General features: G+C 39.2%; 3 protein-coding genes across 3 annotated transcripts in view; all 3 read right to left on the reverse strand.

The window, feature by feature from the left end:
* Positions 1-231, reverse strand: part of GPNMB (glycoprotein nmb) — a 20,370-nt gene extending 20,139 nt beyond the window's left edge. Inside the window, exon 1 of the mRNA XM_083376237.1 lies at positions 169-231. The gene's annotated coding sequence lies outside the window, so the exon portion shown is untranslated. The remainder of the gene's footprint in view (positions 1-168) is intronic.
* A 5,862-nt stretch (positions 232-6,093) lies between these two features.
* NUP42 (nucleoporin 42) lies at positions 6,094-9,642 on the reverse strand. Its single transcript, XM_083378679.1, has 2 exons — positions 9,113-9,642; positions 6,094-8,978 (listed from the first exon to the last, which is right to left on the reverse strand). The coding sequence occupies exons 1-2, from the start codon at positions 9,210-9,212 to the stop codon at positions 8,476-8,478; spliced, it is 603 nt and encodes a 200-aa protein (XP_083234805.1). The 5' UTR covers positions 9,213-9,642; the 3' UTR covers positions 6,094-8,475.
* Positions 9,643-19,263: 9,621 nt separating this feature from the next.
* KLHL7 (kelch like family member 7) lies at positions 19,264-30,652 on the reverse strand. The gene is made up of 11 exons (XM_083378678.1): positions 30,395-30,652; positions 29,506-29,608; positions 28,525-28,618; positions 28,062-28,186; positions 27,493-27,668; positions 26,721-26,895; positions 25,464-25,606; positions 24,520-24,760; positions 22,936-23,137; positions 22,517-22,614; positions 19,264-21,411 (listed from the first exon to the last, which is right to left on the reverse strand). The coding sequence occupies exons 1-11, from the start codon at positions 30,512-30,514 to the stop codon at positions 21,128-21,130; spliced, it is 1,761 nt and encodes a 586-aa protein (XP_083234804.1). The 5' UTR covers positions 30,515-30,652; the 3' UTR covers positions 19,264-21,127.
* Between the last annotated feature and the right edge of the window lie 32,917 nt (positions 30,653-63,569).

The following is a 63,569-nucleotide window of genomic DNA, read 5'->3' on the forward strand; positions in this document are numbered from 1 at the left end:
ACATGAATCAAGCATTTGTAGTGGGCAAAGGATTTGACAAGGGAAAATGTGTGCCTTAAAGTTTAACTTTCCACTCAAAATTTTGAAAATTGATTCTGAACTTTTTGAAATGTAGCTAACCAACATGCCATGCAAACGCTAATGTGGGCCTAAAACAAAGTTACACACCCTTTCCCTTGAGCATCAAAGTGGGGTCTCAGAATCCTTCTGGGTCCCTGCTCTTCCAGGGATCTGTAAAGTCAAATAAATGAATATTTTAAAATTTCTCAGTATTATTTTCTAATATAGTAAATACTGGTAGATGTAACTCACATAAACCAAAGTTCTTTGGGGTCTTCACCCATTTTTAAGAATGTAAAAGGATCCTGCAAACAAAATGTTTTGAGAATTACTATCCTAGAGAAAAATACCATTACAGTATGAATTGGGTTTTTTTGTTCCTCTCCTTCCTGCAGAAACAGTTGTTATTTTCTTTTAATGAGAATCTGTCAGTAGATTTTACACAAAAATGTTACAAGATCTAAAAAAGTCTAAAAGCTTTAGTTGATCACCAGTTTCCTACAGTACCTAGCCAAATGCCATACTAGATTCAGGGTCACTAAACATGACACAAAATCGTGAGACTCCATTTTAACTAACTCTAACTAACTTTAATCTGCTAATTCCAATCTAAAACAAGAACTCTTCACTGAACATTGTCAGGAAGCTTTTTTTTTAAAAAAAACCATCTCAGACAAGAAATGCTCTTAAATGCTCAGCAGGGCTTCCTTAAATGTTGTGGTGGAAACACCATTAGCTAGTTGCATAAATTGGGGGCGGGCATATGCTCACAAAGAATAGTAGAAAAAATGTGGTGGCATGTCACAAATTTGAAACTGTACGTGGTCAGCTGTTTCCTATGCTCTCCCCTGTATAAAGCACACTTTCATTAGGAGTTTAGCTGGCATTCACATGATTGCCAAATGACTGACTCTTTTACCCTAGGAATCATCCAATTTGTTGTCCTATAGGTGTGCTGAATACAACTCCCATCAGCTGACAGCTGGCACAGGCAAAGCCTAATTCTGAGAGTCCAATTTATCAGGGGACTGTTAGATTGGAGAAGGCTAAAAGTTATGGCTCTTTCTTCACTGCCTTTGAATGCCATCTGTCACATGGAACACACCACCGTAGTAGCTTAACCATTAAAGACAATAGGATTTCTTTTCCCAAAGAAGAGAAAGGAAATCAGACTCCTTTTATAAATTTAACAGCAACAAAAATCTAAACACTTGGGAAGCAAAACATAAGTCAATGTGACAGCTCAACAGAGTTAAATTTGATTAGCAATGTTTTTTTGTACCCTATCTCTGAAAATAACCGTAAAATAAGGAATTTATCTTTCTGAGTAAAATCAAGTCAATCTTGTGTCACCTACTTTGTTACGAAATGATTTGTTGTGTCATGTTCAGATGTAACTCGTGTCTTCTCCAGATACTCCCAATATGCATCAGGCTTCATGCTGTACAACACATATAGTATGTCACCACACAAATTATATAGATTAGGTTGCATAAGACTGATTAAGATGTTTTGAAAGATGCTGATAGCTGAAAAACAGCTGATGCAGGGCTTTTACAAGATTCTTAGAGGTTCAGAGATGGTATATGATTCTCTAGTGTTGGAGCTAAAAAAGTATTCATATATTTTAATATTTCAATATTTCTGTCCCAAGCATTGGAACATTTAGCTGCAAAGTCATAGCAACTCTTCATTATAATTAGAAGCCAAACTTCAGTTACAAGTTGCAGGATCCAATCTGGGTTGGTCACTGGGACCAGAAATTTTGTCTTCTGACCTTTTGGACTCATGTTGGACCCTGTCCTCAGGGAACTTCTCTGTGTGCTTTGGACTGCTTTGTGTGTAGTATTTATATGGTGCCTGTTGTGTGTAATTTCTTAATGTAGATTGGGGTATTGATGACTAGCTACTCGGTATTAGGTTGTTGGTTGTTGTTTCTTGTGCTGCCAAGCCCTCATCTTCTAAATACTTGATAAACTGGGGGTAAATCAGCATTCCTGTTGATTGACAAGTGGCCCCAGGCTTCAATCACTTCCCTGGCTGTTTTTGTGCTTGCTTATCCAACAATCTTAGTCATTGCAAAATTGAAGGTAGGTCCTTGTTTATTGTAACATAAGGCTGCCAAGAAAGGGTATGATCAGAGGATGTGATGGGCAGGAATTACATGACCAACGAGCAATCAGAGAAGAATGTCAGGAATGTGCAGAACAACTTTACACAAACGAAAAGAGGAGAAGTTGATGGAATTCCCACAGAATTGTGGTGACCACTGCCAATGAAAGCATTGTCAGTGCTTTGCCAAAAGGTATGGAAGTCTAGTCAATGGCCAAAAGAATGGAAAAGGTCAACATTTACCCCAATACCAAGGAAAGGTGATACAAAAGATTTTTCCAACCACTGAAACCTAGCCTTGATACTATAAAAATAAAATTCTCTTGAAGATAATCCAGCAATGTTTGAATTCAACTGCCATCAGAGAACTACCTGATGTACAAGCAGGATTTTGGAAAGGAAGAGGAATCTATGTTGGATGATGGAAAAAGCAAAGGAATACCAAAAAGACCTCTATGTGTGCTTCATTGATTACACAAAAATATTTGTGTTGACCATGACAAACTTTGGAACTGCCTCAAAGAACTGGGAATAACACACTACATCCAGCTCATTCAGTACCCTGATTAGGCAGCCACTGTAAGAACAGAATTGTAGACACAAATTGATTCAGAATTGGAAAAGGCACTTGGCAAAGTTGCATCCTGTCATCAATACTATTCAATATGTATACAAACATAGTTATGAGAAACTATATTTGGAGGAATATACCATTGGGGTTAAAATCGAGAATAGGAATATCAATAACCTCTGCTGATACAACTTTGCTTGCAGAAAGCAAGGAGGATATGGAATGGCTAATCCTGAGAGTCAAAGATGAAAGTTAAACATTTGAAAAGATTTGATAATGACAACTCAAAGAACACACAGATCAGAGTACAGAATGACAATGAAACCATTGAAATAGTAAAGGAATTCACGTTCCTGGACTGTAAAATCAGCTAAAGTGGTGACTGCAGCCCTGAGATCAGAAGACGTATAGCATTTAGAAGAACTGCAATGTCTTAGCATGAATAAAATCTGGAAGAATAAAGACATCATCCTCACAATCAAAAACAGATTAGTTAATGTACTAATTTTTCCAATTGCTACTTATGGCTGTGAAACTTGGACCCTGAAAAAGGCAGATGGGAAAAGTGTGGATGTCTTTGAACTGTAGTTCTATCTTGTCTTTTAAAATTTTCAAAAGAAAGATCTACCTTTATATATTACAGTGTCTGTTTTAGCTTTAGAGAAAAACAAGTTATGCTGTACTCAATTGGATGCCACCCCATTTATTGATTACATCGTGGTAGTTGTAATGATTTCATCATTATCATAATTTTCATCTTATAGACCCCATTAAAAGTTTCAGAACTGGCTTGTTGAGACCAATAGGAAATATTATTTATAGTATAACCTATCTTCTAGTTAGAGAAAGGGAAAATTCAATATCATGGGCCTCTAAGCATAAAAATGCTCTCTGAGTTGTTTTTAAGTGCTATACAGGTAGTCCTTGATATACAACCCTGTTTGAAATTACAACAGCACTAAAAAGTGACTTTAATTAAAGCAGTATCTTGCAACTCAGATCTTTGAAACAAAAAATAAATAGTTTTATAGATCTTATTTTTGGAAGACTAAAAGATTTCCCTGTCAGTGGTGTCTGACTCTAGGGCATGGTGCCCATCTTCATTTTTTTGGCTGAGGGAGCCAGTATTGTCTGAAGACAATTTCTATGGTCATATGGCTAACACAGCTATACACAAAGGTGCACAGAACACTTATCTTTCCACTAACTTGTACCTATTAATCTACTTGCATTTGCATGCTTTCAAACTGTCAGGTGGGAAAGAGTTGGGGCAGTAATGGGAGCTCACCCCATTGCATGGATCTCATATCTCAAACCTGGGCCTTCCAGCTGACAAGCTCAACATCTCAGATCTCCTCATAACTAGCAGCTTTATTCAATAAATATAACTGTAAAATATTGAAAGTTGACAATTTATTATAATGGAGAATTTAATTAATTTTTTTGTTCCATTACATTCACCCTCTATATTCTGTGCCTATGTAGTCTCTACAAAATTGGTCACAACACTGTCCATGGTAGTGTTTTGGGTATTTGTGCCTTCTTGTTGTAGAACAAGGGCTGTTGGGGACTATACATTCAAAATTGTTTTCCTTACATAGTATAGCGTATGCATTCAAAAATGTAGTTTATATTATGTGTGTTTTTCATTATTCTGAGGGAAATCTAATTTTTAAAGAGATAACTTTATTAAATTCCAACCATATACGTACAGTATCTAAATTAAGGTAATTAAGATGGGTTTTCAGCCTGCCAAATTGCTCTTAACAATATAAGGTCTTTTTTCATCTGACTTTAAAAACAACAAAAAAACAAGAGTTTCCTTAGGGTATTGGCAGAGATACAAAAGAGATGTCTAGGCCATTGGGATACTGCTATGTAATCAGAAGTAATTTAATTACCTTGAACATATGACAGAGCATATGCTGGGACTATGTTTCATGTGATCTAGAAGAATAATTCATAAATTATTTATAGAAATGTGACTAGCTTGCTGACAGGAAAAAGTGCATTAAACAATAAAAATGCATATGCATGCTGTTGCAATATTTTAATTGCAATTTTAAAGATGTGTTTAAAGTGATTAACTTTGTAGAGCAGTTTCCCCAACTTCTTGCCTTCTAGTTGAGCATTAGCTAAACCAAGTAGATCAGACAAGAAACATGATCAGAGAAGCTAGTTCATTATTGCAAAGCTATTAACAGAATCTTGCAATTCTGAACTTATCTTGCTGCAATCACTCTGTATTTACACGTGGAGAACTTTAGGAGCTGTAGTGGCACAGTGGTTAGGGTTGACTCAGCCTTCCAACCTTTCAAGGTTGGTAAAATGAGGACCCAGATTGTTGGGGGCAATATGCTGATATTGTAAATTTCTCAGAGTGCTGTAAAGCGTTATGGAGCAATATATAAATCTAAGTGCTATTGCTATTTTCTGAGCCTCTTGCTCCAACCACTACACAATCGCAGGCTGTGCTGTCTCTGATCTGACCCTTTCCTAAGCAGCATCTCTTTGCCCATCTCCCAGATTCTTTCCCACAAGCCATTACTCTGACTTAGGGGTCCCCAATCCCCGGACCATGGCCCACTACCAGGGAATGGGCTGTTCGGAACCAGGCCACGCACATGCATGAAGCTCCACTTGCATGAGCAGTGATCACATGCACTTGTGTGTGAAGCTCCACTTGCATGTGGTGGGTGCTTGCGCACAAAGCTCCACTCATGCAAGTGGTGGGCACAGGCATGCAGTGCTCACAGATGGAACTGTGTGTGCTCATGCAAGCAGACCTTACCATTCACATGGAACCATTCCCTTTCTCTCCCCCAACCACACCAGGTTGCCAAGCCAGAAAGACTGAGGACCACCGAGTTAGACAACAAGCCTTCTGAGCCCTCTCTACCAGTCAACATATTGGAATTTGTAACTTAACAAGTCTCTTGGAGAAAGTTGCTGGCCATGGCCTGTATGGAACTGGGCTGCACAAGAGGCAGGTGAGCATCTGTGTGAAGCTCCACTCGCATGGGACCATCCCCTCCCCCCACATACATTGGGTCACCAAGCTGGAAAAATTGAGGACAACTGATCTATAGGGTGATATAACAATAGAGTTGGACGGGACCGTGGAGGTCTTTTAGTTCAACCCCCTGCTGCTCAGGCAGGAAACCCTATACCATTTCAGACAAATGGTTGTTCAGTTTCTTCTTAAAAAGTACCAGTGTTGGAGCATTCACTGTATTTATTAATTTGCATTTTGTTTTGTTTTACAATACAGTCTTCAAACACCTTTGCAAAGGATTTATAGTCATGGTTCATAAATTGACTAATGAAATCCTTAGAATGGTGCTTTCCGGAGGAGGGACTATTAACATTTTACCATTTAATTACCTGACAAGTAGAATTCTGGTAGCACAATAAAAAAAGTTGGCTAATACTTACTTAAAGCTAAAAGAGTTATAGAGCCTTAGAGGGATGCATTGCATTCATTGGGAATACCAAGAAAACGCATTCTGTAAGGCACATCTAGTTGCTTTTATTGACAATTACTTTTTGGGTGAAGGCATGGAGCAATTAGACTCCCATTCATAGTAAAGTATTCAATGAAACATTTTGGATCTCAATATTACTATTATTGCTCTTCAGATTAATTACCCTGTGCTTTCAACTGAAGAGGGAGCAGTAAAGTAAAACTAATGAATGAAGAGGAACTTAATATTGGCTCCCAACAATTTCCATGGTTTTTTGGTAAACACTTTCAAGGAAGACGTTCCTTAAAGGTTAAATGGCAAGGAAAAACACATTATTTTAAAATAGCCTTCCTCAGTCTGGTGCACTTCAGGCTAGGTGGGAAATTTTGGATTGCTATCCATACAATGCCATCTCTGTGTGTTGTACTCTAAAGCAGAGATAGTCAGTTGTAATGTGTGGAGTGGCAGATGAATAGCTGTATCACTGAGTATTTCCTAATTGTGACCCCTCCATTGCTTTTCCCCACTTTTGAACCAGGTTTAGCAAGCAGCCTGAGGAAAAGGGTAGATAGCCAGAATTTCCTTTTCTTTTTCCCCTTCCTCGATTTACTGCTCTCTTGACCAGAACTAGCAACTGAACAGTATGAGCAAGATATAGTTAACACGGGGCCACGTTTTTAGGATGTCAAAAATTACACTCCTTTGCTATTTCCTCCATTACAGCATGGGATACATCTCCATTTGGTTTTGTAATTAGTTATCTATTGAAAGTGAAATATGAATCTCCCTTTTGCTATTCACATCCTTCCATTTAAAATAAATTTCCTCCAGTAGAGAAGTATTTTTTCTTCTCCTTTCCATTATAATCAATGCCAAATTTACTGTCAATGCTGGACCTTTAACACAACTAGTTGCAAGCAAAAATATAGTCTATATAGCTACAGACCAAATTTCTTTTAAGAGCCAATTACCTAGTGGTTAGGACATCAGATAAGAAACTGGGAGACCATGACTTTTTTTCCTCTTAGGTACAAAGCCAGCTGAGTGACCTTGGGCCAGTCCCTTTCTCTCAGCCCTAGGAAGGAGGCAATGGCAACCCACTTCTGAAAATCCTTGCAAGAAAACCGCAGAGACTTGTCCAGGCAGTCTCTGAGAACTGGACACAATTGGACAGAAGAAAAAAAGTTTCTTTTAAACACTGTTCAGAACGATGACATACAAACCACAGTATTCTTAGTTTATGTGTACTGCAGGTTTTACTCACATTGCACCATTTTGCTGAGAGTTTAAGATGGTATCCCTTAATTTTAATACTATAACAGAGTAAGCTGGGTTGAGTGAGATTGGCCATAAGGTAGCCAGTGAGCTCCGTTAGAAATTTGCCTGTATTTTCCTGAGGGAAGCCAACCCCATAGGCACTATTCCATAGTGACAATAGCAAACATTAAGTATTCTGTAATTTCAAAGGAATCACAAAAAAATAGAAAAAATATGATAGCAGCATATAGTAATTTTCCAGCTTTTGCCCTATTTCTAGCAAGTCAAGGCATTCTATTTATACTCAAGGGAGTGGCTATTTGGATATTCTCCAAATTTTTGGGATGCAAAGCAATAAGTCTGAGCCTTCCCTTCAATAGGAAACTCTAGTATGCAACCAGATGCATGCAAACAATGTGAAGGACACCAGGGCAGACTTGCACAGGAGTGATTTCATTTTTATTGTTCTTTTGCATTGAATATGGCTGCCTTACTAATCCTCTGCAAATTTATCATTTATACTCATATGGCTATATCATGAAGAACACTAATAAGCCTATATTATAAAATCTAGGCAGCACAAAAAAGGTTTTCCAAATCCAGAAAACCCAGGTGTTTCATTTCCATCCGACGTTGAAGCCACATCAGATGTACCATTAAATGAAAAGAAACCTGCTAATGAATCTGGCAGACTATTAAAGCCAACTGCATAGGCAGCAGCCAAAGAAAATACAGTATCTAAGGCTTATTACTAAGTTTATATTCAGACTTTTAGTGTTCCAAGAATGATTGAATACCTATTATTCTCAACATTATGTTTGTTTTCAAACTAAAAATTTCCATTTTGGTATTAATAAATCAAGAATATTCTTTAGTAGAAATGAATCCAATAATTCTGAAGCATTGTTGGCGACACATAAAGAAAATTAAACTTAGTCCCAGGATTTGGTCGTAGTACATATGTTAACAAATGTAGAAAAACAAGTAGAAAGAGCATCTGTAGAATGTGGGCTACATGTTAAGAAATTCCACGGGTGGTGGTCTTAATGGGACTTTTCCCAAAGTGAATTTTTTAGCTCCAAACTGTTTTAGTTCTTCTGTAGACAGTTGAAGCCGGGAAGTAAATAATTCTTCTGTAGAGCCAAAGGATGGAATTGCTGGGGATGTCACTGCAATATTACTTGTAAGAGAAGGTGCCGATTCTCCAAAGAGTGTGTATGTAGAACTGAAAGCAGGAGGCACAATTGCTTTTCCAAATGCTGTAGCAGGTGCGGTGTCTGCTGAAAAATTTGCAGAAAATCCAGATGTTCCAATTCCACCTGATGTTGTAGCCGTATTAAATGAAAAGGATCCTGCTGAAGAATCTGGCACATTATTAAAGCCAACTGTAAGAGGAGTAACCGAAGAAAGTAAAGCACCTTGGACGTTAGGAAGGTTTCCAGATGAGACAGCAGCAGGTTCAGAAGATTTGAAAGAAAAGGCTTGAACAGTATTCCGTGTATCCGTAGGAAAGCCTGCGATTAAGGCATATAGAAAAAGTTGTAAGAGTAGTCGCAATATTAAGAAAAAGAAAACTGCATTAAAGGGGAACTAAGATAATTAAAACGAAACATGCAGTAAAATGGATCAGCCAAAACAAATCCCTTACTTGATGTTCTAGGTGGCGGCGTATGCTCTCTTCTGAACCCAAATGGAGGAGATTGGTGATTAGTGACATTCTTCAATTCAGTGGCCTTAAAAACAAACATTTTGTTTTATGGGTTCAGATTAAGTATTTTGAAATACGCATACATAATTGTAATTATTTATTTATTAATTATTGGGACTTATATGCCGCCCTATCTCCCGAAAGACTCAGGGCGGCTAACAACAACATACAATAAATACAGAAGTTAAGATAAAATTAAAATTAAAGGCCTCTGTACAATAAATTAAAATTAAAATAAATTAAAAATTAGAGTTAAAAAATTAAAAACATAATTAAAATCCCTGTCAGTCCAGGTCAGCCAGGTGGAAAAGGAGTGTTTTGAGGCCGCGGCGAAAGGACTGGAGATTTTGGGCCATCCGAAGCTCAGGGGGGAGCTGGTTCCACAGGGCTGGCGCTCCCACAGAGAAGGCTCTTCCCCTGGGGGTCGCCAGCCGACATTGTTTAGCCGACGGTACCCTGAGGAGGCCTTCTCTGTGTGAGCATACTGGGCGATGGGAATTTGTTCCCGGCAGCAGATGGTCCTGCCAGTATCCCGGGCCTAAGCCATGTAGGGCTTTAAAGGTAAGTACCAGAACCTTAAATCTCACCCGGAGGGCAACCGGTAACCAATGCAGCTCACGCAGGAGGGGTGTAATATGGAAGTATCGGGGTGCTTCCATCACTAACCGTGCAGCCACACTCTGCACCAGATGAAGCCTCTGGGTGGTCTTTAAGGGCAGTCCCATGTAGAGAGCATTGCAGTAATCTATACGGGAGGTAACGAGTGCATGGGTGACTGTACGTAGGGCATCTCGGTCCAGAAAGGGGCACAACTGGCATACCAGGCGAATCTGGGCAAATGCCCCCCTAGCCACGACTCCAATATGATCTTCAAAACTGAGTCGTGAATAAAGGAGGATGCCTAGATTGCGTGCTCTATCAACGGGAGGTAACATCTCTCCTCCTATAACCAAAGATGGAACCTCCTGGACTAAACGAGATGCCGGTACATAAAGCCACTCAGTCTTGGCCGGGTTGAGCCGGAGCCTGTTCTTTCCCATCCAAATCTGTACCGCTTCCAGGCAACGGGACATCACATCGAGGGCATCACTGGGTTGGTTCGGGGTGGAGATGAAAATCTGGGTATCATCAGCATATTGATGATACCTCACCCCGAAGCCACGGATGATCTCTCCCAGCGGCTTCATATAGATGTTGAACAGGAGGGGCGACAGTACCGACCCCTGAGGCACCCCACAACTAAGGGGCCTAGGGGTTGACCTCTGCCCCCCTGCCAACACCATCTGCGAACGGCCGGAGAGGTAGGAGGAGAACCATTGCAGAACGGTGCCTCCCACTCCCAACTCAAGTCGACGCAGCAAGATACCACGGTTGATGGTATCAAAAGCCGCTGAGAGATCTAATAGGAACAGGACAGAGGAATAACCCCTATCTCGGGCCCGCCAGAGATCATTCACCAGCACGACCAATGCCGTCTCCATGCTATACCCGGGCCTGAAACCCGATTGGTATGGATCCAGATACTCAGTTTCCTCCAGAACCAAAGGGAGTTGCCGTGCCACCACGCTCTTAACGACCTTCGCAAGAAAGCGAAGGTTGGAGACAGGACGGAAGTTATTTAAAATAGCTGGATCCAATGCAGGTTTCTTAAGGAGGGGCCTTACCACCGCCTCTTTTAAGGCGGCAGGGAAGTTTAACAGCTGGGTGCTTAATGACTGTTGAAAATTATGATAGAGCCCAAAAAGTTACAACTTACAACTTCCCCCTTAAAGTTATGATTTCTGCATCCCCCTGCAATATTGTGATCACTTTTCGGCTACTTGGCAACCAGTTTCTATTTATAACTAACTGCAGCTTCCAACTGTCATTGACTGCAATTTGTAAGTTTTTTGCTCGTTTCTGGCAAAAAAACATTCATTTAAGAAGATGGATTTGCTTAACAACCATGTGGTGACCCTCTTAATGACCACGATGACTTACGACTAAAATTCTGGGCTTAATTGTGGTTACTAAGTGAGAACAACTTAAATTAGAATGAGATTTTTATTATCTATTTTTTCTACTTACATTGTTGTATCTTATTTCATATGTATTTGCTTTAGCAGCTAGTTGAATTTTTTTCCTGGCCTCTACTCTAGAGAAACTTCAAGTTTCTATTAAACAGGGGCATAGTACTCCTATATTTTCCAACTTGGCAATTACCATATTTAAAATAAAAAAGGAAGCTTATTTTTTTACAAATTTGTTGGCAGGAAGGAAGAAAAAAGGCACTTTTTCTCAAGAGACCTAGGCAAGGAAGCTAAATAAGACCTCAGGCATCTACCTGCTGGCTGAAGGTGAGGCAACACTTCACATTTGGGAAACTAGAGGTCTAATCCAATTTCTAAACCTCTGGAGCAACATTTATATGGAGGGAATGTGATGTTCAAGCCTTCATCTGGTAAATCTTTGCCTAAGAGCACAGAGAGGCCTATCTTATCTGATTTGTCCTTTGTAATAGGCTCAAAATGAAAACTCAGACAAGCATTTATCTACCTTGGACTCAACGTGTACAGATGAGCAGCAGATAAAAATTTGGTAGATTCCACAGGGAATCCTGATTATTTTATTATATTTCTATGCCACTGGTTATTTTTCCAAATAATTCCCCACATGCCCTTGAATAAAACAAATGCTGAAAATGGAACCTATCATTTTGCCTACCATTTTAAATGTGTTTACAAAGGCTGCTTGATTATATTGATTACTGTTTACTTGATTACTTGATTACTGTTATCTGAACAGTAGTAGTTATAGTAAATTTAATCCTTCTTATCACTGAAACAAACTGGTAGCTTTCCTCTATTAATTCAAACACTATTAGCTGACTTAATGCTCAAAATTATTACTGGTTTGAAAATTAGGAACAAAAATATGAAAAAGATTTTTTAAAAATAAATACTACACAACCCCTTTTGACTCTCCAGTTATACTCACCATTGCAGTTTTAGTAGAGGGAGTTGCATTCTTCAATTCACTCAATCTACCTTTCCACTGAGTAGTTAGTTGCTGGACTGAATTGACCTGAAAAGAGGAAGAAAGATCATTCATTAGTGCTTCACATTTCAAATATCTTTCTGGGAAAAAAATGCTTCAGCCTTCCACATTAAACAATATAGAGACTTACATAAGCTTGTGTGTTATTGTTTGCTTTACAGTTATAATACACAAGACGCAACTCTTCTGGCAGAAAGTCAGAAAAACCTGTAAGGATAACAATAAAGATCAGAAAGGGAAATATTTTATCCCCATAATGCAAGACTGGTAACTATACATACAGATAAAATTTGTGGTTAAGAAAGACTCATGGGCAGTGTAATTCGTTAGCCAATAAAGAAAAATACTACATTCATTTTGTCTCTTAAGCTCTGCAAAACCAAGTCAAAACTTTTGCCCATCTTCTACCAAGTGTCCCATATTGCCATTCACAACACTTGCTGACTTCTGATGTTAATTTTTTTCCTCTAAAAAGCGTGGTCAATCAATTGCAAACTCTAGACCTGAGATGCCTACTTGAGATCTGGATATTACACATATGGTTGTCTCCTACATCTGATCCCATATTAGAACAAAGGTGCCTTGTCTAAATTATTTTGGTCTAATTTTTAAATACATCTTATAGTGACAGATCTCTATATTCACCAGGCAATAGTAATTTTAAGGAAAATAAATTGAGCTCATATGCTTTCCATTTTCTCCTGCTAATAGCTCCCAAGGTATCTAGCCTCCAATGGAGGATAATAGTCTGGCTACGTAGTGAGTGTTCGTGTGGGCACTGTCCAGAAATAAGAGATACCTGCAGAGGAGAATCAGGAGATGCAGCTATTTTAGATTTAAAATATGCTCCACTGCAAACAGAACTGTTCTGTCCCAAATCATACATTTAAGGCAGTGAAAAAGTTGGCCAAGTTTGCATGGCAGAGTCCGAGAAGAGCCTTTTCTGCCGTGGCTCTTGCCCTCTGGAACATTGTACAGGTGAGATCCACCTTTGATGTGAGATCCACACCCACACCCACTCACTCAGCCTTCCAAAAAAACCTGAGAACCTGGCTGTGCAGGTTAACCTAGGGCCGGGGTAGGCAACCTCAGCTGTTTTATGACTCATGGACTTCAACTCTCAGAATTCCTGAGTCAGCTATGCTCAGGAATTCTGGGAGTTGAAGTCCATGAGTCATAAAAGAGCTGAGGTTGCCTACCCCTGGCTTAGGGCCTGGATGTAGGTGTTCCTTTCTGAAATAGAATTTAATCCACCTCCAACCCACTGTATATTCCTGCCATCTTAACTAATTCTTAATGTTATATTGTTTTAATATTTTATAATACTGTTTTATTATGTTGTAAGCCACCCAGAGTTGTCTTATTGCAAGATGGGCAGCAAGTAAATTTAATAAGTAAATAAGTTTAAATAGCCCACTTAATCCATTGTGCCTCGTTACACAGATATGTGCAATGTCTCATCCAATGAGACCTGACAATAGAGTAATTTGTACCTGAAATATTAGGTTTTTCTTTCATTGGTGAATAGGAGGAAAACATCCATTGTCCAGAAGATTCCCAAATCTCCATGTCTTTCATTATTATTTCACTGAATAAATGATAATGGAAAGTTGTAACCCATACTAAACTGATGTAAAATCAAGCTAAGCTAATCTTAAGGTTTCACTCTTTTTAAACATGGAGACAAATCAAGACTTACTGAATATAAAAGCATAGTTAATTTTATGAAAGACTTAACTACAATCCTTTTTCTTTCCCAATGCAAATAGGACCTGATCTAAAATTGGTTAGTCTGACAGAGTAAGTTGTGATGAGAGTACTGTTCTACAATCAAGAAACCATACGAGTAGGATAGTGCCTTTGCCCCAGGGGTCTCTAGTATACCTATAAAATTTCTACAAATCAATTTGCATATTCTGTATGCATTTATAATAGTTCAATGAACTGTATAAACAACAATGACTAAGAACTGAAGACATAGAGTTTAAGATTGTTGTTTTTAACTGTACATTTAAATCTCATAGTAATTAAAGAATTGGAAAAATGCCACTTACTGAAGTTCTTCTTCATCAGGTTGAATATCCTTATTCACATGTTCACTTGAATCTAATGCAGCAAATCTATTCTGAGAAAAATTTGAGGATCTGGGATCTTTGTTGCTTTTCCACTTAGAAGATTTTGAATAATTAGATGCCTGAAAACTAACAGAATGGTGTTGTCCACCCTGAGCTCCTCTTCTGTTAGAGCCTGAATGAAAAAGAACACTATGTGTCAAACATTTATCTTCTTTGCAATAAAAAATAATTTAATCTATATCATAGAATTAAGTGACAAAAATGGGCCTCACAAAGACTACTTGACAGGGTACAAATTCAAAACCTACAGAAAGTAACTCAAATGTAGATCCCATGACAACAGAATTCATATTATTACAAGCTTTGTACTCTTGTTCCATACTTAATTACTTTACATTGTAAAGTAAGATTTATATCACACCAAATTACTTCACAACTGTGATAATTTTTATTCCTGTAATGTGCCTCTTCTGGTGACTGTATCCCTTTAAGGAGGTCTATCAGTCTCCTACACTGTTCTCTTCTTGCCTCTTTTTTGCATTCCAGCCTATCTGACCTTCTGCTTTTTCCATGTTAGTTTGGTGTAAAGTCTGGTAAGAGGTCTGGTTTCTGTAGCCAGGATGCAGGTCAATTCCTGCAGTCTGAGGTCTGTGTGAGGAAAACTCCTTTCCTTTTATAGCCCCATTTTAGCCAAATGTTTTTTCATGGAATGTTTATTGAACTCCTTTAGTCTAAGCCACCACGATGTAAAAAAGATGTCGAGACTCTAGAAAGAGTACAGAGAAGAGCAACAAAGATGATTAGAGGTCTGGAGACTAAAACATATAAGGAACGGCTGCTGGAATTGGGTATGTCTAGTTTAATGAAGAGGAGGATGAGGGGGACATGATAGCAGTATTCCAATATCTCAGGGGCTGCCACAAAGAAGAGGGAGTCAAGCTATTCTCCAAAGCACCCAAAGGAAGGACAGGAAGCAATGGATAGAAACTAATCAAAGAGAGAAGCAACCTAGAACTAAGGAGGAATTTCCTGACAGAACAGTTAATCAGTGGAACAACCTGCCTCCAGAAGTGGTGAATGCTCCAACACTGGAAGTTTTTAAGAAGAGACTGGACAGCCATTTGTCTGAAATGGTATAGGGTTTCCTGCCTGAGCAGGGGGTTGGACTAGATGACCTCCAAGGTCCCTTCCAACTACTACTTCTTCTTATTATTATTAACCTCCACTTGTATGGTTGGATATTCCACCTTTTGGGTATCCCAATTATATATCTACCTACCTCTACCACCATTTGTACATTTGTGGTAGGAGTAGGCTTTTTTACATGTATCCAAGTCAGTGGGCTCCAAAATCTAAGAGAGCCAATACACAGCGCTCAAAGCCTAGTATTCATTGCTCACTACTCCATTCTTTCCCATTTCTACACCTCCTCCTCCTGCTGCTCCTCCAATTACTATTTATAAGTCCTACTGGTAAAGAACAGTATCTCTATCTGCTTAGGCTGCTTTAGATATGTATACACACACACACACACCTCCCCCCTCACACCATACCCAGCTGCCTCTGCTCAGTTTTTATAAGTAACAATTGCTATGATGGCTAGGGAGAGGCCTTAAAGAGACAGGACAATAGCAGCACAGGTGCTGGCTATTTTGTAGGATGTTTGTCCTCACATCTTTATCAGTGCTGGACTTAAATTCTGAGAATTTGCAGAGACCACAATCAGCCAGTGTTCCAACAGGTGAGCAAGAGAAGTATGTATAAACTAGAATTTACACAAAATGGAAATAAAGCAAACAGCTTTTAATTGTTTAATCTCTATAGGTGTCCAAGAGCCTAACAAACTTTAATGGCATCTCACCATTATAGAACCATGTGATTTTTCAATAACTGCAATTATACATTGCTGTGGCAGCTGAAGTGGAAGAGACCTAAATGAACTCAGAGTGGGATAATTTAGTTCTACTCAAAGTAGATCCCACTGCAATCCATAGAAGACTAACATGTGTTTCATGAGTAGGATAACAACTTCAAGCACACTGGCTGAACAGTAATTACAGAACGAGACTGCATTGCCCATTAACATTGCTTTTGTAACGAACCTCGTTTTAATCTTATTTAATGGCTTTCAATATTTTTTGAAGTCCGTTTTAACTTTGTTAACTCTTATAGGATTCTCTTGCAAAGACAGCGGTCAAGAAATAAGAGAAAGCATCCTAATAAAAAGTACGGAGAAGTTTGGTTACAATCTATCACAGTAAAAGAGGCTGGACGGGGTCAAGAGCAAAATATAAGCAAACTAGGTAAAAAACAACACTTGTCCGAATGCCTTTGGCAGCCTAGAAGGCGGGGGTGGACCTTTCTCTCACGAGTAAATAACCATTATGCAGCCACGTTCTCAATTAAGCCTAGAAACTGCAAGTGGCGACCCTTAACGGCTAATGGAGCACCCAAATCCCCTCCGCACCTGAGTTTTCGCCAAAGGCCTGGCTGGCTCTGCCACCACGTGGATGCTCATACCAGCATCTATCACCGAAACGGCAGTTGCCCTGTAAGTAATAAGAGCAAACCCGACCAGAATTATGAGCCATGAGAAATTTCCCGCTTTGCTTCCACTACCGTATCCGCTCCGAAAGATTTTCCCCAGGGCTAGGCAGACTTGGGCGTGCCTTGGCACGCAGTAATCAGGGCGTCTAATGATGACGTAAAGACGACAAGTCTACCCTGGCGGAAGTAAATACATTGGCAGATTGCCCTTCAACATTGGAAAAAGTAATTGTTTTTTTTAAAAAAATCTGATTTTAGATATCTCGTTACATTTAATTAAAAAGAACAGGCACCCGAATATATAGTGATAAGAATTTAATGCGCCTCTGAAGGCGACATTCAGCAGGAAGTCTCCGTATTATGCCACTAATACCAATCCCACTTTTATATTTTGAAATTAGAGGGGTTGAGAAAATGGGGAAAAGACTTATCTTTTACACAACGTGCTCCGTCATAAACTGATCAAACTTTTTAATGTAGTGTGTTGTGCATGCCTAGCAAACAAACACATCTTGGTTGGTTACAAGTTTTGTGATGTAGAAATAGTTGTGTATATTTAATTGAATTTAGTAGTTACAAATAATGGAAGAACAATGATTTGTATTTAATGCTGGGTACAACAAAAACTTTTTTGTTATGGTGGAAACATTGTTAGTCTGAAGTAGTACAATCTTGGATTGATTTGTGTTCATCCTTTTGAATAACAAAATTGAAAGACTGATCTGTTTTTACTCCACAAAATCATGTTATAATGGTTTTTTTTAAAAAAATTGAGTTTCTCTTTTTGTTTCGTTAGTTTATTTAATATTTTAAATATTGTATTACTGGTTCTTTTTTCTTACCAAAGCAATGGCATTTATTTAACAAGTAGTTTCAGTGTTTTATCATTATGACTTTTGTCCCCTTTTGCTTTATCTTTCTTGGAGGCTCCAAATGATAAGATGATAGTAGCACAGTAGTAGATATGTAGTAGTGGATTTTGGCAACTATGTTTTCTATGAAGTTGTAATTATAAAATGTCTATTTCATCATAACTATTGAAGAGTAGGTCTTATTTTCTAAATGTAGCCACTGTAAAATTATAATTATGTCCTAACAGACAGTTGAAGATACCTTCCTCCTCTATTTTCTCCACAACAATCCTGTGAGGTTGGGCTGAAAGTAACTGGCCCAAAGTCACCCAGCCAGCTTTAAGCTAAGGCTGGACTTGAAATGACCGTCTCCTGCTTTTTAGCTGGTGCCTTAACCACTTGATCAGTTGGCTTTCCCTTGCCACTTTTATTTTCAGGAATGCTTTTAGATCCAAATAAAAATACTAGGAAATTATAGTTTTGTTAAGTCCCTCATTTTGAAATGTAAAGCAAGATAGTGACAGAGCTTCATGGAAAATAGTAGTTGTGGAAGATGCTTTATGGTGTACAAGGAGGAGTGATGTTCGCCATTTTTCATTTAGTGTTTTGTCAGGAATATTGTCTGGTTGGTGCTTCAACTCTTTGATTATCAATCTGTATTTTGTGAAACTGATTCAGTACTATGCTGTGATTTTTGAAATCAAATATTAAAATAATTTGGCATAAGTGATCTTTGTATTTATGGTTTGTCTTCTATGAAAATTGGAGTAGGAAACTCTTCAAAATAGTAGAGTGCTTCCCCTCCATCTTTGTGTTTTTTTATTTGCCTTCTAGGAAAATGTTTTGGAGTAGCTATATCCTTCAGGCACATACTTTGATGCAGCAATCTAATACTGTCTGAATTCATGCATGCTAAACCACAATGTAATCTGCTTTGTTTTGGCTTAGCACATTTATGAGCCTAATGATTAGTGGAACCCAAGTTTGCAATATATGTGAGATTGTTGTACTTTCCATGTATGGCAGGTGGCTCCCGAAGATTAAGGACCATTGAATGAAAAGAGGTTCCTACATTATAATCTTGCCAAAATAATCTCCATAGTACATCCTGCATGTGATCCAAAAATCACAAATCAGTGGTATAGATGCTAGAATCTGCTCATCTCACAAACTAGTTCTTGGCACCCTTAGAAACAGTGGCTTCAACCATTAACATATTTGTCAAGTCTTGTACTATTTAACAATTTTCTAAGTATATGGGACATAGTTTAAAAAAGGGCTATAATTTTCTATTGCTGCAACAGAATGTGAACCAATAACAGTTTTATCTTTAACTTCACTTTTACTGCCTGACTCCAGGTGACTTCTGGATGGCTCATAGTACAACAAACAACAAAACAAAGGATAAAAACAGAACCAGACCAGAAAAGAAAAAGAAGGGGGGGAAAAAGATGGTGAATCCACCAGACCAGGGGTAGGCAACCTTGGTTTTTTATGACTTGTGGATTTCAACTCCCAGAATTCCTGAGCCAGCCATTTGGGGGAATGTGAAAGTTTCAGCCACCTTTGGTTAAGGCCTGAAGAAACAGCCAGGTCTTTAAAGCGGTCTAAAATGCCATTGGGTTATTATTTAATGGATAAAGATTGCTTAGACTGTTCATACAACAAGTAATAAATAAAAACAACACATTTTTAGGAACAAATATTTAATAAAATTAACTGACCACAAAAACCTCACTGAGGTATTTGCTTCACTTCCAAAATTCTGATACATAACAAAATTATTCAGTATACAAGATTTTTAATAGGTGCCCAGCAATACACAAAATCAAAACTTTTTGCACATAATGTTCATAAACTAAGACCTCACAATGAAACATACCTGTCACATTCTGCCTAGACAAATAACATGGAGAAATGTAAACCTATGGAAAACAATACAACTTGCATTAGTTTATATTGGTTTTATGAAACTCCCTCTAGCATTTTCATTGCTTGAAAATTACATGGATTAATATTTTATTTTTGGACAATCTATTAATTGAAAAAATGCACCTCAGTTTGCTTAGGAATTTGTTTTTAAATCCAACTTGAATCCAAAGCTGTTTAAAGTAGTAAGTTCAGATTTTCATGACAAAAAGCAAATACTAAGATACACAAAGATATACCTTGATCAATATAGAATGTTTCAATTTAGAAGAAATTAGTCTCTTTCTCTCTCTCTCTTCCCCCCCCTTAACTGCAAAAATATGTAGAGAAAAATTAGGCAAAGCAATGTATGTTTATACCCCAAAAAGTATTATACATAAGTGCTATCATTCAACTTTCTCATATGGAGGTTTATAAATGAGTACTTTTAAAGTACATATACATTATATTTTTGAAATATTACTGCAATCTTATTATTTGACATGTAAGAAATGATTATGAATTTTTATAAGTAGCTTGAGGAAAGGAAATCAGCTCAAAACTAAGCAGATTTTAAGTAGCATAGAGTTTAATTCATAAACAAAAGAAAAATAAAATGGGATTGCAGTTCAGGACAAAACTTTAAAAATAGAAGTTGCAGAAAACCATTTCTGAAATTTTCTACTGCAGTATCCCTACTTTTCCCCATATGTGCAAATAAAGGACTGGTTTTTATTCTTAAATTCACCAACACTTACTTGCAAATAAAAGAAATTTACCATAGTATCTTGTTTACACCTGTAATATTTCAGAAAGTAGATGCACTTATCAAAAGCACAGCTCCTATATGCATGATTGAACGAATATATGGAACTACACTCCAGGGAATAAAACTTTGTATAGATGGAATTAAGAACGTCTGTTCAGGAAATTATTTGCCTCTACTTTGACACCACTTTGGTTATGTGATGCAAATATTTAAAGAGAGAGAATGGTCATGTGCAATAACAATACTTTTTTATTAGAGTAAGTTAAGTATATAGAGAAGATTAATAGTATTGGAATTAATTTAACTATTGCAATTATCGGAAACAAAATTACAGAACTTGAATTATGTAATGAGGTGGGAACCATGAACACAAGTTTGAGCAACATAATAGTATGTTTTGCGAGTTTCCTACCTGAAGAATTTCAGTGCTTTTCATGAAAAATGAAGATTAATGAAGAGGTTATTCTTAAAATAATTAGCAATGCATATTAGACAGGGGTTTTTTTGGAAAAATATTATATGTGTATCTTCAGAAATTTTTATTTCTCTTCAGTCCTGATTTAGAAAAATTGAAATAATTCCGATGCATAAAAGGGACACTAATGAACAGTGCTCAAATGAGAAAACCCAAATTATAGAAACAAGTTGAAATAATAATGAAAATCACAGTCCAATTTTTTTTCTACATTCAGTTCACACATTATGGACTGGCAAGAACAAAACAAATAGCAATCTCTTTCAGGAGTACTTTTTGATAATCCTATTTTTTTTAAGTTTCTAATGTTTCCTCATTTGCTCCACAAGTATCAACTACACAAATTAAACAGCTGGTCACTGGGAAAGCACGAACTTTAGAATTTGCTGTCCATTTGTCAATTTCAGTATTATATTCAAGAATGTGCCCCAAGCGACCTACACCCTGAAATCCAGCTAGAACATAAATTGTGGAACCCACAGCAGCACATTTTACCGTTACACCTTTCCACGACATTGGGGAAACCATCTTCCATTCATTCAGTTTAATGTCATAGTATTCCACACTGTCTAAGCCACCTTTACAAGGAAGAAAGAAAATAAGTATGAAGCCAATATAACTGTCATTATCATTTTAGGATTAAAACTTTTTTCTAAGAAATTAAAAATATTTTACCAATATAATAAATTATGTTAATTGAGTGGTTTAAATGAACATTTAGTTTACTATAAAAACAGGTAAAATATATGGGCCCTAGAGATGAAAAATAACTTTCAAACTATGTAAAGTTGATGAAATAATTATTGTGAAATAATAATTTAATATCCTGAATTTCAGAGTTTAATGGAACTTACTTCTAAGAAATGGGAATATGTAGCCTTAAAATCTTAAATGTTTAATGTTGTAAAGGAACTTCATCTATTATTTAAAATTAAGAAAAAGGAATATTGATACACCAGAGCTATGCTTCATCACAAATACAAAACTTCCATAAGTAGTGAGGATGTAATAAAATGGAATCATAAAGCCACAAAATCATTGAAATTGTACTATTTATCTAAACTGTACTGTTAGCTTGTTAACGTAAGTTCCACAAAGTTATCATTCTTATTTCCAGATAAATACGTATAGAACTGCAATATAAAAAACTATTTACAAGATACATTGGAAATATAAAATTTTAAGAAAGATTAGGAATATTAAAATTAAAACTATATATTGTTAATTTGTTAGGAATATTATCAGAATATGGCTACAGATATTATAAGGAAATATTTTAATCACTATTGTGTAATTAGCATCTGCTTTTTATTTACATGGTATCATATATTTATATCTGGTGGTATATGGCTGTTGTCCTTTCTGAAAAGTTGACATTTTAACTTATCATTAATATGAAAAAAACTCAGGGATAAAGGAGATTTGATAGTTCCTGTTTAGAGAGAATCAGGATGGGGTGGTTTTAGGGAACTACTTTCTGGCATTTAAGCCTTCTGGTGTTTAACAATATTTTTCCACTTATGTCAATCTGCTTGAAATATTGTGACAGCTCTTTAAAGCCCATACTGCAAGCATCAGTCTTTATCTTTCAGAAAGCAGAATTTAGGATTTTATTTTATTTTAATACTGCAACAGTCCATATAGCCTCATGGCAGTTAGGTAGAATAAATTATTAATACATACCTAAGCTATTTTGCCCCCCTACAGCAAATATTTTATCTTTCACAACCACCAAACCATGGTTCTTTCGGGCTTCAAGCATTGGACATAGCTCAGTCCACCTGCAAATATTTAAAATGCACAATTTCATACCATATTTTCTTTTACATTAAATGTGATCAAGACTTAATGAGAAATGTTATAATTAGCTGTTAGTTCTCTTATCTCAATAAAGACCGGCACATGAGTTGCAGCTCCATTTAAAATGGAGTGTGGTTCTTTGGTGGCTCTTTAACATTTTCCTCCCCAAATAAGAATAAAGTAATTTCAGTGTTTTGAAGGGTGAGTAAACAGCTTTGAAATCAAACTTTTCTACCATTTTACAATGTAAAGAAACCCATTGCTGGTAAAAGCTTTTGACAGGGAATAAAGTCAGAACTTACGTTTCCTTTGCTGGATCATAAACTTCGCAGGAGCCCAAGACTCTTCCAGAAACATTGTTCCCTAAACTTCCTCCGCATACATAAATCAGGCCATTTGCTACAACCATCCCATGACTACATCGTTGAGTCAGCATATTGGGCTTTGTGTGCCAACTTTCTGTTCTTGTATCATAGCATTCAAATAAATATAAAGCAGAATTTCCTTTAACCAACAAAGACAAAATAGAATCACTTAGACAATGAGACTATCTGCTTGTTAAGATAATATTCTTAGTAGGCAAATAACATAGACAATAAATTCTCAGTAGAGGTCCAGATTTTGACATACTATTTCCAGGGAATGCTAACTTGACATCACTTTCTCAATTTTTCAACATCAAATCAGATCAGTCATATTGAGGACAACATCTGATTAATGGAAGAAAAAAAAAGCAGTTTTTATTGGAATTCTCAGTAGAAGCACAGAAAAAAACAAATGAGCAATAGTGGTTTGTGTGTCCTCTTTAATGTGAATAAAATCTAAGAATGTTTTTGCCATGCTAGCAGGGGAGAAAATTTGAGATATGCATGCTGTCCCTTCAGCGACTCAAGAGGCATAGAAAATGGCTGTCCAAAGGAAAGTCCAGCGGGAAAATGGCTGTAATTACATGCTACTCCTAAAGCAGAAGCCCAGGAAAGAAGTAAAACAGTCTACCACATAATGTGGCTGGGTCACAGCTAATAGTGTAGTTATACTGGGTATGTGTCTTGTGACAGATGCAGGTTAATTTATTACCATGAGTAATGAGAGAAAATAATGAGAGGAATTTTTTTAAATATTCGGACACTGAGCTTGTCAATCAGAAGGTCGGCAGTTTGGCGGGTCGAATCCCGAGTGCCGCGTAACAGAGTGAGCGCCTGTTACTCTTCCCAGCTTCTGCCAACCTAGCAGTTCGAAAGCACATAAAAATGCAAGTAGAAAAATAGGGACCTCTACGGTGGGAAGGTAACAGCGTTCCGTGCATCTTTGGTGTCTAGTCATGCCGGCCACATGACGACGGAGACATCCTCGGACAAGCGCTGGCTCTTCAGCTTTGAAACGGAGATGAGCACCGGCCCCTAGAGTCGGAAATGACTAGCACACATGTGCGGGGGAACCTTTACCTTTACCTTTATACAAGTATACACATATACAAGGAAAAAATTCTAAAAAATCTAGTAAGGAAAATTATCAAAAAGATTTTTTTTTGCAAAGAGCTGTATTTCACATGTTTATCAACACATTAATAAAATCAATGGCATAGTCTTATTCAAGTCCAATCAGTCAAGACTGAGTGCATTAAGTGAAATTTATTCCCAAATAAATATCTATGTATGTTTAGAAAATAATTCAAGTTGTGAAGTTGTAAAACCTTCAATTCTATCAGAGGAAATATAGTTTAAATAACGCATGTAGTATTACTGTGCTATCACGTGGATTCAAAATGGGCATAATTGTGTTCAGTGTAATCTAGTTCTTTTAAAAGAGGTATTTTGCAACAATACAGTAACAAGTGCAGCTTTGCTTTTAAAGTTCCCACACCCATGTCCTTAAATGTGTCTTACCTACTTCTGAACCACCAGATGTGTAAATTTTACCCTCTGCTGCACATGCTGCAAGGCTGTCCCGAGGAGTTGGAGGACCCAGTTTGGAGTACCAGCTGTCTTTAACAACGTTATAGCAATCCATTCGTTTTATAGGGAAAAGCTGGGAACCACCCAAAATATAAACTACATTATCCCAGAAAACACAAGCTGCGTCCCTCCGCTTTTCAAATGGACATCGGATGTCTGTCCAGCTGTAATCCTGTATAAAAATAAATCAAAGCCTTATAGAATATTTTCAGCCATGTCCTTCTGCAAAAAAAAGTCTTCAAAGTTTTGGGATCATTAATATTTTAGTTTATTCCACTTTTTGAGAGTAACATGAATATTTCTGTTCATGTTATCCTCAGAACATGATATATTGAGAAACCACATTGGACCATGGAATTTTGTTTGTAAGTCACTGCAGTTGTTAAGTGGGTGACCAGGTGAACTGATTTGATTTTATGACTGTTTTTACTATGGCTACGAAATGAATCATCATGGATGTTAAGTAAATCATGTGAACTATGTCAGACATGTTCCTAACAATAATATATTTAAAAAGTCTTAGATTGCTACAGCAACCTCAAAACAGAGCTGTAACCTCCCAGTGCATGATTCCTTATGAGTCCAGTTTGCCCTGATTTATTTTAGGAAAAACAATCTCTATCTGCAAAGTTTACAAACATGTAAACAAAAGATACTATATTAACAGCAAACACCTGCAATTTAAGTACATCTCTCAGGTTTTCACTCCTTTGGTGTACAGATAAATTAGGTTCTGCTTGAAATGAAAGTAATAAAGTTACCATAACCTAGACCAAAGTCACAACATGCAGCAATATTAAGATGACACATTAAGTAAAGATATACCTTTATATTGTACATCCAATCCATAACAAACAATGGAAGATCAGAATTACCTTTGGATTGAAGTATCGACTTGATTGTGGCTGTGATCCTCCAAACAAGGCAATACGGTACTCGTGCTTTTTCCTTCTTGGACGAGTCCCATCCACCAATTCTTCTCTGTCTTCCGGAGAAAGGAGATGGTATCTCATTCCACCTACACGAAAAAGAAAAAAAATGATTTTGTGCAGTTTAAAGTTATATCTTTTCCAACATAAGAAGGCATAACTATTATGTACATCTTTCGTATAAGGTCATCAAGTACAAGATGGTATCAATTTCTTCCTTCTATGAAGCATTGTTTATTTCCTCACCTTTCCATGTTCACACGCATAATTAAACAGCAATTTCAATATATGCAGACCTGTCAGGAAGCAAGGCCATAACTTTTCTTTCTTTCCAGTCATTCTGGTAAAGCTGAAGTTTCATTATTATCCCATTATTACTGTATAGAGAGCACCAAAGTACCAGACTATCTTGACTTCAAAGGAAAGGAGAGGTACTGACTGCATGAGAGAATATTGGATATAAACCTTTACTTGGACATTCTATGGAGAGAATTTCACAAGCAAAACACCCAAGACAAAAAAGAAACCACAAGGACTAAGGTGACATTTTAGATTGCCAAATCCCAAGTATGTAGTTCAAGAAGATAATCTCAAATTCTGCCTAGAAACAAACTGAAAGTGAAAGATGATCTTTAACACTGCCAAGATAGATTTACCATAGTGAATCAACAGTCTGGCTTCTTTGACCTAAACCAGCTGGCTGTTGAAAGATTTAAAGGCAGATCAACATGTAATTCATTGAATTCCTCTAACCTTTACCGAACAAAACTATAACTCTAGCTAAATCATTTCAAGAATGCACAATTGCCATTCTAAAATGTGTAACATGCTTTGTGCAGATATCCCTAAACTAAACAGCAAGTTCCATTAAACCAATTTCAAAGGAACTATCAAAAAACATTCACAGCAGTGACTGTTACTTGTTTTATGATTAGAATTTGTCAATCTACTGCAAATCATCCTTGTCCAAAGCAAGGGTGGGACTTCTTGACCTGTGAAATAACAGATTTCCCTGAAAGACTAGAGTTTGAGAACATCTTTTTGGAAGGAGGAAGCTAGGAGAATTTAAAAGATACTTGGTTTCTTACCCGTCCACCCCCAAAGGACAAAATCAGCACTTTTTCAAGGTGTTATTTTTATAAACTTATGTGGTGAAATAAGCAGCCCATAGAAGAAATCAGTATTAGAATGTTGAAAACTTACTTATAACCATTTTGAGACACTCTGGGTTGTCTTGTATAAGTGGCTCTGCCTGTACAGTTTTACTAAGGAAATTCTTTGAAATTAAAGGAAACCTGACTTTAGCAAGGATATCAACCATGTAGGGTTGACGGTTTGGCTCATCATATTTTAACCAACGGACAGCAGCATCATAAACCTGGAAAGATAAGAAAAGATACTTGATTAGGCATATATACATAGCAGTCTATTTTAGAAATGGCAAAGAAAGTATTCTTATTTAAAATAAGAAACTTTTAAAACTCCATTTAAAACTTAACTTTGTTAACTTAACCTTGGACCTTTAACAGGAAAAGTTACTATTACTTGAGACATTTTTTCTTCAGTCACCACCTGTCAATATCAATTGATGAGTTCTTTTTTCATACAAAATTGGTAAGGAAACTTGGAAAACAAATGTTCATATTAATAATAGCTGTTCCACATTAACTGCTAACATTAAGAATGTCATGTCCATAAGGAAGGAACTTCAAAATTGTGTATCAACTATAGCCTGAAGGAAGAACTAGATGTGGAAAGTAAAGTCCAGAGGGGTTTTAGTGATGGTAGAAGTACTTGCGGCTGTGACTCCCAAGCTGGAAATGTGGCTCCAACAGATCGCAGGAATGACATCAGAGCACTTCGTCCAGAAGAGTGCTGAGATCAGCTAAGGTACTGTGCAGGCTTCTGTTAGAAGACCTGACACTGAGGAAGAAATAAGATTTTTAAAAAAGTTTTTTTTAAAAAAAAAATTTACCTGATCTTCAGCTCTTACAGTTAGAGTGTCTTGGTTGAGGAGATGTGTCACACGTTTAACATCTAACTGTTGAAACTCATCTGTCTTGTACACCTCTGTGAAGTGTTGATAAATAAAATCATCTGCGGTGGCCTTCAGTTCTGGGCAGTCAAGGCACTCTGCTAATACACTTATACCTAATGCAAGAGAGGGGAAAAAGTGCTAGATTTGTGAGATATTATATAAAATATGCTTTATACTTTTGTGCTTTTGAGTCAGTGATGCTTCTTGGCAACTGCCTGGACAAGTCCCTGCAGTTTTCTTGATACGATTGCGTAAGTGATTTGCCAATGCCTGCTTCCTGGGCTGAGAGAAAATGATTGTCCCAAAATCACCCAGCTGGCTTTGTACTAGAAATCAGTTCCCCAATTTCTATGTTTTGAAATATGCTCATTTTCAAATCTTAACCAAATTATACATTAAATATATTATAAAAATTGTTTTCTAAAATATAATATACAGTGGACAAAGTTTTTCATTCCAAACTTTGGAAACCTTGGAATATCTTTAACAGGAGGAAGATGCCTTACCAAGACAATTTGTAGCATCCACTTGCTCTTTTAAAAATTCTACACACATTTTTTTCACAGGTTCAATTTGATATTGATTTGCTGCATCCAACAATGATTGGACATTGTTGCTGTGCACAGAAATTCTGAAAAAAACCAATGTTTACAAAAATAAACATTTTAAGAATTATATACATATAAATCCTAGCACATATACACTATATTAAAGTCTATAAATGGTATTTTAAAAAAGCATCCTTGAGAACATTTTCTTAACCTTAACAATTAAAAAAGTAGAGAAATACAGCTATAAAATTTGCATATAAAGTTAAGGTGAATATTTCTTGCAACATTTAAAACAAACCATTCTGTATTAGAGATACTAATATTTGGTATTTGAATGCCCAAGTTAATCACATGAACAAAGTTCTCTAGATTTTTAATTGTAGATGGCTAGCAATAGTGAATATTGTGATATACTCACCTTGCAGTATAAGCAAATTCAACCAGCTGTTCAATTATGTCTGGCTCAGCATCCTTTAATTCAACTTCAAATGACTTTGATTCAATCATATTTGCTGCAATTATATAAATATTATCAAGAGTTATTTTTAAAATCTTGCAGAGCTATTATTCTGATCTGTGAATGGGCAAAGTTGTTTCTTTAGGGAGCCCTTCTCAGATGCAGTTGTGGAACACTCATATCCCCCTTTAGGTACTTCCACTATTGTCCTTCACAAACACTATGTAGTAGTATCCCACATCTATCCTACTTACAGCTACCAAGAACTATGGCTCAGTGGACTAAGTAACAGTACTGTATCAAGCCAGACCCACAATCCCTTTCCTGACCGATTTCCTGGACACAAGTGAAAGGAGCTGCAAAACATCAAAGTTTACTCTCCCTTTTTCAGTTTAGGACATTTATGAGAACATTGTGTACTAAAGTAGCTTAGCAACAGCAGAAAAGCTGAGGAGATAAGAGTAAAGCAGAAGTTCTTACCAGCACCCCCAAACTCCACACAGCATTCTGTTTCAAAGTGAAAGTTCTGTCATTGTTCCAGAAGCACAATTGAGTCAGAAGTAAATTAGCTCAGCTTCTCAACAATGGCAATGGCACAGTAGATATTTGCACTTGACCACCTATTTGTGGACTATTTAGAAATATCTGATGATCCAGTCCCACGTAGGATAGAATGTTAGGCTTTATCCTGAAAGACTATTTTCATATTCTCCTCATAAAACATGCTTTGCTTTTTCCTGCTATCTAAAACTACCCATAGAAAATTATCAATAAACTATGTATAGAAAACGAAATACTGAATGAAGGCATTAATGTATGGTCTAAATGGGATTGTAGGAGTTACTGTAGTAAGACTTGTTCAATAATAACTACTGATTAAAATTTTCCCTTTTTTGCGAATCTAGAGATAATATTAAAAGCTGAAGTGGAAAAAAAACTTACTAGTAAACATCAAGTTAAAAAAGTGACTGGCTGCAGCAAGTACTACCCGGTGAGCTGGGATCCTCCTTTCTTGGACTATCAGTATAACATCACACAGTGTCTTCTAAAATAGGACCAAAAAAAGCACACAGTTATGATACAGAAATACAATATTTCTTATATTCAGAGAAATGGTAGAAATGTTTATTTTCTTCACTAAACTAAACCTAAGCTTGCAACCTGGTGAATTCTGGAAGCTGAACTCCACAATATGAAAGTTGCTGAGACTGAGAAACACTGAACTACCTGAGGATAGTATCAGAGCATACTGTATCATCTTCAACTTAATGTTTAAGGTTAACATAATTAAACAGTAACCCGTACCAAATAGAACAGACTGGGCTATAGAACCCCACCTTAACAATTCTTCTAGAGTATCAGAATTGCAATTCCTATGTAAAAGAAACAAATAATTACACTAATGTAAGAGACAGGGTGACAAACCCAAGATGCTCTAAGTTCAAATCCCACCAATTAACCAGCAGCTTTATGAGGACAGCACCAGGCACCCCGCCCTCATTTGCCATACTGTAGAACACTAACCGAGACCTGTAAAATAACAAAAGAATGCCAAGTCAACCCCTTCAAATCGGGGCAAGCAAGCGTTCCATCCCCTTTTCAGAGTGACATTCTACACTAGGAAGGGGGCACATTAAAGACGACTGCACTAGAGACTTGAAACTGCCATAGATTTGGTGCCTCGGTTTCGAGCAGGGATCCGACCCCCTAGTCCCCACCCCAGTGCTGGGATATGGCTGGACCCCACAAGGCGACAAGCTCAGCCAAGGCTTCTTTACAGGAGGGCCGAGAGTTCACCCACCTCACCTCCGCCCTCCTTTCCTTGACTTACTTGCTTCCTCATGTTATTCATGACTCCCATGAAGCTGGCCAATAATTTGGCTTCTTCTCGAGCAGCCAGCTTTTTCTCCGTTTTCTTCTTACAGCTTTTATCTGGCACTGATGCCGCCATTCTCTGCTCCTGTTCTCTTCCACCTTCTGCCTGTTCTTCTTGCCGTCAAGGTAGCGAGGACTTGGCAAACCAACGCGGGTTCACACAAGGCGATAATGCAGGAACCGGCGCGAAGCAATGATCGCTTCCTCAACCTAAGAGGCAGGCGGCCGAGCGGAGGCACTACCGCACTGAGAATCAGCGGACAGCGCAACCACGCAAAGCCGCACCCCCCCACGGCCGCTTTCCACCTTTTTTTATGAACACTCCGGCCAATCAGGAGGCAGATCGCGAATCTCTCTGCCATCTCTTACAGCCAATCTCGCCGCAAACAAGGATTTGGAGGGGTCGGAAAGAGGAGGGATGTAAACAAAGAATGACCCAGTGCGTGTCGTCATCACGTCCTACTGATATAGAGATTTTTTTTTTTTACAAAAAAGAGGCGGTGGATGATGGGTAGCGAATGTGTGTAAGGAAACTCAGCGAGGCTGAGCTTAGCGAATCGATGTTAAATATTTCCTTCCTTTTTTAGTAAAGACGCGCGCAATCTGGTTTGCTTTCAGTAACCGTGTTTAATTTTTTTTTTAAAAAAACCAGAAAAATGTAAGCATCAATTAACTGGAATAAAAGCAACTGCATTACACAGATTTTAGATAGCTCAGTATTCTATATTTACCCCATTTTTTTTCTCTAAGAGTTTCACATACCTTTTGTCTCCGGATTCTTTGGGGACATCAAAGAAAAACTGAAGAAAAATAAAAATAAAATGGGATGTTACAAAGAAAAGCAAATATTTTAAGCACACATGCTCTGGATTTTTGTCCAGGATGTATTAGGTAAAGTATTAATACAATTAAGAAATGATACACAGATTTCAGTAAATTTACATTTATGTAGGGTTTTTCCAGAGCTTGCTTTTAATTATCAATTGCAGCAATTTTCCACCCTCTTAACAACACTGGGGCAGTTAACAAGATGCTTTTAATTTTCCAGTGTTTGCACAGAGATCTGGCAGATAAAACTCAGAAACTGAATTTCTTTTGTATCTTCAGTTGATTTGTATACCTGAGAAAAGGTGAACAATAAACAAACACAAGAAACCATAATTACACCTCTTACTTCAGGATTATTCTTATTTCCAAAGCTGCCTTGGTTTAGAAAGCAACCATCATATGGACTGTTTCCTAGTGTACTATTGTACTATTGTTTTTTGTAAACTGTAACTATTAGTTTTTCCCCCCAGATATTGGAATTTCTATGATTTTCAGTGACAGCTCCAACACATCAATAAAGAGAAAAGGCCTCAAAATAGCACCAGTAATTTATAGGTAACTAGATATGAGTTTAAAAACTGCTGTAAAACCAACTGTAACAAAGTTTAATTCTTGGTTTAAAGTTGTATAATCAACATATCAGCATATAATAATGAGAATGAAAGATTTATATCCAGTTTCCTAAAGTAGAACAATGGCTTTAAAAACCCAAAATAGCAGTGTGATTCTTTCTCTTCTCTTTCTTAACAAGTTATTTCAATAATGTATCCAGAGATGATGCATGAGTTATGTTCTACAGAAAACCAACTGTAACACATCTCTTGGAAGAAAACCCTGTATACAGAACTGGAAAATTAGCATTGAAAACAGTTATGCTAATAATAAAGTTGCCCAAGGAATTGCAGAAAAAATATTTTTCATGCTGTTGTAAACAAGAAAAGTTAGTGTATATTGATTTTTTAAAAATTATTTTTATTTTTTTCTGTACTTCAGAAATACAAGGTAAATACAGATTTTAGAATTATCCCCCAAATGATTACTCGTTGGTGAGGAAAAAATGGTTTATGTTTTAAAAAAATACACACCTGAATTTCCTTCGCTATTCTACTAATCTCTGATTATAGAAATTATTCCCACAGTAACCTATGTTGAACTTTGATTTAAATTCTTTTAATATTTAAATAAGCAGATATTTTAATGGGTTGCATAGAGTTAATTGAATTTTGGTTCCATTTAAATCAATAGGATAAAATAATTATAATCTTGATTTAATTGAAATCAATGAAAATTAAGGTACAGCTGCAATGTTATGCAAGATAATAACTTGTTCCAAGTACACAGAATCTTTTAATTGTGTAAGGAAGGATACATAGGAGCTGATTGTTAGTTCAATTAATAATCCCTCCAACTAATTAGTTGAATCTGGAGCTTTAACAAATAGGAACCTGTTAATGTGAATATAGTGTTCTGCTTCTTACTGGTTCTGTGTATGCTATAGCTAATATTCTATTTTGATGAGACACATAGTATCATTCTGATCATACAATGGCATGATTTTAGTAACAGGTGGCATGTTTTATATAGACAATCTTATTTTGTTTTTTTCTGGAATGTTTTCTGTACCTCATTGGTTCTCAAAGTGTGGTTTGGGGATCCCCAATGATCTTTGACACTCTTTCAGGAGATCTGCAAAATCTAATAAATATCTTAAAATTGTTCATTTTTAATGTATAATACAGCAAATATGTACCAAAGCTCTTTGAGGTCTTCAGTCATTTTTAATAATGCAAGGGGGTCTAAGACCAAAACAGTTGAGAATTTCTTCCATAATTTAGAAAAAAAACACAATCATAACTTTTTTAATAGGAAATAATTTATTTGGAGGAGTGAAGAAATAATGAAGACTTTTACGGCTACAAAAACGTTATGCTATATTGTACTTTAATATAGTGAGATTAAAAGCTGCAGAAGTAAATAAGATAATACTAAATGTCTTAGGAATGTTCTACCAAAGTTTCTTTTCTTATTTCAAATGATACCTATTTTGAAAAAAGATGCTAATTTGGATGATTGGCAGAAGGGTATTAATAAATTTATCTGGGCAGGGAAAAAACCAAGAGTTAAACTTAAGATTTTACAAGACGCACAGGAAAGAGGAGGACTTAAGGTGCCTAATTTGAAATTATACTATGATGCGGTGGTTTTAACACTGGTTTGTGATTGGCTTAATTTAACAAATAAAAGTATACTTCATCTTGAGGGATGGGACTTATTATATGGGTGGCATGCATATTTAATTTATGATAAAAAGTTGACAAGGCTTTTAAATCTCATATTTTAAGAAGTGCTTTATTGCATGTCTGGAAAAAGTATTATTATAAGTTAAATTATAAAATACCAGTCTGGGGGATTCCTGGACACGCGATAGAGAGTGTATCTATGTGTGTGAATTTGGATATGATTTCTTATAAGGAATTACTTAGATTGGTAGGGAATGATTGGCAATTAAAGTCGTTAGCTGAGTTAAAACAAGAAAATATTGTACAGTCCTGGTTTCAGTATGCTCAATTACAAGCTAGGTGGAAGTTAGATCAAAAGGTTGGTATTACATTAATGGATGAAAATTTGGTAAAACAGATTAAAGATCAAAATCGAGCGCATATAAAGAGAATTTAAAATACTTTAATAGAATTGGATTCGGAAACGGAATTAGTTAAAGATTGCATGGTAAAGTGGGCCCAAAATATTCAAGAACTGATCCCATTGGATATATGGGAGGTAATCTGGGTTAGAAATGTAAAATTTACTCAGGCCCAAAATTTAAGAGAAATTTTTTATAAAATGTTTTATAGATGGCATCTGGATCCCAAAAGGTTGTCTTGTATGTATCCTATTTTACAGCCTAAATGCTGGAGGTGTGGCAGTTTGGATGCTACTTATTTTCATATCTGGTGGACTTGTAGAAATATAAAAGCTTTTTGGATTAAAATTTGGTGGAACATTCAAAAGATTTTTAAGAGAAAGATAAAGTTTACTCCACAATTATTTTTATTGGGTGTTATTACAGATTGTGATACTTAGTGCTTTTTTTGTAAAAGAAAAAGGTGCTGGAACTCACACACGTCATACAACCTTCCTTGCCTACCCTACAAGGTTCCGTCCAAAAAAGGTGCCGGAACTCCGTTATGAGCGTTCTATGAGAAAAAAAGCCCTGGTGATACTAAAGAAACTAACTTAATGTTGAATTTGATAACAGCTGCAAGGCTATTGGTAGGGAAATATTGGAAGAAGGATTGCTTGCCTACTATAGAAGAATGGACGCTTAAAGTGTCAAATTTAGCAGAAATGGCTAAGATTTCTGCTTATTTGAAGGATCATTCACAAGAAAGATACATTTCGGTCTGGAGAAGATGGATAGATTATATTCAGAATAAATATGGGACTAAAAAGTTCCATTTAGCCTATGAGTAAATTTTAGATAGTTATTATTATTAATAGTTTATTATAGTGGAATTTTTATTAGTTTTAAGTATATGGTATTATTATTATTTTAGTATTAGTATGGTTTAATAATTTGGATATTGTATTGTTTAATAATTTGGATTTTAATTTGTTTATGTTTTTTATTATTATTATGTATACTTTTATTTTGCTTGTATTTATGTTAAAGGGGAGTTAAAGCACATTATGAACTTGGTTATTTATATAGTTGGTTAATATTAGATTATGATTATTATATTTGTAACCCTGTACTCAGCTCTGAGAAGTGGGGGAGCGAGAGGGGGATGGTTTTGGGTGGGTTGGTTTGGGGGATTTTTTGTAACTTTTATAAAACTTTTCAACCAGGTGGTTCCGCCCCAGGCGCCTGATGGACCCAGATAAATTCCAGATGGCGCTTGGACCGATTCCCACCTCCCTCTCTCACAACCCGGTCGAGTCCTTAGTTAATGCCTGGCAACAGGCTGCTTCGGAGGCGCTCGACCGCGTTGTCCCTTTGCGGCCTCTGACCCGGCGCAAGTCCCGACTCGCTCCTTGGTTCTCCAAGGACCTGCGGGAGATGAAGCGCCAGAGAAGGGGCCTAGAGAGCATTTGGAGAACCAGTCGGTCTGAGTCTGACCGAACACAGTTAAGATCCTTTTCTAGATCCTATCTTGTGGCAATGAGGGTGGCAAAGCGTGCCTACTTCACCACCCTCATTGCGTCCGCAGATAATCGCCCGGCCGCCCTATTTAGAGTGGTCCGCTCCCTGTTAAGTCAAGAGAAGGGAGAGGACCCGCTACATGGACGGGCTGAGGAATTTAGTAAATATCTGGTGGACAAAATTGCTCAGATTCGGGCTGGTCTGGACTCTGACTAGGCAGTATCTAACGAGAGGAAAACGATGAAGTTGGCCGAGTACATTTGGGAAGAGTTCGATCCTGTGACTCCGGATGAAATGGACAAGATCATGGGGAAACTAAGTGCCGCCACAAGTTTGTTGGACCCGTGTCCCTCCTGGCTAGTCTATGCATCTCGGGAGGTTACATGAGGCTGGCTCCTAGCAGTTATCAATGCCTCTCTGAGTGAAGGGTACTTCCCTGCTGCCTTGAAAGAGGCGGTGGTAAGGCCCCTCCTCAAGAAACCGGCACTGGACTCAGCTGTTTTAAACAACTTCCGTCCTGTCTCCAACCTTCGCTTCCTTGCGAAGGTCGTTGAGAGCGTGGCGGCACGACAGCTCCCTTTGAACCTGGAGGAAGCTGAATATCTAGATCCGTACCAATCGGGTTTCAGACCCGGGCACAGCACGGAGACGGCATTGGTCGCGCTGGTGAATGATCTCTGGCGGGCCCGAGATAGAGGTTATTCCTCTATCCTGGTCCTATTAGATCTATCAGCGGCTTTTGATACCATCGACCATGGTATCTTACTGCGTCGTCTTGAGGGGCTGGGAGTGGGAGGCACCGTTCTGCGGTGGTTCTCCTCCTACCTCTCGGACCGTTCGCAGATGGTGTTGGCAGGAGGGCAGAGGTCAAGCCCCAGGCCTCTTAATTGTGGAGTGCCTCAGGGTTCGGTGCTCTCGCCCCTCCTGTTCAACATCTATATGAAGCCGCTGGGAGAGATCATCCGTAGCTTCGGGGTGAAATATCATCAATATGCTGATGATACCCAGCTATTCATCTCCACCCCGAACCAACCCAGTGATGCCCTCGATGTGATGTCCCGTTGTCTGGAAGCGGTACAGATTTGGATGGGAGAAAACAGGCTTTGACTCAACCCGGCCAAGACTGAGTGACTGTACATACCGTCATCTCGTTTAGTCCAAGAGGTTCCATCTCTGACTATAGGAGGGGAGATGTTACCTCCCATTGATAGAGCACGCAATCTGGGCGTCCTCCTAGATTCACGACTCAGTTTTGAAGATCACATTGGAGCCGTGGCTAGGGGGGCATTTGCACAGATTCGTCTTATATACCAATTGCGCCCCTTTTTGGACCGAGATGCCCTACGTACAGTCACCCACGCACTCGTTACCTCCCATATTGATTACTGTAATGCTCTCTACATGGGGCTGCCCTTGAAGACCACCCGGAGGCTTCAGCTGGTGCAGAATGCAGCTGCACGGGTTGTGATGGGAGCTCCCCGATACTCCCATATTACACCCCTCCTGCGTGAGCTGCATTGGCTACCAGTTGCCCTCCGGGTGAGATTTAAGGTGCTGGTACTTACCTTTAAAGCCCTACGTGGCTTAGGTCCGGGATACTTGCAGGACCATCTGCTGCCGGGAACAAATTCCCATCATCCTGTACGCTCACACAGAGAAGGCCTCCTCAGGGTACCGTCAGCTAGGCAATGTCGGCTGGTGACCCCCAGGGGGAGGGCCTTCTCTGTGGGAGCGCCAGCCCTATGGAATCAGCTCCCCCCTGAGCTTCGGATGGCCCAAAACCTCCAATCCTTTCGCCGCGGCCTCAAAACACTCCTGTTCCACCAGGCTGACCTAGACTGACAGGCATTTTAATTAATTTATATTTAGTATTTTTAATTCATTTTTTAAATTCTCTATTTTAATTTATTGCACTGATGTTCTCAATTTCATTTTTATCTTGATTTCTGTACTTATTATATGTTTTGTTGTTAGCCGCCCTGAGTCCTTCGGGAGATAGGGCGGGATATAAATCCCATCAATAAATAAATAAATTAAAAAAAATACTAAATGTCTTAGGGTACACTTACTATTTATTGGAGTCATAAAGGGAACTCATATTTGACTCCTTGTTGCTTTAAAGCTATCACAAATGCTTTTCAAGAGAGACTCTAAAGCAGAGGTCTTCAAACTTGGCCCTTTTATGAGTTGTGGACTTCAACTCCCAGAATTCCTCAGCCAACATGACTAGCTGAGGAATTCTGGGAGTTGAAGTTCACAAGACCCCTGCTCTAAAGGAATGCTTACTGTAACTAACTCTCTGGACTTTAAATAATTATATGTCAGCCTTCCCAGGTACATTACACAAGAATCAATACCAGATGCACTAATTCTACTTTATTGTAAGGCTACATTAATATAATCTTGCAGATCTATAGTACAAATCTCTGCTTGTTAAGTAACTGCAGTGATGCCAATTTATCTGACTGTTCTCTGCACAGCATTTCTCCTCCACTCACCTGTCTCATTCCCACATACCTACATCAGCCTAATGTTTTTTGCTTCTGTTCAGTTAACATTAGAAATTCTTCCTCAGATGGTTGACACCAAAGTTCTCTGCTGTAAAATATGACTTAGCATACACTCTTAGAACTGATCTAATCTTCCATGTTACAATAGCATCTGTAACTATTGCAGCTGCTGTGTTAACAAAGAGGTGCTGCTCTATGAAAAAGGATTGGGTGAGTGGTTGAAAAGCTCAATTCACAGGACACTCTAATAAGCAATGTGGTTAGTTTCATTTTGGCCTACTCTGTTACATAAACCCAGCCACTATAGTTAGAAACCACAATTCATGGTTTAGCCTATTGTGCAGATTCAACTGTGTTCTATTCAATAAACTATGGTTAACCAGAGAGAAGCAGACGAGGTATATCTCAACATGTCAAAAAGTTCGGCGTATGTATCTTTGGTGTCATCAAAAAGATATAGAAATAATAGAGTTAAAGGAGTAATAAAGGAGTATTAGTCCTAGAGGAGTATATACTTCTACTGATGAAAGTTTTTTTTCTTAAGTAATCAGGAGCTGCTTTTACCAGTAGATGTCATTGTAGGAATGGTAACAAATAAACGGACAGAGATATAAAATAAGTCTAGCAAAATCATAAGCCAAGTATATTTTATATGTACTTCCTTTAAAATGAAATTTAAACTACTTAGCAATTTTAAATAAAGCTTTTAATAACATATTGGACTCCTTTTTGTTTCTATAAAAAAGGACTTCTGAGACAGCACTTTGTTGGAGTTGTAATAAGGATAATGTTTGTTTAAAACATATGTTTTCACAATGTCCCATATTTACTAAGTTTGGGGAGAAAGGCGGGACCGTATAAATGTGAGCTTGTGATAAAAACTAAAATTCTCAAAAATTAATATTCCCTTGAATTACATATTTAGTACATGGAGTTTAAGAACTGGAAAATGCAAATGGATTCTGTGTTCCCTTACAATAATGAAAAAGACTAAAAAGATACTGCAGCATTGGAAAGTTCAAAACTGTTTTTTTCCTCCATCTACTTTATAAAGTGACCCAAGGAGAGTAAGTTTGTATAATATACCGTATATACTTGAGTATAAGCCGAATTTTTCAGCCCACTTTTTGGGCTGAAAAATTCCACTTCGGCTTATACTCCAGTCAACAAAAAAACTTACCGAGGACTTGTGCGCGGCCGAGGCTTTGGAGCTTCCGGGATCGCGCGCACCTCTCCCAAGCCACCGCCGTCCGGAGACCTGCCGAAGTTTGGGGAGGTGCGCGCGCACCTCCCCAAACGTCGCCGGGTCTCCGTTCCTCTGCGCCCTGCCTGCCTGCTTCTTTCCACAGCGGAAAGAAGCAGGCAGGCAGGGGGCGGAGGAACGGAGACCCGGCGACGTTTGGGGAGGTTTGGGCGCCTCCCCAAATATCCCCAAACGTCGCCGGGTCTCCGTTCCTCTGCGCCCTGCCTGCCTGCTTCTTTCCACAGCGGAAAGAAGCAGGCAGGCAGGGGGCGGAGGAACGGAGACCCGGCGACGTTTGGGGAGGTTTGGGCGCCTCCCCAAACATCCCCAAACGTCGCCGGGTCTCCGTTCCTCTGCGCCCTGCCTGCCTGCTTCTTTCCACAGCGGAAAGAAGCAGGCAGGCAGGGGGCGGAGGAACGGAGACCCGGCGACGTTTGGGGAGGTTTGGGCGCCTCCCCAAATATCCCCAAACGTCGCCGGGTCTCCGTTCCTCTGCGCCCTGCCTGCCTGCTTCTTTCCACAGCGGAAAGAAGCAGGCAGGCAGGGGGCGGAGGAACGGAGACCCGGCGACATTTGGGGAGGTTTGGGCGCCTCCCCAAATATCCCCAAACGTCGCCGGGTCTCCGTTCCTCTGCGCCCTGCCTGCCTGCTTCTTTCCACAGCGGAAAGAAGCAGGCAGGCAGGGCGCGGAGGAACGGAGACCCGGCGACGTTTGGGGAGGTTTGGGCGCCTCCCCAAACCTCCGCAAACGTCGCCGGGTCTCCGTTCCTCTGCGCCCTGCCTGCCTGCTTCTTTCCACAGCGGAAAGAAGCAGGCAGGCAGGGGGCGGAGGAACGGAGACCCAGCGACGTTTGGGGAGGTTTGGGCGCCTCCCCAAATATCCCCAAACGTCGCCGGGTCTCCGTTCCTCTGCGCCCTGCCTGCCTGCTTCTTTCCACAGCGTTTGGGGAGGTTTGGGCGCCTCCCCAAATATCCCCAAACGTCGCCGGGTCTCCGTTCCTCTGCGCCCTGCCTGCCTGCTTCTTTCCACAGCGGAAAGAAGCAGGCAGGCAGGGCGCGGAGGAACGGAGACCCGGCGACGTTTGGGGAGGTTTGGCGTGTTTCCTCGCCTGCTGGGCACCGCGCTTTGCCCGGGGAACGCGCGGGCCCCGAATAGCAGCGTGGAGCGAGGAAGCGGACAGCCAGGGCTTCCCGGAGAGCCAAGGCCACACAGGGTATTCCTGTGTATTCAGGCTTGCAAAATGGCGGATCGAGCCTCTGCTGGCGGCAGAGGCTTGCAGAACAGCGGATCGGCTTATACTCAAGTCAACAACTTTTTCCAGTTTTTGGGGGTGAAATTGGGGGTCTCGGCTTATACTCGAGTCGGCTTATACTCAAGTATATACGGTACCTTAATTTAGAGAGGGAACTTCTTCGGCTGCAGTCAAATGCATATCTCACAAAGATATAAATCCTACTGAATAAGTGTGATTTAGTTCTGAATAAATGTAAGATTTCATTGCATGTCATTCTTCTCCCTCTTTTAGTACTTTTTGTTGTTTCTCAAGACATCCTTCTATTTTCATTGGGAAAGCCTCATAAATCTCTTTACTCTTTGTTACAAATCACCTACACTTCTTATTTGAATATTTATTGTTACAGGATAATTTTCGCTGTGATTATTAAATGTTAGAGATATCTTTGGCATTGTACATACATTTAGTCAAAATTTCAAGTGAAAATTGAAAATATTAGAACAGGGATGGAGCAACAGGGTTCTTCTACACATTGTTGAACCACTTTCCATAAGCTTAAACATCATGGCTACTTAGAAGCACTCTAGAAACACTGCTTGAGCAACACTTGGATTGCTTGAGCAGGTCAGAAGAGATGCTGGTTAGTTTTATTTTTGTGTACATACATAATAATGGGCACACAACAAGATTACTGCCAAATAAGCTATTATTATCTGACTAATAGAGAATGAGTAGCTTGAGTTCCAAGTGCAGATTGGTATTTGAATAACAATTTATTGTTTATGCTGAATTTCCTTATAAGGTCATGATCCAGATTCTTCTGTGCTTTAACATCTAGCCCTCTGCCTGACTTTGTTTAATACTATTCTGATAAATCTTAGAAAACTTTTTCAATATATTTTGGTTAATCTTAGATAGTACTGGAAAATTAAATTTTATTTAATATAGTTTATGCCAATTTATTTTAAAGGTACAAATATACTTGTCCATATCAGCATCCTAGTCTGAAGGTATGCCTCTCGTAAATTTCACTGTATTCCAAGGAACTTACTTCTAAATAAGTATTCACATGATCGTAACTTCAGCTATAGCTGACAACTGTTCTTCACATTATATACATTGAATTAAAATATTCTAAAAACAAATACTCCAAAAATGAACCTTTATTAAAATGTTTATTGTATAGATAATAATACACATAGACACATACACCAACAATGGATAATTAGAATAATTTCTTATTTTCTGCAGAGACAATCAAATAACCTTGTTAACTGGCAGCTGTACCTCTCTTAGAGGCAAATATTTTTCAAGCTAAAAATAGCAAAGGAGAAAAAGGTTGGGCAAGGTTCTCTCCTTGAGTAAATGTGTAGTAATACCGTGGAAGGAAGGGAGCGATCAGAGTTAAAGCAATCAGAGTTTAGAAGAATTGAGGAAACAGACAAATATTAATGTTTTATATTTCATAATATATAATCTTGTTTATTTGTGCAAATGTATATGGAGTTTAAAAGGGACGCGGTGGCTCAGTGGGTTAGGACGCTGAGCTTGTCGATCAGAAGGTTGGCAGTTTGGTGGGTCGAATCCCGAGTGCCGCGTAACAGAGTGAGCGCCTGTTACTCGTCCCAGCTTCTGCCAACCTAGCAGTTCGAAAGCACGTAAAAATGTAAGTAGAAAAATAGGGACCACTACGGTGGGAAGGTAACAGCGTTCCGTGCGCCTTTGGCATCTAGTCATGCCGGCCACATGACCACGGAGACGTCCTCGGACAAGCGCTGGCTCTTCGGCTTTGAAACGGAGATGAGCACCGGCCCCTAGAGTCAAAAACGACTAGCACAAATGTGCGGGGGAACCTTTACCTTTACCTTTATATGGAGTTTATCATAAGATAGGCAGGTGAAAGAATATAAATATAAAAATAATATAAAGTACCCCAAAACTCCTCCAATCAATGAAAAACTTAGTTGGAGCACTTGTATATTAGCAGTAAAAACAAAATACTCATACCAAGCTTTATTAACATAATTGCCCCTAACATTAGGAGAAAAGTCTCCAGTGCTTCTGAAAGGCCAACGGGACATGTTGATTTGGTTGGGCCTTTCACACCATCCCTAGGGAAAAGACAGTATTTTCTCATTGCCGTTGACGATTTCTCACGGTATGGCCATGTGTATACCCTCACAGAAAAATCTGAAGCCTTTGACGCCATAAAGTCACTGTACAATTTTGTAGAGACCCAGTATAAGACCAAGATCGCACAACTGCAGAGCGACCGCGGGGCTGAGTTCATGTCCCGAAAATTCCAGGACTGGGTAAAGCGTAAGGGCATCCGCCATTTTCTTACAGTGCCATTCACTCCCGCTCAGAATGGCGTGGCTGAGAAAAGAAATGGAATCCTGCAAACTATGGTGCTGACGCTGGGGTCGCAGAATCATACTGGGCAGAGGCGGTGAAATACGCCAATTACACCTTAAACCGCACCTGGAGCAGTGTTGTGAACCAGACCCCATATTTCCTGGTCCACGGTAGGAAACCAAGTCTGGGACACTTGCGTGTGTTTGGCTCCTACGCTTGGGTGCACATCCCCAAGCAGCTGCGGAAGAAGGGGAGATCTGTCTCCCAGAGACTGAGGTTCTTGGGCTATGCTCCTGGCTCCAAGGCCTACCTTTTCCTGGGAGAAGGGGGCAGGATTGTGACTTCCCAATCTGCCTCCTTCGAAGAGGACTCCAATTGGACCCAGATTCACTCAAATGATCTGAGCCCATATATCAACCGAACCAGCAAGGACACACCGACCACGACATCACCTGAGACGACCACATACCCTGCCACCGACGAAAGTGAGGAACAAGACGAAGATGTCATCCTACCTGGTTCAGATGGGGAGGATGAGCCGTCCAGTCCCAAGGGGGAAGACACGCCGTCTTTACCCCCAACGATGCCTCAGAGACCCACGATACCCAGCACCCGGGACCGAGGGTCCACACGTCCTAATTATGAAATGCCAGCGGATGTGGAACCCACGGAAGAAAAGGGCGGTGAGTGGCAGAAGGTCAGGAGATCAAAGCGGTCCAACAAAGGGATCCCGCCAAAGAGAATCGACATTGGGCACATCACGTCTGTCAACAGCGTTGTGGTCACCCCAAAATCCTTCTCTGACATCCAGGAGCTGCCCATCGAAGAACAGGAGAAATGGCAGCTCGCAATGGAGAAGGAGATGGCAAGCCTGAAAAAGCTCAAGGTCTTCACCCCCCAGCAACCACCAAAGGAGAGGAAAGTCATTGACACAAGGTGGGTTTACAAGGCCAAACCACTTGCCAATGGCCTCTACCTGTATAAGGCCCGTTTGGTAGCTCAGGGGTTCGCTCAGTGCTACATGGAGGACTACAGGGAGACCTACTCTCCAACCGTCCGGGCAGAGAGCGTTAAGGCCGCCCTCATAACTAGCCGCTCTGGGGGAGGAAGTCTTCCAATTCGACATCCAGATGGCTTACCTCCACGCCAACTTGGACCAGCAGATCTACATGAGGGCCCCTCCTGGCTACCAGCAGGAAGGGGGAAATACATGGCTGCTCCGCAAAGGGTTATATGACCTCAAGCAGTCGGGGAAATTATGGTACGACTGCCTTAGAAAAAGTTTAGAACGAGTTGGTTTCAGTGCATCCCATGCAGATGAATGTGTTTTCACACGCAACTCCAAGGGTACCACAGAACGGGTGTTAGTTTATGTGGACGACCTCCTATATGTAGGGCCTGACAAGGAAGGGTGCGACAAATTTGCCAAGGCCCTGGGGGAAAAGTTTACCCTGAAGTCTTTGGGGTGGGTTGACAAATACTTGGGTGTGCACATCTTGGCCACCAAAGGGGGGTTCGCCCTATCTCAGAAAGAAAAGATAGAGGAGTTATTGGCCAAGTGCAAAATGGCAGAATCTAACCCAACGCGTAGCCCGATACAAAGTGACTATTACAATCACACTCACAAGGACGGTCCTGAGTTCACAGATAATAAGCTTTACAGATCTGTGATTGGCTCCTTGCTATATATCAGCAATTGGAGCAGGCTTGACATAGCTTTAGCTGTGAATCTACTGTCCAGGCATGTGGAGCACCCAAAGGAATTCCACTGGACTGCTGTTAAGAGGGTACTTAGGTACCTCAGGGGCACGACTGATGCTCTCCTTGTGCTGGAGCCAGAGAAGGGGAAGACGGCCCAGCTCTCCGCTTACTCAGACGCAGACTGGGCTGGTGACACCAAGAGTAGACGGAGCACCTCTGGTTTCCTCATATTGCTAAATGGCTGTCCTATCCATTGGCATGTTAGGCAGCAAAAATTTGTTTCTTGCTCCATGGCTGAGGCGGAATATGCCAGCCTGTCGGACACGGCCAATGATTTGATTTGGTTCAATGCTCTGATAACGAGCATCTGGGCACCTCCTCCTCTGCCCATCCAAATTCAAGAGGATAATACGGCTGCAATTGCAATCTCGGGGGCATATGCAGTGGGCTCTAGGTCCCGCCACATAGACATACGCTACAAAAATGTCAGGCAGCTTGCCAAAAAGGGGTTTATACATGTTGAGCATTGTAATACAACTAACCAGATAGCTGACCTGTTCACCAAACCTGTTCCCATTGACCGGCACAACCTTCTGTGTAAGCGTTTGTGTTTGGTCTTCTGAACATGTATATGCGTGTCTATGACACCTGCTCGCCCCCTCACATACATTCACTGGTGTCTGTCATTGGCTGGCAAGAAGGGGAATTGTTAGATGTTTTGTGCCAGCCATGGCAGTTCCCCAAAAAGGTCATCAGAGGCTTCTTTGCTCCCACTGGTGGGTCAGGGGTCCCCGGCCCCTGCAGCCCCATTGGCGAGAGTTAATTGGTAAGGGAGGGGCTGAGACCCCCCCATAAAAACCTCTGCTCAGGGGCTGCTCTCTCTCTGCTCTCTTTGTTCTCTCTTCTGCTTGCTTGCTTGCTGATCCATGAGCTCAACCCAGGCATGGATGCCTCCATGCCAGGGAACTCTTTCTATTTACTTTATCGTTAAATAAAGCTTTGAATGATTGCATCCCTGCGTGATGCCTTTTACTTGGAAGCACCTTAACGAATCATCGACCTCGTGAGACCATCCTGAAAATTGCATCTCACTGCATCCTCACTCTCCAAATACTTGCAACAGGTTGAATATGAAATGCTACTTTTTATAAACAAGTATTGCTAAATTCATGGTTGATAAACCTTACAAAACATTTCCCATTAAAGTGTAATTTATAGTTCTTCCTTCAATAAATGAAGGGGGCCAAATAGACTAGGATGTTGGGAGGTATTCCCATATCCAATTGTTTTAGCTCTTAGATGTAGAATGGAGTCTTCTGAGAGCAAACTCTGGCTTAATCAACTAGAATATATAAATGATATATGATATATTCCAATATGCATTAAGCTGTACATTTAAAAACATAGCTTTCATTTCAACAAATGTAATTCTTGACTTATAACAGTAATGAGGACTGCTCATCATGTTTGTAAGCCATGATGGTTATAAAATGGGTCAGTCATGTGACTAACCTGATTATATGACCTTTTGTTAACCAAACGTGATAGTCATTAAGCAAACACTCTGGTTGTTCAGCAAATCCATTGTTTGTTATGGGTGCAGTTTTGCTGAAAACAGGAAATGGGTTTTGAAAAAATGTGGTGAAATGACCAGGGGACACTGCAAACAGCAGTAAATGCAGAGCACTGAAGTTCAGTTATGCAACTTCAAATCCAGGTTATAATGGGAAAGAACAGGCTCCGGCTCAACCCGGCCAAGACTGAGTGGCTTTACGTACCGGCATCTCGTTTAGTCCAAGAGGTTCCATCTTTGGTTATAGGAGGAGAGATGTTACCTCCCGTTGATAGAGCACGCAATCTGGGCGTCCTCCTGGATTCACGACTCAGTTTTGAAGATCATATTGGAGTCGTGGCTAGGGGAGCCCAGATTTGCCTGGTACGCCAGTTACACCCCTTCCTGGACCGAGATGCCCTATGCACAGTCACCCACGCACTCATTACCTCCCGTATAGATTACTGCAATGCTCTCTACATGGGGCTGCCCTTAAAGACCACCCGGAGACTTCAGCTGGTGCAGAATGCGGCTGCACGGGTAGTGATGGGAGCACCCCCATATTACACCCCTCCTGCGTGAGCTGCATTGGTTACCGGTTGCCCTCCGGGTGAGATTTAAGGTGCTGGTACTTACCTTTAAAGCCCTACATGGCTTAGGACCGGGATACTTGCAGGATCATCTGCTGCCAGGAACGAATTCCCATCGCCCAGTACGCTCACACAGAGAAGGCCTCCTCAGGGTACCGTCAGCTAAACAATGTCGGCTGGTGACCCCCAGGGGGAGGGCCTTCTCTGTGGGAGCGCCAGCCCTGTGGAACCAGCTCCCCCCTGAGCTTCGGATGGCCCAAGATCTCCGGTCCTTTCGCCGCGGCCTCAAAACACTCCTTTTCCACCTGGCTGACCTGGACTGACAGGGATTTTAATTATGTTTTTAATTTTTAACTCTAACTTTTAATTTATTTTAATTTTAATTTATTGTACAGAGGCCTTTAATTTTAATTTTTATCTTAACTTCTGTATTTATTATATGTTACTGTTGTTAGCCACCCTGAGTCCTTCGGGGGAGAGGGCGGCATATAAATCCCAATAATAAATAAATAAATAAATAAATAAATAAATAAATAAATAAATAAATAAATAATTATTCTCAAGGAAGGTCCATTGTAATTTTTGAATGGTTGTTAAGTGACTAGTCGTAAGTTGAGAACTTTCTGTAGATGTATGGAGGATGTTTAGCATTTGTTTTAGATGTATGCTGTAGTTTTGGAGTGGGTGACTGTTAATGTTTTTTAATGTTGCTGTATATTATTGATGTTCTGATAGTGTCAGGCATGAAAGACCAGATTTACACATGAAGGTCTAATTAAAATGCTTTATTGCTAAGAAACCTATGCTCAGGAATCTTTTCAACTAACTGTTAGCACCTTGTTGGGGTTAGAGAAGGCTCAACAGAATTCAAGGAGGGTTGGACTTTGTAATGAAACAACTTGCTATGTCCATCTCGCCATGGCCAACTTGCCATGGCCAGCCTGGCACAGCCATTTCACCCTGACCAGCTTGCTGCAGGACAACTCAGTGCAGGAAAATTCATATGGGATAACTCAACACAATAAATGTTATCCGCTGCTGTTTCTTCAACATTATTTCCATTGACAAAAATGGAAATAGTATAGAAGAAATAGTGGCTATTAATATTTATCAGGTTGACTTATCCCTTATGGCAGACATGTCAAACACAAGGCCCGGGGGCCGGATCCGGCCCGCGAAGTGGTTTCATGTGGCCCGCGAAGCCATCCTGGAAACAGTGAGGGAACGGCCCCCACTGCCTTGGCCCTGGCCCAGAGACCCTCCTCCTGCCAGAGACCCTCAGATCTGTCCCACTCCTGCCCAGGCCCCCATAGGTACCCTTGATGCGAACGATGTAGAGTTGGCCATGCCCACCCAGTAGGCCATATGCACTCTAGCCACGCCTACCCAGTAGGCCACACCCACCCTGGCCATACCCACCCAGCCCCTTGAGGGCAACCGCAATGCTGATGCGGCCCTCAATGAAATTGAGTTTGACACCCCTGCCTTATGGCTTCTCCCATGGAGAGTTGTCCTGTGGCAAATTGGCTGCAGTGACATGGCCATGCCAGGTTGGCTGTGGTGAGATGGACATGGCAAGTTGTCCTAGACCTGTTGGGCTTAGTTCACATGTGGCTACATAGGATTCTAGGCTGATCTCTTTTTTAATTGTGCCCCAGGTTGTGTCACTCTCCTATATCACTCTCCCCTTCTACATGGTCTTCTCTCTTCTTCCATGGTAACTTTGTAGGCACCTTCCCCTTCCTGCATGAATCTGACTTCTCATGGGAACTTGGCAGTGGAAGCAGTAAAAGCCATCGCAAGGAATCTTCCTCCTTAGGTCCAAATTGACTGTTGAGCCAGGTACTGCTTGCTGAAAAACATCTAAAGCATTAGTAGCTTCCTCCCCCTTCACTCTCGGGGTATGAAGGCCAAAGGTGGATAGTTGAGCATCATCAGCTACCTTGCCTCCTTCTGGATGTGTCCACAGACTGGTTAACTCTTTCATCATGGATGGGGCAGGAGCCAAGAGCTTGGTTGGTCTTAGGTTTTTCAGGGAAACATTGGTGAAATTTCTGAAACAATTTGGGGGCATGGACTTACCTGGCATTTTCCTAAAAGGTTCTCAGCAGCCTTTCCAATGCAGTCTAGGACAATTCGCCATGGCCAGCTTGGCTCAGCCAACTCACGGGCTCAGCCAACTCTATGTACAGAGATGCTGAGTTTGTCATGAGATTCATTATGAAGGAGACTAGCAGCTGATCAGTCAGAAATTCCACTTCTCAAAACTCCTATACAACTCACATTGTGCTATGAAAGTTATCATTCTTTCTGATTATCTTACAAATCATTCTGGCAAGCTGCCATGTGTTCTTTGTAAAATGGCAGTGCTGCCGGTGAAGGTGTGGGTGCTGGGGCTACTGGGGATAGAGCCTCTGTCAAATTCTGCATTAATTGCACCAAATGGAGCTGACATTGTGCATTTCATTTTCCATCCTGGCACAGAACAGTATCCAATGTGAGTTCGTCAGCTGCTGTTCTAGTTTGTGGTTCACATGACACATTGCTGGTTTTTGTTGAACATTTTTGTGAGTTGAGAAGATTAATATCAGGTGCAAAAGACCAGGTCCACACATGGAGGTCCAGTTAAATTGATTTATTGTTAAAAAAACCTACGTAAAGAAATCATCTCAATTAATAGTTAGCACCTACTTATAGTTAGATAAGTCAATGAATTCGGGGAGGGGGGTTGGAATTAGTTTGCTTGTGGCTATGTAGGGCAGACATATCAAACTCAAGGCCCAGGGGCCAGATCCTGCCCGTGATGTGTTTAGGTCTGGTCTGCAGGTAGACTAATAGGAGAAGGTGATTGAGTAGTTACCTCCTCACTTCTTTGGATGTCTTGTCAATGGCAGTAGCATTAGCAGAGGACTGGCAGCGGGAGCCTCTCCAACGCATGGAGCTGTGTGGCAGTAATAACCGCAGGAGTGGGGTGGGCATGGGTCTATGATGACTCACAATGGCCAGGTGGGCATGGCTGTGTAGGCAGGACCAGGTAGGTGCAACTGGTCCAGTCCCACTGACCAGTCCCACCAACTAACTCGACATGGGGACAACTGGAGTTGTTGCACCAGCTAACTCGACAACTACCCCACAAGCTCCTCCCCTCCCCAAAATGCCAGCAACCAAGCTCATCTGTGTGTGTGTGTGTGTGTGTGCGTACATGCGTGCGCGCACATGTGCGCGCGCGCACACACACACACACACACACACACACACACACACACACTGCATTCCAGGTTTGGGGAGTTTTATCCACAGAGGAAGGAAAAGTCCTTCTCCCCAAGCCCTGGCACGATTGGCAGCATGCCAATTCAGATGTAGATAAAACTTGTAATGGTGTGTGTAGGTGTGTGTGTGCACACACAGCACGCCGAAGGAGATGTTCTTCAATCCTAAACATCTGAGCATTTCCCTGTCCGGTGCCCCCTCCCGGCAAAGCAGGAGGCGGAGGGGGATGCTGTTGCACATGGGATCAGTGCTCCCTGGTCCTGCATGAGGGAGGCAGCCCTCCTCAAATCCTTTCGAGAATGATGCTGGCTTGTAGAGGCAGCCTTCCTTCACACAGCTCCCCACCACCCCTCCTACTCTCCAGAGATATTTGTCATTCATCCAAGAACTTTGGCATGCTACACGCTCACATGCACAAACATACGATTCCAAGCTTGGAGACTTTTATCTGAGCTGGCAAGTTGCCAATTATGTCTGGGCTTGGGGAGAAGGACCTCTCCTTCCTCTGTGGATCAAAGTCCCCAAACATGGAATGCGGGGTGTGCGTATGTGTGCGCATGCATGCACTTGGCTGCTCGCAGCTTGGGGAAATGAGAAGCTTGTGGGGCACTGAGTTGTCCTCATGTCAAGTTAACTGGTGCGACATGTTCTGTGCTGACCCAGCAGTCCCGAGTCAGCAGAACTGGGCTAGCTGCACCTACTTAGCCATGCCTACCCACTTAGTCATACCGTGTCAGCTGCACTGAGTGAATGGCACTGAGCCAACCACATTGAGCCAGCCACGCTCACCCAGCCATGCCCATCTAGTTGTGGCGACCTGCCTATGACCACCCAGCCACGCCTACCCAGTCATGCCCATCTGTCCTTTGATGGCAACCATAATGCTAATGCGGCCCTCAGTGAAATTGAGTTTGACACTCCGATGTAGGATTCTAAGCTCATCCCTGTTTTAACTCTGTCCCCAGTTCTTCCACTTCTCCTACATATAAACATATTCAAGTAACACACTCATTTATGGTTAATCATAATTTATTGAATTAGCCCTATTTTCTGAGCTAACACAGAATGAATTCTAAACTTTCCATAGAGTTTATGTATGCACAAAGTGCTGGACTGAATGTAAATACTGTTGATGTTTTTAAAGTATTGAGTACTTTCAGCTATAATCCTAATATTCTAGTTTGTTTAGTTCTGTTCATATATTTAAAGAAAGACTGAAAATTATCCTTGAATGGGAAGTTTTGTAAATACTCATCAACCATGGGTTTTCACATTTGCAAAGCAATTTATCAATACTTGTTAACTGAACCATAAATTAATCAATCACATTTTAGCTTATATTGTTACTTTATTGGTATGAATACTTACCGATATATGGATAGTGAGACTACAGCCTCTTTTAAGATTTGATGAGAATCAAAACTTCTCAAGCTATACTGTTGCTATAAAATCTGATACATCTTTACTCAAAATTAAGTACCTCTGTGTTCAGTTAAGATTTATTTCCAGGTAAATATGCTAACAGAATCAGTTTGATATACTGGTTAAGGCATCAGGCTAGAAACTTGGGGACTGCATAAAGCCACCTGGTGTCTTGAGCTTTCCCAGCCTTAGGAAGGAGGCAATAGCAAACCACTTCTGAAAAAATAACTTTGCCAAGAAAACTGCAGGGAGAGTTTTGTCTCCAAGAATCCAAGATAGTTGAACAGAATTTTTTTTGTTAAGAATTGCAGAATTATATTACTAATTACCATTAGTTTTAATTTTTAAAAGAGATAAGTTTCTGGAGTTTGTTTCAGGCCATCCCTGATTACTCAGCATCCGTGCTGTTGATTCCAACTGTTACCCAACTTATCTTCAACTATCTCTCCATGCTATGACAGAACTAGTTAGACAACTTTTCCTTTCAAGGAATATTAACTCAATTGATGTATATTAGCATTCCTGTCCATTGGAAGAGTATCAAATGGAGATTTTCCTCTTCCTGGTAAACTATCATGGAGAATATAAAATTCTTGATTGACCTTCCACCAGTGGCTCTGCTTATAGGGTAGGAATGTACTTCATGTCATATAGTATGGTGGATAAGATAATCAAACAACAAATCAGCGAACACCTAGAGGCAAACAAAGTCATTACTAAAAGCCAACATGGGTTTGTCAAAAACAGATCATGCCAAATTTTATTGCATTCTTTGACCAAGTGACAAAATTAGTGAACCAGAGGAATGCTGTGGATATAATTTACTTGGACTTCAGTAAGGCATTTGATAAAGTAGATCACAGCCTACTATTTGATAAGATAGAAAAATGTGGGTTAGACAGCATCACCACCAGATGGATTCGTAGCTGGCTGACAGGCAGTACTCAGCATGTGGTCCTCAATAGAACCGCATCTACATGGAAGGAAGTGTGTAGTGGGGTGCCCCAGGGCTCTGTTCTGGGCCCAGTGCTCTTCAATATCTTCATTAACGACTTGGATGAGGGGATAGATGGGGAACTCATGAAATTTGCATACGACACCAAGCTGGCAGGAATAGCCAATACTCCAGAACATAGGCTTAAGATACAGAAGGATCTGGACAGACTTGAACGCTGGGCACTATCTAACAAAATGAAATTCAATGGTGAAAAAAGTAAGGTTCTACATTTAGGCAGGAAAAATCAAATGTACAGGTATAGTATAGGTGGTACCTTGCTCAATAGTAGTAACTGCGAGAGGGATCTTGGAGTCCTAGTAGACAATCACTTAAACATGAGCCAGCAGTGTGCTGCAGCTGCCAAAAAAGCCAACACAGTGCTAGGCTGCATTAACAGAGGGATAGAATCAAGATCAAGTGAAGTACTAATACCACTTTACAATGCTTTGGTAAGGCCACACCTGGAATACTGCATACAGTTTTGGTCACCACGATGTAAAAAAGATGTCGAGACTCTAGAAAGGGTACAGAGAAGATGATTAGGGGGTTGGAGGCCAAAACATATAGTGAATGGTTGCTGGAATTGGGTATGTGTAGTTTAACAAAGAGAAGAGGGGTGACATGATAGCAGTGTTCCAATATCTCAGGGGCTACCACAAAGAAGAGGGAGTCAAGCTATTCTCCAAAGCACCTGAAAGCAGGACAAGAAGCAATGGATGGAAACTAGTCAAGGAGAGAAGCAACCTAGAACTAAGGAGAAACTTCCTGACAGTTAGAACAATTAACCAGTGGAACAACCTGCCTCCAGAGGTGGTGAATGCTCCAACACTGGAGGTTTTTAAGAAGAGACTGGACAGCCATTTGCCTGAAATGGTATAAGGTTTCCTGCCTGAGCAGGGGGTTGGACTAGATGACCTCCAAGGTCCCTTCCAACATTATTATTATTATTATTATTATTATTATTATTATTATTATTATTATTACTATTATTATTATTATTGTTATTATTATTATTATTATTATTATTATTACTATTATTATTATTATTGTTGTTGTTATTATTATTATTATTATTATTATTATTATTATTATTATTATTATTATTATTATTATTATTATTATAGCCTGTTTCTCAGATGAGCAGGATTTTTGAAGATGGCAACTCAAGGAATCCTTTTCAGTTATTCTACAGGAACCTTTTGTAAATGACCATATAATTTATTTCCCAACCTGCATTTTTTAAATTTAACATTTTAAGTTCTCATCCCAAATTCTTATTAGGCCTTGATGAAAAAAAAACTTGCATAATCCAGATGGAGTAGTTCAGAAAAAGTTACCAGCAAATCAATTTTGTGCTGTTGCCAAGAAAACTGCATGGGTGTATTCATGTAATCACAAAGTCAACTTGAAGGAGGCTTTACTAGAAGAGGAGCTTTTTAATTTGAAGTACAATGTTGTACAATGCTCTTCCAAAACAGACCTGCAAGACTTCCAATTGGAGTATGTCTGAATACTCAGGTTTATTGTCTGTTTTCTGTGCTTTGATCAAATGTTTATAATAATTACAAGAAACCACTCTCAGAAACTATAAGTAAAAATCTTTTAAAAGTCCAAGTACAGAATATTTCTTCTGGATTGCTCTATCCACTTATTGACATTGGGTTGAATTCTGAAGAGTCTAGACGCCATCTTTATCTCCAGTGGTTCATTAAAAACATTTCTACCTCAGATATTAAGGAAAGATAGCCATCATTTCTTATTTGTTATAACATCTCACTCTTATCTTACTCTTCAGACATATCCTTATATCTCGTTCTAATGTGAGCAAAATACTGAGGAAGGCAAACACACTGGAAGGGCAAGTGGGTTTGTCCTCCTAGTGTAAATGCTTCATCTCACAGAACCTACATAAATAAAATCTCTCAGAAAAAGCATTGAAAGAATGAGGAGATGGAAGATGGGATTTCCCACAGTATGATGATTTACAAATAATTTACAAATAATTGTCCAATTTTACTTAGCAATATGTTTTATGTGTTTGATAGATATATCTTTGGTACGCTTCCACCAGTGTTGTGGGAAAGATAATAAAATCAACTAGACCAGTGTTTTGAAACTTTAAAATGTGTGAACTCTGAGATTTTCCCAGCTAGCATGGTAACTAGACTATAATTTCATTATTGTACTCATAGCTCACCCATTTCAGAAAATCTCTACAAATAGTCCTTAAGTCCTGACAAGCAAAATCAGAATTCACCTAACAACCGTGCTACTAACTTAACAACTGCAGTGATACACTTAATAACTGTGACAAGAAAGGTTGTAAAATGGGGCAACACTGATTTAACAACTGTTTTGCTTAGCAACAGAAATTTTGCACTCCATTTTCATTGTAAGTTGAAGATTACCTGTAATAATTAGACTTCAGATTTCTAGTATGGAGGCTGACTATAGGTATAAGTTTGAAGGAAAAGAAAACTAAAACTAAAAACAATTATTCTGGTCGCAGTTTCAAGAGGATGTGGTCTTAGCAACTATGGTCACAGTTGCAAGAAGATGTGGTCTCGGAACAAAGGAACAACAGCAAGTGTTAAAGCTCAAAATATCCGAAACATCAACAGGTGTTATGTTCTGCAAGATTCCGGGGAAAAGCCTCAAGACCGCCTCCCCCAACCTAGAAATCAGCCCCCTCGATCTAAATAGTCTCATAAGCATCCTAAAATAGTACACTCCCCCTATGAGGTAATTCCAAGCCTTAAAAACTGGGGAATTGGGAGAGTAAGGAAATCTCCTCAGACATTGCGGGATAGCATTAATTAAGTACACCTGCTGATTAAGAAGAAACCAATGACAGCACTTTGCTTGTTTCCTATGAAAAACTACAAAAAGCCATGTATGTTGGGGTTACTCTTATTGATTGGGAAACATTCCTTTGCTGTTGGCTGCTGTGCATTGATAAAGGTGTTTTACCTCAACGTTTCACTTGTCTGGTGAACTTAATTGGGCGTCATGTCTGGGCAACGGACCACGGTCCAATCACCTGTGTTTACAGATCTGACAAGTTGCATATTGTTTTGGGAGAAATTTCATATTTGAAGATCTATTAAATGAGTATATTAATTAGTTCTGATCACTTGTTCATTTCAATTAGTACACATCTAGAATTTATTTAGCAGATCGTACCAGGTCTGCATTCAGTTCTCTGTTCCAGAAAGACATTGTAGAAATATAAATAGCAGTCTGGCAAAAGATGGTCCCAAATAGACAACAGTAGTGGCATAACCAGCTGGTGTCACTGAGTGTTGAACAGCATACAGATTTGACAAATAAATGAATAAATAAAGAGCAGATGACCAGAAAGTGGCCAGAAAATGCTGCATTTTCATTTTCACATCAGGATTTAAGACCGATTTATTGCAGGTCACAATAATGCAAAGGAGAAAAAAAAATAACTTTTTTTGTGGTTGTTTGGAGTATACACATTCATACTTATCAGAATGTATAAATGATCCTTGCTAATTTAATTATATTAAATATAACTCTGCACTTCTTGATCTTGACTGTTTCTAAAATTTCTTTTCATTTAGAGACGCCCTGAAGTTGGAATTTGTATCATGGATTAAAAAGGCCCGTCATGTAGTTGGAACAGCTTAAATAAGTGAAACTGCATTTCATAATTACTTAATGATGCATACCAAAAGAAGAGATCCATTGGAATTGCTAAGATGAAGATTATGGGAGTGGCAGTCCAAATGTTTGAAGGAGTGTAAATTATCTAGCCTGAATTTATATACTGATTTATATTAAAAATTTTATTGCCATGTTAAAACTTTAGCTACAAACATATCCTTTGAGCAATATTTTATTAGGGCCACAAACATGTTTTAAAATAATGAGATTTTTGAATTCTTAAAATGTATGAATATATTATAATTCTTTAGAGATTAAAAATCCATGAAAGACCTTTTAAAATTATAACTTTCAGAATAGGAAAATCTTTAAAAAGCTACAAATGTAATCTGCAATAATTAATTATGTATTAAATGTAGTTGCTTGAAATTTTTGAGCAGATGATTGAGCAGCATGCTTCTGATTCCCTGGGTAGTCATGCTACACATCAAGAGTTTTTTTCATGAATGGTTTCATTTCTGATTGAAGGGAAGTATCAGGTTGATTGCCAACCTTCTGGAGCCCTGTGCCCTTTGATAGTTTTATCGAAGACTTGGTTGATGGAGTCTGAGGGACAGTTATAAAGTTTGTAGGTAACACAAAACTGGGAGGGGTGGCTATTGCCTTGGTTGGAAAAAGTTTTTTAAAAATAATAGATTCAGTGATGGGATTCAGCCAGTTCGCACCATTTTGGCAGAACCAGTAGCTAATTCTTTGTTGCCCAAGCCCAGAATGGACTTCTGGAAACAGCATCTACACAGAGAACTGATTGTTCACCTATTTGAATCCCACCAATGGTTAGATAAGTCTGAGTAGTCAGCTGAGACAAATGAGGTGGATTTAACAGGGAAAAATGTAAGCCAGGTAGGAAAGCATAAATATAGGATGAGAGCAACCTGTCTTAGCAATAGAACATTTGAATGGTTATGGGTGTCATTGTTGATCACACGTTTAACATGACCCAACAGGGCAAATGCGAATAAATGGAGCAAAAACATAAGAGAGTTATCAAAATAGTGAACGGTGTGGTGTATATTCTATCAAAAGGAGTGTAAATAAACTTTTCCCCATTTTAAAGAGTGAGAAAGGGAAGAATGAACTCCAGCTCAGATCACTCCTAGCCAGGATTCAGAATACTAGCTATGGACATTTTATTTCTTAATTTATTTATTAAATTTACTCATCTCACTGTTAAAGTGATTCTGGGCGGACATGCTGAATTGTTCCACTTTTGTATCATATATTAAAATGAACAAATGATTCATCCTATCATTATAGTCCTCAAAAAATCAGTGAGGGAATATTGAAAAAAATTAACGCACAAGCTTTTAAAACCCTTTGTAGTATTTACTGTAAACTTACCGTAATATGTGTAATAATAACAATGTACTTTCATGAAAATATATTTTAGTATAATAAATGAAAATAAAAGAAGTCAGTTTTCAATGTGTTTTTATGCAAAATACCGTATTATCATAATAATAATATAAAGTTGGAAGGGACCTTGGAGGTCATCTAGTCCAACCCCCTGCTCAGGCAGGAAACCCTATACCATTTCAGGCAAATGGCTGTCCAGTCTCTTCTTGAAAACTTCCAGTGTTGGAGCATTCACCACCTCTGGAGGCAGGTTGTTCCACTGGTTAATTGTTCTAACTGTCAGGAAGTTTCTCCTTAGTTCTAGGTTGCTTCTCTCCTTGACTAGTTTCCATCCATTGCTTCTTGTCCTGCTTTCAGGTGCTTTGGAGATATATTATATATTAGAAAAATTAAGTAAATACATAGTGGGAGATACAAGATGGGTTATTTTAGTAAACTTAAAATCCTTTTTATAGAAGAAATTTTATACTGCCAATTGTTAGTACTTGTGATGTAAAGGAAAATAAAAACTCTTTTTTTTGTAGAAACCAAGTGCTGTATTCAAAATTCTGGAAGGAAATATAATCATATTATTGACCTGTGGACCTTGTTAGAAAAAATGTGTCAAAATTAAGACTATTAACTATTAACTAATAACATAATTATTTCAGGTAGTGATTGCATATTTTTTTTGTTCTTCATGGGTTTTGGTTAATTTTAAGTTGCTATGGTTATAATTCTCAAAATGCAAATAATGGCTTTTATAAGAAATATACCAGTTAGTGATTCCTTTCAGATTTCTACCAGTTTACATATATTTGTATGTGCTATGTACAGGTGAAGGTTTACACGGAGGATATGGATGGTTACTTATTTTAATTGATGCTTTGGGTACCATGGAAAAATAACCTTGTGTTCTGATATTATCATTTTTCAAGGTTTTATTATGAAGCCAAGTAACCCTTTTTCTATTTATTTCCTGTCTGTTTCCAAAGCTGGAAGGAAAATTTCAACTCTACTTATCTTCTCAACAAGTTGTATATTCAGACTGATGGAAATGTCATCTGTTAAACTGAAAATGTTTTTTTAAAAAAATATTAATTTAATGAAAAAGTATATTACATCATTAAAACAGTAGTTTACCCAATTAGGTTACTTCATGTGTTGTATGAATTATTTAACCATGGTTTATTAACTGAGCCAGTTAATCGTTAAGGCATCTGGCTAGAAGCTGGGAGACCATGACTTCTACTCTGCCTTGGGTACAAATGGAGCTTGGCAATCTTTGGCTGGTCATTTTCTTTCAACCCTAGGAAGGAGGCAATGACAAACCACTTCTGAAAGATCTTGCCAAGAGACCTGCAAAAATTGGACCCCACTGAATGACAGGGGGGAAAAAAAGATTGACAAAGTAACAATTATGTTTAATAGTACAACATATAAGCTATAAGGCATGATGTATAAACTGTAATGTCTAGACTTAGGAATATACTAAGTCAATCAAAGAAACATCATGGCACAGCATGATTTATGAACTTAGCTTCAAGTTCATGTGTAAGACTACATTATAGATGTATTTATGTTGGACATTCCGATACAAATAGTAGCGCAATACCAATTTAGCAAGCTAGAAAGTGTTTAGTAAAAAGGCTTGAGTAATTTATTGTGTGAGTCTAGCAAAAACAAAGAAGTGAACCAAGCCAGTGTGTACTAGATTATGTATGAATGCAGCCACTTATGATTTATTCAACAAACAGTGGGTTACTGTAATATGTGGGTCTGGTCAATTTCATTAGGGAGGGGAACCAGTGGATGATATTGTATTAGATAAAAATTAGGGGATAACCACACCGATGATTCATCAATATATAAGACAAGGCTAGTTAGCATAAAAGATGCACATGAATTTTAAGTATTATTGTACTGAATCACAATGCTAGAGTATAAAATCATATATGGTACTCCTTGAATTATGACCATTTGTTTAATTATGGTTCACAGATACAACTGCCTTGAAAAAGTGATTTACAACCTCTCCTGGTCATCTGGATTCCCAGGAGGGAGATAGTGCATTCCAGAAAATAGACAATTCAGTTCAGCTAGTTTGTGTAAGAAAAACAGAGTGAAGACAAACCCTCCCTAGAACTTAGTTCTCTAAGTACAGGCTTGTGTGGATTCTGCCCAATCTAGAGGTGTGGAACAATACCGAAATCTACTTAGAAAAATCACCAAGTGTCATTCTTTGTTTTGGGGGCCTCAAAAGTATGACCACTGCACTATACCTTCTATCATATGATTTGCAATTTGGCAATCAGCTCACATTTATGACTTATTGCAGTGTCTTACGATTAAGTGATTATAATTTGTGAACTTTCCAGTCAATTAGGAAAGTCAGTTTTGCTTAACAACTACATAATTCACTTAACAAGCATACAATTCACATAACAACAATAAAATCAGATCCGGAACAATTGCATCACTTAGCGACCGAAAGTCAGGTTCTAATTGTAGTTTTAAGTGGAGGACTGCTTGTATAATAGGCCTACATAGGAAGGGCTACAATAATAAAATAAAAATCCTTGCATATTCTTATTGTATATAAGGTATAAAGTACCATATAATTAATTTTAAAATAAATATAAAACAGCATATAAAGGTTGAGTTACCATTCCAGAGAAGGAGTACAGTCCAAATTGTATAGTACAGTGCAAGTATTTTGAAATCTTTCTAGGTAAACAATTCCAATCCTGTACTTTATTTCAATGATATTGGCAGCTATAAATAACATGTTTCTATTATATGCAGATCTTCCAGTGTGCACCTATTGCCACTGTAATTGAGCCTTTCCATGTTACTGCTAGGGACGCGGTGGCTCAGTGGGTTAAGACGCTGAGCTTGTCAATCAGAAGGTCGGCAGTTTGGCAGGTCAAATCCTGAGTGCCGCGTAACAGAGTGAGCACCTGTTACTCGTCCCAGCTTCTGCCAACCTAGCAGTTCGAAAGCACGTAAAAATGCAAGTAGAAAAATAGGGACGACTACGGTGGGAAGGTAACAGCGTTCCGTGCGCCTTTGGCGTCTAGTCATGCTGGCCACATGACCATGGAGATGTCCTCGGACAAGCGCTGGCTCTTCGGCTTTGAAACGGAGATGAGCACCGGCCCCTAGAGTCGGAAACGACTAGCACACATGTGCGGGGGAACCTTTACCTTTACCTTTTTATGTTACTGCTAGTTTCCTCTTCCTCTCTTTGCCCACCTTTCCCAGCATAGCAACAAGAGCTGGATCTTCCCATAATATGTCCAAAATATGGGGAGAACTCTGGATAGATTTCTTCTATGATCCATCTTATTCTTGCCTATCCATAGTATTATCAAGAGTCTTCTCCAACACCAAATTTTATATGTATTACACAAACACACACACACACACACACACACACACACACACACACGTTCTGTTTTCCGCACAACAATTTTGTGAGGGGATGGTTGGGTTAAGGGAGAATGATTGGCTGAAAGTCACCTAGCCAGCTTTCATGCTTAATTGGGGGGGGGGCTAGAATTCACAATCTCCTAATATCTAGGCCAGTACCTTACACCAAACCGTCTTTTAAAATCTTGTCTAAGTGCTCTTAATTTTTTCTATCTTTATTTTGCTTTTAGCCTTTCATTTTATACTTTATCTTGACTAAAGACAGTAGGTCAGGTTGTATGGGTTGATTTTTAATAGTGAATATACTTTTAAGTACTTTGTGGAGAGTGGGGAGAAAAGAAGTGACATAGAATGAACTCAAGAATGACTTCATCTGACAGCCTCCAAAATAACTGAAAACTGCCAATTATTTAGAATGCAAGTATGATGTACTAGTAAGTAAATCAAATAATAATAATAATAATAATAATAATAATAATAATAATAATAATAATAATAATAATAATAGATTTATTTTTGCATGAAGTGACTCTGGAATGAGATTTGAAAGCAAAGATTGAGATCTATTCTTTCATCTCAAAAGATTGCCAAAATACTTTTAAAACATAGTCCTCTCCTGAGGCTGCTGTTGTCCCTCCAACAACTTTTCTTTCACTGGAAAAGACAGATCAAGAATCTCAGAATGAGAGTGCCTTGGGTTTTTTATCTAGGCAATGCCTTTAACAATACAGATAGTAATCTCTATTTTTGACCACTTGCCATTTATAAATGACAATGTGGATTTAAAAAAAAGTATTTTGAGACATTTACACAATAACTATTAGACAACTAACTGCATTTATGGGGGCATAATGTTTAGAGAGAGCAACCTGCACTTAAGAGATATTTAAACACCAGCTCAACCACCATAGAAGGATTCCCAATTATTATGCGATGAAAAGAGGAATTAACTATAACTGGATTCTTTAAACAAACCAGATTATACCACATATTTACTTTAATAGAGATGATAAACGTTTCTTTGTCTAATAAAGAGCTATTGTTTTGTCTTTAAGCCAAGTTTTCTATTGTCAACTCTACCTGATACCCTTGCAAACAGCCAAATGGCTACCCAGTGAAAGAGGATGTAAAGAGTTTTGTTGACATTCAATTACCCTCAATACCTGGCATGCTGCTCAAAATAAGACCTTATCTGGCTACATTTCAAATATTCAAATATTTCCATTATGTGTGGGTGATAAAATACATTCACTTTTTCACTCCTCCACACAAGCCAAAGGTCTCTCTGAAAGCACTAGGAATAATAAACTGCTGACTATAAACAACTCTGAGAATTTAGCCTTGACCAAGAGCAGTTCAGATAAATACCTAGATAGTGACAGAAATATTACAGATAAAGCTCTAGAAATACTGTGATTCATTATTTTGGGGCACTGCCAAATCACAATACAGATAAAATATTGAGAAAATTAAGGAAGCAACAGCAGATACTATTAACAACATGCAATGCAGCAGAATCTCTGGTTTAGAGGCAATACCTCCTAATTTACTCCTCTAATTGCATTTTGACCTGAGTCCTGAGTGCTTTTTGACCTGAGTGCTTTTTCAGGAGGCAACTGGACTTTCTTGTTTTTTCTTTGAAGACATTTCACTTCTCATCCAAGAAGCTTCTTTAGCTCTGACTAGATAGTGGGGAATGGAAGGATTTATATACCTTGCAGATAACTAGTCATTAGCATTCTTTTAGAGAGATGTTTAGGCCATTTGGAGGTTTACCTGTATCCACAGAGTCACCTGAGAAGTGCAAATGTGTGTGGAGCCTCCTTGGCTGCAGGATGTTTTCTGCCTCGTGTCCCTTCACTATTGGAGTCAGGCATAGGCTGTTGGGAATAAGTCTGTGTTGTATGCATCTCAAACTGAAGCACAAATGGTTCCTGCGCTCTGCAATGTTTTCTGGAAATCCATTCATCCTCCTGCACTGTATGAAGGGTGTTCATCCAAAAGTGCATAGATAAATGTCTATGGAGATTCTCAGTCATCGAGGTCATGGTTGTCCCAAAGGATAACCTTTCAGAAGTCAACTGGACTTTCTTATTTTTCTTTGAAGATGTTTTGCTTTTCATCTAAGAAGCTTCTTTAGCTCTAACTAGATGGTGGGGAATGGATGGATTTATATTCCTTGCAAACAGTTGGCCATTTGCATTCTTTTAGAGAGTCGTTGAAGCCATTTGGAGGTTTACTTGTATCCACCTTTGAGACCATCATGACCTAGATGACTGAGAATCTCCATAGACATTTTGACCTGAGGATTCTCAACATAGAATTAAATAGAAGAAAGTTGATGTCCAGCTCTAATAGATGAACAGGAATTACAGAAGACTATTTTCAATATTTTGGATGAACCAACCGCAACCGGATCAGCAACTTCTTTGATCTGGCCAAATATTGGAGCTTCTGTATCCCTAGGTACACAGAGCATAAAATGGATGATCCAAGGTCTGTGGAATGAAGTGTCAGATGAAAAGTCACATGGATTGCTAGACAGAATATTATAACGAAAGAAAATCAATTTGGTGATATGTTGCATAATCCCATCAAGCTGTCTCAACCTGTAGTGACATGAAGAAGAATCCAAGTGGCTGATCAGTGTGTGTATCTAAATACCCAGGTTCCCTTTACTTTAAATTTGGAGATGAATGACTGAATAAGGTAGCTTAGAAGCCAAACATCTTGTTCCACTACTTCTGCTCTATAGGTTGGCTAAATAATACAACTATTCAAATATTAACTTGGAATCTAGCAAGTAAAAAGAACTAATTATATGTCTTAG

Source organism: Vipera ursinii (assembly GCF_947247035.1).
Source record: "Vipera ursinii genome assembly, chromosome: Z".
Lineage (NCBI taxonomy): Eukaryota > Metazoa > Chordata > Lepidosauria > Squamata > Viperidae > Vipera > Vipera ursinii.

Excerpts from the sequence above, each read along its gene's own strand:
- NUP42 (XM_083378679.1), bottom strand. The coding sequence starts at position 9,212 with ATGTTTGTTTTTAAGGCCACTGAATTGAAGAATGTCACTAATCACCAA. Across the intron at positions 8,979-9,112 it reads GCCGCCACCTAGAACATCAA|GCTTTCCTACGGATACACGG; the intron begins GTAAGGGATTTG and ends CCTTAATCGCAG.
- KLHL7 (XM_083378678.1), bottom strand. The coding sequence starts at position 30,514 with ATGGCGGCATCAGTGCCAGATAAAAGCTGTAAGAAGAAAACGGAGAAA. Across the intron at positions 26,896-27,492 it reads CTGTAAGAGCTGAAGATCAG|GTTTATGATGCTGCTGTCCG; the intron begins GTAAATTTTTTT and ends TTATCTTTCCAG. Across the intron at positions 25,607-26,720 it reads GTGTCTCAAAATGGTTATAA|GTGGAATGAGATACCATCTC; the intron begins GTAAGTTTTCAA and ends TTTTTCGTGTAG.